Source organism: Hippichthys cyanospilos, chromosome 7 (genome assembly GCF_059441005.1).
Source record: "Hippichthys cyanospilos isolate Australia breed blue-spotted pipefish chromosome 7, RoL_Hcya_1.0, whole genome shotgun sequence".
Taxonomy (NCBI): domain Eukaryota; kingdom Metazoa; phylum Chordata; class Actinopteri; order Syngnathiformes; family Syngnathidae; genus Hippichthys; species Hippichthys cyanospilos.
The window spans coordinates 18822886-18894974 of NC_142375.1; the positions used below are offsets into that span (position 1 = coordinate 18822886).

General features: G+C 39.2%; 3 protein-coding genes across 4 annotated transcripts in view; all 3 read right to left on the minus strand.

The window, feature by feature from the left end:
- Positions 1-16364: 16364 nt before the first annotated feature.
- mogs (mannosyl-oligosaccharide glucosidase) lies at positions 16365-23392 on the minus strand. The gene is made up of 5 exons (XM_088420527.1): positions 23273-23392; positions 21725-22088; positions 20851-21074; positions 20573-20766; positions 16365-19280 (listed from the first exon to the last, which is right to left on the minus strand). Exons 2-5 carry the CDS (start codon positions 22071-22073, stop codon positions 17510-17512), a joined length of 2538 nt encoding a protein of 845 aa, XP_088276653.1. The 5' UTR covers positions 22074-22088; positions 23273-23392; the 3' UTR covers positions 16365-17509.
- A 561-nt stretch (positions 23393-23953) lies between these two features.
- pdcd4a (programmed cell death 4a) lies at positions 23954-39307 on the minus strand. The gene is made up of 11 exons (XM_088420400.1): positions 39011-39307; positions 33371-33673; positions 32300-32397; positions 30561-30674; positions 29919-30140; positions 28759-28856; positions 28502-28616; positions 26979-27086; positions 25707-25817; positions 25485-25624; positions 23954-24603 (listed from the first exon to the last, which is right to left on the minus strand). Exons 1-11 carry the CDS (start codon positions 39054-39056, stop codon positions 24552-24554), a joined length of 1407 nt encoding a protein of 468 aa, XP_088276526.1. The 5' UTR covers positions 39057-39307; the 3' UTR covers positions 23954-24551.
- Positions 39308-45192: 5885 nt separating this feature from the next.
- LOC148421445 (uncharacterized) overlaps positions 45193-72089 on the minus strand; it is a 64582-nt gene continuing 37685 nt past the window's right edge. Inside the window, exons 4-9 of one of the 2 annotated variants that reach the window (XM_088420299.1) lie at positions 53578-54139; positions 50828-50875; positions 50506-50550; positions 49804-49951; positions 48679-48840; positions 45193-48067 (exon numbers count right to left, since the gene is read on the minus strand). In XM_088420299.1, the coding sequence (XP_088276425.1) occupies positions 47094-48067; positions 48679-48840; positions 49804-49951; positions 50506-50550; positions 50828-50875; positions 53578-53628 (1428 nt within the window). In that variant the 5' untranslated portion in view covers positions 53629-54139 and the 3' untranslated portion in view covers positions 45193-47093. The remainder of the gene's footprint in view (positions 48068-48678; positions 48841-49803; positions 49952-50505; positions 50551-50827; positions 50876-53577; positions 54140-72089) is intronic. The other variant, XM_088420300.1, reaches the window with a different exon arrangement.

Sequence of the window (72089 nt, forward strand, 5' to 3'; positions counted from 1 at the left end):
TCATATTAGGCTGTAATGTTGTCCCGTTTTGACATGATTGGAGAGGGTGTGGACCCAGAATTCATGGAGGCGGGGTGTGCTCAAAATAATACTTTAATATGAAGATGAAAAAAAATGAACCAGATCGACATAATTAACAATAACCCAACAAGAAATGAGGAAACAAGAAACGAAATACACTCAAAGCTGACAAGACAACAAGGAACACCTGAGCAAGACAATTGGAGCAGGGATCTGATTGGCAAATACATGAACAAACATGAAGAAAACCCAAACAACCCAGAATGTAAAAAGACAGCTCAAAACCAGACAAAAGCAGAACAGAAAAGAACACAAAAGCCCGATACCATGTGAAGTCGTTTCTCACGAGAGTTGTACTCAAATGGTGAAACACGCATGTCTTTTTGACAGCAATCTTACTCCATATTTTTGCCAACATTAGCTTTGTAACTTTTAACATTCTATAACTAAGAAGTAGCAAAAACAGTGGACCCCCGTGTTACAGCGTCCCTGGCCTATGTTTTTTTTCAAGGTGTAATGTGGAATACTGTGTTTTTTTTCATCCCCTCTTCACAGTATTTTCCCCACCTTGCGACAAAAACAACTGTCATGACCCTAGAGGGTTGGCTGTATTTGTGTTGTTTTGTCTCCACCTGCAGGCGTTTTTAGCTAATTACGTTTATTTTCTGATGCCCGTCAAACTGCCTCCATGCAATGCGTCACGGAGGAGATGCTCGTCTGCTCTTGGTCGCCCCCACTCGTTTCAAATCAAAATGGCGAAACGGTAAAACTTTGTTTTATCGCAAGTGGTTACAAAACCGTATTTATAGTGCATTTTACTCCTTAATTCAAAGTTGAATGGGTTAGCCATGGGTCCCAAGATCACTAGCGATGTTAAGAGAAAAGTAAGAAGATGATTTATATGGAAACCAAGCTGGAGATAATCAAGAAAGCTAGCCTAGCCTAGGCTACACTTACTAGGGAATATGGGCATAACAAGCGCCATTTAAAGGTTAATAAATCATTTCTATATTTTTTATTTATGATGTTTTCTGATTGTATACATGTATATTATACTGTATATACGTAGCACTTACTATACTATTTTGGTACCAATTTTTAATATGTATGTACAATTGTGATGAGTTTACCTGGGGCACAGGTTATTGCTATTTGGTTTGGACTGCCCGCCATACGGCGAATTGGCCTTACGGATTAACCTCGTAACACCGGGGCCCACTGTATTGTGAATGTACGTCGCACATGACAGAAAAGCGAGTCAGGTGGCGACATTGTACGAAACCGAGGCCGCGGCGCTTGCGGCCACTAGCTTGCAACCACACCCACATTGACAAAATCGTAACGTACGATATTGCCATTTGTTAACGTTAGCGCGAGAAAACGCTTCGATTGCCGTCTACCGTTACATTCGGAGATCGACGGATAGAAAGCACAATATTCTGTTGCTCATTTAAAGCGTTTACTCGGGATTGCAATTTGATCGTTCCCTAGCTGCGGGCAGACTGCACATTTTCAGCAGTTAGAGAGATTGGCTCTCGGTGGCAAATCCTCCCTTCCTCTCGTACCATCACAGTAAATTGCGGGTCGCTCACCGCAGCGGCGAGGCCTCATCCGAAAAGGAACCCTTGGCCTTTGAAAGCATCGGAGGGAGTCGATAACACCCCTGATGTGTTCAGTGGTTGAACCCATCCGTTCACGTGACATTTCAACCCCCTGAGCGGTTTTATATTTATTTATTTTTTTGCCTTCTCTCTTTCTGTTGCCGGGTGAACTCGGCGGTCACGCTTCCTACTAAACAAAGTCGATACTCTTTGATAGGCCGCCGCGGTGTGCGGCGGACCTCTCGCTCAGGTTGCTGCATCAGGACGGCGAAGCGCGGCCGTGCTGACATATAAAGACACAGACGGGTCTTTTCATCTTTAAGCGCGAGAACATGCTTAATACAAGTTTGGATTGATATGAACAAAATGCTTTCCTGTAAAGAAATAAATACAGATGTTAAGTTGTAATCACAGCATACCGTAACTTAGTGACCGACTTGTCGGATATGGCTGGGTAAAAATACCACGATGTTAACAGGGGACTTGAAAAATTCCCCGTTAAAATGTTCTGTACACAAATAGAGAAGCACTAAAAAGTTTGGATTTCATTCAGTCTTTATTGATTATTTAAGATGACTGAATTATAGATTAATTCCGGCATTAAGTGATCGGCATTTTGAAGAAATATTAAGAGATTATTTGGTAAACAAAAAAGGTTAATCAAAAGAGACTACGTTTTATAATGTTTATTCTTCAACTTAGGCATCTTTTTATTGATTTAATTAAATAAGGGCATTAAATAGGCATTAAATGGGCACTCACCATACTAAGAGAATTGGGTGCTTGGTACAATAATATAGGGTGTTTGTAAAGTCATATAAATATAAATTCACACATATTCATATAGATATATGTGTGTGTATTAGTGCTGTCGATCGATTTTAATCGCAGAATTTTCCATAAATAGTGGGTATTAATTGCATTTTTCAACAATAATTTTGTTAGAAGCCTGCAACAGATATTTAATTGAGTAAATCAGTTAAATCATCGTATTATCGTAAAATAGTTAAATAAAAATAATATTTTGTTTCAAGGGGTGTTGTAATAGCTTTTTATATATATATATATATATATATATATATATATATATATATATATATATATATATATATATATATATATATATATATATATATATATATTTATATACTATTGAACAGAACTTCCAAATCTGACTTTTTTTTTTTTTTGCTTCTAGTTTTCAAATAGACCTTGGAAATTGAGTGGGGTGTTTTGCTCTGAAAAGGTATGCAAAAAATGTACAACTAATATGGTGTTTGAAGTTGGCTTTGTGTAGTGCACTGTTTTATTATTTTTCCAATGTACCATCCAAGCATGTTGTTTTAAATCAGTGCTTCTCTATTATATTTTTGCAAAGCCCCCCCACAGGAAAGAGAAAACCCATCGCACCCCCCCACCCATAGCGCTGTCTCTAAATAAAATTAAAATCTATATTAAGTTGTAAGCAATAGAAATCTACTTTCAACAACCGTTAACTCCCTGTTTACAGCGTTTATACAGGTATAGGTTAGTCTGGGACTGAAAAAAAATGCATCAAATTGCCTTAAAAGTGCCCCACTATTTGAGAAAGCAAAACAACGCAATTTCCAATCTTAGTCTATCCGTGCCGATGACTCTCCTATCAGCTTGGTTTCAAAGTTATTAGAGTTCACCTGCCACCAGAAGTAAATAAAACTGGGTGAGCTGAGATTTTTTTTCACACTTCATAAAAATGTTATTAATCCCCAAAGTTGACACTGTTACATGTCGAATTCCGAGCCAGGGCTTGTAATTAAGGAACACAATGCAGAGTAGAAAGTTCTCTCATGCCAAATTAGCTGCGCGATTGGTCGTTCAGTACACTCAGTTCTGGCTGCTCAGCACCGTTTGGCCCATTCAACAACGTGACACTATTAAGAAAAATGAATCAACCTCAAACCCACCACCCTTCTTCCTTAAAAAATCTGACCTATACCACTTACACTTAATATACTAAAGTCCAAGTGTTTGGAGTCTGAGTTTAAGTCAAGTCTCAAGGTCCTGACCATGACTCCATGAGAATGACTTTTTTATTGTTTTCCTTTTTTATAAGGTTTCTTCAAAAATAGAAAATGACTCCTCAGACCCGTAATGTTCTCGAGTCCGAGGAGTCTGTGTCAAGTCTTGTTGGGTGAGTCTAAGTCGAGTTGCAAGTCCCTTAAAATAGCGACTTAAGTCTCACTAGTCTGAATGATGAGTGCCCATCTCTGTTATGATGGTGTCAATTTTTCATAGTTGCTTGTCTTCTGAATCCATTCGCTGGATAGCTGATGATTTTGAGCAGATTGGATTACTTTTACTCAAAGTATTTGCCTTGTCGACATGTAAACAGGGAAATTTAAACCCGCATATTCCCCACCCCTTTTTGTGTTAAAAAAAAAAAATGCCCGCATGGCTTTGTTTATAGGGAAAAAAAAATCACTTCTACATGAATTTGCATAGTGCGGTTTTATTCATTTACGAGCATGCCAAGCCGCTAGGTGGCAGTAGTGTCAAATTCTGTCCAATCAGAAAGAACTTCCAATTCTTAAAGTTTCTGGCGTCAGGGTCTTTGGTGGGAAATAGGGAATAGTCATGACGCCAAACTACTTTAAGATTGATACACACAAACACGGATCCGGAGAATTTGGTAAATTTGGTAAAACTGAGCACATTTAGCAGATAGGGAAAACCGGAGACATTTACCGCCCATTTGCAAGAACCTCGGCTAGAACTTGGTCAATGATTTTGATCAGGCAGATTGGCTTGAAGATAGCGCTCCAGCGAACCTAACATTGATTCAAAGCTTCTCAACTGTGCTGCGGTTGTACAATACTTACCACTAACCACCACGCTCCTTAGCAAAAACTACTGAAAGACAATGCAAAAAAAAAAAAATCCATGCGACTAATGCTGAAAGGTGTTAATTATTTCAATGAGAATAATTCACACGTTAGCTGCTGAGTCTGAACAAAAGCTAAATGACCTTAAAGTACTGCATCTGAGACAAAAAAAAAAAACACAGAAAGATGTAATCAGCTACGCGCCGTCTTTGTGCAAAAAAACAGATTGACATGGAGAAATAATGAAGCTTGTGACTCACGCGGAATTAAATACAATACACACAATAATAGACATTCACTCAGATTGTGTCGTTTCTCTTAACGCCGAGAGGTAGACGAGGTACCGGCGCGTACAATGCTGTCCATTTTTGAAGGTGACATATGATAATAGCCTATAAGCTCTTTTGCCGCAGCGCTGACATTTTCCGGAACAAATGGCTTTCACCTCAGGTGTGCACTCTAAATCCGAGGGTCTGCAAGATGTTTGAGGAGGCTCCAAGTCCTCCCAAGTCTATTAAAACCAATCTGATCACTCAAGAGTTCAGATCACAGGAGGGCCGGGACCAGAACGGCAGTGTGGCTAACCTCGCTCGACTGCGTCCAAATGCCGCGGCGGAAAGTCGGGGTAATGGATTTATGTAATGTTAGCACTTACTGACATTCCAGTATAGTGTCAGGGTTGAGTCCATACCTGTGCATTAATGATAAATGGAAGCCTTTTGATTATTAATCCGCTGGCATCTGCTAGACCAAATGTTCCCTTTCCTTCAGGCAGCTTCTGTGATTTAATATTGGGAAAAAAAATAATAAATCAAAATGTATTGGCCAGGATGCAACACTTATTTCTTGAAAGCGTCTTTTGGCACCTGGACTAAAAGGGATATTTTCTGAAAGCAAAAAAAAAGCCTAAATTGTCTTTTGTCGGCGGCTTTCAAAATAATGAGATGACTTCTGTTAAAAATAAATAAATAAACACCTGTAGTGATGGTCTACATTTGAAATCAGGTATGTGTACTTTGAGTAGTTTCTGTCCTCCCAACACACTTGATTCAAATCATCGTCTTACCAGCAAGCTCAGCGGAAGCCTGATAACGACCCTGATCATTTGGACGACGGAAACATCAAAAACATAAAGGATGCAAGAGAAAATTGATCATTTCATTTTAAATGTGCTTCCACCACAATTAGTACAACCACGCGCCACACATTGTGTACATTTCGTTAGAGAACATAACGTGAAAACGCTGTGGGGAAAAAAATATGTATCTTAATTGGACGAGCTTAGTGAGTGGCAACGCAAGATGGCTGCCGGTGCTTCACATTAGCAGATTTGATTATTTTGTAGTCTGTGACATGATGATGACACTTTTAGACACAGCCAATGACTGGTCTCTAGCACCACCTAGTGTCTTGAGCAGAAACACAAGTCAACAAAGATTTTTCTATTTGCTGACATAGTTTGACCTCCGCTCAACAGAATGTTGCGAAAATCACAGAAAAATCAATGTCATAAATCCGAATAAAATACACCTCAAAAATTTTAATTATAATGGTTTTATATGATCCAAAATTTGGACAATATTATTTTTGTACACAAAATCTTGCACGTCCAGCTGCAATCACATAGACATGTCAGAATTGTTGCATTTTGAAATTTTACATGTTTTTAATCAGCAGCTGGAGATTTCAGCTCCCTAGACTTTAATTTTCCCATTGATTCTTTTATATCATAAAAAAAAAATCAAAGGAATTTCCATAATTTGTCACAATGCCACAAATGTTAATAATATGAACAATAAATAGAATCAATAAAATAAAGATAACAGAAAACAATAGAAATGAGAGTTTCACAGGAGTGCAATCATTATTTTCAGTGTGTTCTTGAAATCATTGATGAAATCATTGTACCTCTAATATTATTTTACAAAAATACCATGAATGAGAAAAAAAACAAAACAATCAGGAACAGCAGTTGTCAATCATCAACTGTGCAGCTACATTCGAATCTTGCTAGTGGTTTAAAAACTACATACTGCAGCACACTTTGACATTGACAGTCTGGCAAGTTGCCGTTCCTACTGATCACTTTATGAAAGAATGCTGACTCAAATGTGCTTGTTCATCCAGCAAACTCATCTCCGAGACCCAAATTTATGTGGAGAGATTTGGAGCAGAAGGAGAGTAGTATGTAACTAAGCACATTTTCAAATTCGTAAAAAAAAAAAATGTTATCAAAAATGTATGAAAACAGGTTGTTCATAATTGAGTTGAAATTTGTACTTATAACGTCTTCTGTGTTTATAATAGCTTTTCAACTGCAACAAAAAACAACAACAAAAAACCCACAGTATTTATTATACTCCGTAATCTTGATATTCGATTAGAAATTTTTGCAGGGCACCCAAATACCAAAAATACTCGATAGCTGCAGCCTTTCTGACTTCTCAAATCTGCAAATCTCATATTAAACACAAATTTATGATGATTTGTCATTACATAACCATTGTCTTGTTTTTTTTTATTGGTGCAACGTTCCATAAGATTTTCAAACTAGAGGGGTATGCTTTCTGCTCCAGAGGAAGGTAATTTTTATGATTTTTTTTTTTTTTTTCGCGCACTGTAAATGTAGACCCGTGTTATTTTAAGGCTCACTCCTGGACAGGGTGTGGGAGTTGCGCTTGCAGGTGGGTGCCTGCTTTACACTTGAAGAGGCAGTGAGGATTGACTTCCCTCAGGGATCTCTGCCTATGAAATGAACTACATTAAAAGTGCAATATTGTCTTGTGATGCTATCTTTTTTTTTTAATCGTTGTCCTCCAAAAGCAAAAAAAAAAAATCGGTGATATTGTGACTTGAAGCAACACGGGGCAAAAAAAACAAAACACTACGCTGTTGGACCTTCCGACTGACATGAAAGTGTCAAATATCAAAGGATGAAACGCCCGAGCGATCGTATGTTGATGGTGTGGCACGACGATGGGCAGCAACCAAACTATACTGAAACGAGGCATAATAATGAATCATAACGCATCTATTTTGAGTTCTACACCAACTCACTGCTATGGCTTCTATTTTTTGATGTACGTGCACTTTGTGAATCTGATATGTTCCTAATCAGAAGGAATTCGAGCAAGTCTGTTAGTGAAAATCAGTAGCCACTGCATGTCCAGCCTTGGATTTGCAAGAACATTCTAATTTTAGAGGGGAGGATGTCACAACTGCTTTATACATGGAAGATTTTTTTTTTTTCAGTTATTTGGGTAAAAGCTGCTACTTCCAAACAGGACCACATCATCATTTGATGTTTGCAATTTTATAACGACTAAACTGGCGCTGTAGTTCTTTGAATATTAGTCTTCGCCGTGCGGAATTAATTGTTCAGTGCCACTTTTGCGTCTTCAGTTCGTCGTTGCACGGACGCAGTCCGAATGAAAATAAATAGTGACGTCAAAATTGAAGATTGGAATTCATTTTAGTTGACAATTAAAGTAGTCTTTTTTTAAAATTCACATTAAACTCACTTTTAATCAGTATGCTGATTATGTTGGTGAAAGAGTGGTTAGCGCGTCTGCCTCACAGTTCAGAGTCCCGAGTTCAGTTCCAGTTCGCTCTGGAGAGTTTGCATGCTCTCCCCGAGCCCACCTGGGTTATCCTCGGGCACTCTGGCTTCCTCCCACGATCCAAAAACATGCATGGCAGGTGAATTGGACATATTAAATTGTCCTTAGGTGTGACTGGGTGCATGAATGGTTGTTTGTTACTTTGTGCCCTGCAATTGGCTGGCAACCAGTTCCGCCTACTGACGGAAGACAGCTGGGATAGGCACCAGCAAGCCAATAACCCTAGAGGATGGATAGATGCTGATTAGATTTGTTTTTATGCATTGGACTTCTTGTTTTTGAGTTGTTAGGGGCTGAAAAACAAAAGTCAATCACACCCAGGTGGACCTGATTGGTTGTCATTGTGTTTGGCGTAACTTTATAGGCTCCTGATGTGGGTGGTAGAGCAAATTCAGGAGCAAAAGGAAGACGTGAAAACGGAAGAGCATGTGAGAGTTGTTGGTCCGATAAATGGTCAATTTCACTTTAAAATAACTTCCCGATGGCACTTTTGAAAAAAGGAGTGTTTTGTAAGAAGGAGCTTGAATACGAAAGAAGTAGCTCTAGTTTAGCTTATCACATAAATGCAAAGTACCCAGCTGTGTCAGCATCCACAACTAACGATAGTGAAAACACACTAACATAGCGAGCCATAGCAAAGCTCTAAAGCAAATCTGTGACAGAACAGGGTGAAAATGGCAACATTCTTCCTGATGAGCCACATTAAAGGTTGCAGCCAGTACTCGGAACTCGTCTCCAATGTAAATGGTTACAATTGAATGTCTTAAAGTCCGTCAAAGAAAATAATTTACTGAAGCCATTTTTGTTTTCGTATAACGCCCCCACAGTAAAGAGAAAAGCTCTCGTGACCACCACAATCGCCGCACCGACAATAATTAAGATCATTATCTAAAAAATTGATAGTTTTATACCCCAAACTGTATCCATACATCCATCCATTTTCTATAGCCGCTTATCCCCACAGAGATCGCAGGCTTGCTGGCGCCTATCTCAGCTGGCTTCGGGCAGTAGGCGGAGGACACCCTGAACTGGTTGCCAGCCAATCGCAGGGCACACAGAGACGATCGACCAATCACGCGCCCAATCACACCTAAGGACAATTTAGTATGTCCAATTCACCTGCCACGCATGTTTTGGGGGAGTGGGAACAAGCCGGAGTGCCCAGAGAGAACACACGCGGGCTCGGGGAGAACATGCAAACTCCACACAGGAAGGCGGGAGCCAGGTGGATTTGAACCAGGATCTTTGAACTGTGAGGCGGACGTGCTAGTCACTGTTCCACCGAGTCGCCCCCAAACTGTATCCTTTTTAGAAAAAAAAAGCAATACAAATCTAATAACTACCTTTACAACGTTTTTACAAGTTATAGATTAGTCTAAAACTGAAAAAAAGAAAAACAAAGATTATTATTTTATTGAGATTAAACTTTACATGGCAAAACAAAACATTTTCCCTAGCTGTGGTCATCCGCACCCTCTTTATAATCGTCTGGGGGGGGGGGGGGGGGGGGGTGTCACTCCACTATTTGAGAAGAACTTTCTTATATCAATCTTAGTCTCTGTCACAGGAAGAAATGCATTCAGACAAAAGCAAAACTCTGAACTCTGAAATTTTTAGGTGATATTTCAAATGAGTTTCATTGGCTCAGTTACGTAATTACAGCCATTAGCGAGTCTCATCTTTTTTTAAATACTGCATCTGAACAGCACTAAAAATAAATCACAAGAATCTAACCCATGCCATTGTGGAAATAATTCATTTCAAAAAATAATTTGAGAAGGTTTTAGGAAATTCATTCATTTCAGGAACAACGCCGCCTGGATCCACAAGATCAATCAAATACCTCCATATCAGCTGAAAAACACATTAACATTTAGCCTTAAGTGTTTTTGAGGTAACCCCTTTTTATGTTTATGGATGCAAAGCTGATTTTTTGGGCGCAATCCTACAAAGTAAAAAAAAATAAAACACACGCACACACACATTCAGGGTTGCACAAGAAATCCATCCGCCTCCTCTGAACCGCATTGTGACATGTCTCACATAGAAATTTCACCCCTGAGGCGTGAGCTAAGGGAACATCTTCAATCTAAACCTGGATACAATGGGGCCTGTAAGACACCGCACAAAATGGATTGGGGGAGTTTTAAAAACCACAGAAACCTCTGCCGGAAACACGACTTTCTATAAATACAAGCTATTGGCCTCAGCTGCCAGATTTTCTCGCACACACACATATACATACTCTTTCTCCCGTGTGTGCGCGCGATGAGCTCCGCACAGTTACATATGCTCCACCGTCAATTCAAACGTCGGGCATAAATACGAAAAACGCAGGCGACGGAAGCGTGGTGCTTCGTTTGAAAGAATCCTCACATCTTGCGCTTCCTCCGAGAGTGGGAGTGGGTTAGGGAAGCCCGGTACCAGGCCCCGATGCTGCCGTTGCTTTTGCAGGTTTCCCGCTGCTTCCAAAAATAATGTTCGCGCTCGCCCACTACGGTCCCCAGCTGCCTGTGCTCTGTGGTTCCTACAATGGGGATGGGTGAGGATGGCACACACTGAGCGCTGCCATCTTGATTGCGGAATGCCCTTGGTGTTACTTGAAACGTGCCCCCGGACGCCTCCGCGCATGGCTCGCACCTTGCCCTTTTCTTTGCTGGATGCATTTTCCCAGCAGCGGCGGTAGCACAACTCTTGGACCCCATCCAGAGATTGCACCTGCTGTTACCTAACTGTGAGGCTGCAAATCCATGACACACAACACTGCGCTTGTCTTAATTTGGCTAATGGCAGATGTTTGAAGCACAAAATAGCTCAATTTGTGCTGGTGGAGGTGTGAAAAATGTAAAGGCTGGCGAACCGAAGGATTAGAGCCATATAGTATTTGGTACAACCGCTGTGCAATTCAAAACCACGGAGGATCACATTTTGACACCGTGGTTTGTTCGCATTAGGTGGAACAGGCAAAAAAGCTGATTTATGCGAGAAATCTGCTTCGGATGAGGTCTCCTTTACTGCCAAATTGGAATTAAAGAGTGCGAATGTTTAATCCAAAATAGTTACTTATCAACTAAACTTTATTTTTAGACCGCTTCAAGACAACCATTGTTGCACACAAAATGCTATAGATGAGGTAAAAAAATTGTCAAACGATGACAATAAATTAAAAGCATAACAACAGTAACAAGAACAGAACACTAAAACAATAGCGAGTCTCATGGCAAGTCAAAATCTTTATAATTTTAGTAGTTTTGATTAAACACAATATTAATACATTAGCACATTTTTTAATGGCGATTGATAGTGCACTAATGCTGGAAAAGCATATATATATATATATATATATATATATATATATATATATATATATATATATATATATATATATGAATTGCAAGCATTGTTAAAAACAAAAAAGAAAATAAGTGCAATAATTGAACATTATTTTGGTCAAAGTAGAAAAGGCGTAACACAGACAATATTAGCAAATATAGCTTCCAAAAATACAGGAAATAACCCAAAAACGTTCGCGTCGGCTGGTCAAGAAGAAGGGGTAGCAGCAGAAAAAGAGTAACAGGAAATTATTGACCTCATAAATTGTTAAAAGGCAGTTTCACTCTCAGGTTTTCCATGGAATATTGTTGAAGCACCATCTCTATGCGACTTTAAGCAAATTATTTTATGAGTAGTGTACATATAACATTGTTTATGCGTGAGCCACATGGTAATTGTTATTTGTTGTCCTTAAAAACATGCTAATGCTAATCGTGATTACTAACCAGTTAGCCTAGCCAAATTTTGTTGGTGTCTAAAAATTCAAGTACATAAATGAGTAGTTAAAGCCCCTCACTTAAATTCACGTTCAACTTTATTAGATTATACAAAAAAAAAATGTGTGGGGATGAATACTTAATTATTCAATGGAATACTTGAAAGGATTATTGATTTTAGAAAAATTCAAAAGTGACAGCCCGGTTGTAGAGGTTACAGGAGATTTTAGACTTACCTGAAATCTGAATATAGCAAACTTTGTGTGTAATGTTAACACTTCTGACATTGTTTTTTTTGATGATGTACCATGGCTATCATTGTGTTTTTGTTTTTATTGCATGTTAAATGAGTACTTTTGTAAAGTTTAGAAACACTGCACCAGTGCTTCAAAAAGCAAAAAACAATATAAATCAACTTTCAACAACTGTTCATTATTTTTTACAGTGTGTATACGGGTTACAGCTTAGTCTGAAACTGAAAAAAAAAACCAAGTTCAGCAAAATGCCTGAATAAAAAAAATGATCCATTCTTATTTTATTGCAATTACACTTCACATGACAAAAACAAAGCCTTTTCCCTGGGGTCATCCGCACCCCCCTGGCATCACCTTGCGCCCCCCCCCAGGTGGGCCCGTCCCACTATTTTAGAAGCGCTGCTCTAGACTGAAGCGTCAGCGGCCTGTGCACACGTCCCTAAACCTATGATCAGCGACAGGTTGCAAAAGTTTCCACACCCCAAGGGGTATCCCCCGTACCACCCAGCTACAAAAAAAAAAAAAGAATCAACAACTACACGCAATCATTATCGTGCAACGTGGGTCTAATTGCATGCAATGTTGACCGGCATAAGTTAATAGGTCTCCGTGTTGTGGTCTCTGACTCATCCAAGCACCCACACCGAGTTCTATTTGTTGCTCTTTCTCCCATGCAGCGACGCGTATGCAAAAACATGACTGCCGATAATTAGAGAACGCCTTCATCTTCATCAAGCGCGCCACTGTCGACACAGTCATTAGCGGGGATGGCGCAATGCAAACAGGTCCAAACAAATAGCCCGACGCGGCAGACACGCGAGGAAACAGATGAAGAATGTTAAGAGCTCGCAGCTAACAAAAGTAACTATGGAAACGGGCAGCTCTACATGGCACTAGCATCCACGGCTCTCTCCAGAAATAAAAAAAAATTGTTGGGCCAAGAGCGAATCAGGTAAAGACAAAAGATCCCGGGTGAACCTATTTATAGTGGGGCTTACATAACATACAATAGACCTATGTTGGCTCAGGCAAGTTTGCCGCTCGACAGCGAAGCCTCTGTGGGGCAAAGATTTCATAGAAAGCAAAAAGAAGAGAGAAAAAAAAAAACAGAGAGACGGAGCTGCGTGCACGACGGTGGCTAATGCAAGCAATGGAGGCAGGAAGGCTTGCTCATTTCCATGCCAAAGAGAAAATACAGTAATGTTGTCTGATTCAGAAAGCGCTCATGGCCGCCAGCTGCAAGCATTAAGTGCACATATAAATTGTGCAAAGCGCAAGAAGCCTTGTGTTTGTTTTTCCTGCAAAGGTGGCCGCAGCTTCACATCCCGTCAACGATATAGGCCTGAAAACCTTGTGAGAGCCCCCCCTCCCAAAAAAATACCCCCCCTTGAAAATTACAGCCTGCCACCGGATCTTCAACGTAAATTGATCATTAGCATAATTATCCACTTACGCTGCTTTAATTCTAAGTAGCTCTCCATTGTAAAGTAAAATGATAGCCATGCCGTACTATATTCCAAAAGCCTCTTCTGGTGAATGCCTTATTAATTAGCTCTATCATGCAATCGTACCTTTCAAATGTACTGTATGTCTCGATTAAAAAAAAAAAACAGCACAGTAAAGCAGAAGTGAAAGAAAATTGTTGCGACTTTTAAAATCGAATGAAAGTTGTCGTCACTTCAAAAAAAAGCTGATGGGAAAGCATTAAAAATCCTCTCCTCCTCTGACGTGTGCATTATTAATTACAGTAGCTCCCTCTAGCAAACATATTGAGGAAATACATTCACGCTAAAGTGAGTTCCAAGTGCTTTTTTTTTATACGTACATTTAATGTAAATACACATCTTAAAAAAAGTGTATAATAAATGAAATCAAAATAACATCATAAAGTAAAATTGTAATAAACACTTTAATGACTGAATTCAAAACAAATTGCAATTGGAATTAAAATATTGACAAATAACATTGAAAACAACTTGTTTCTGTCGGTTCAGTAATTAAAAAAAATAGGAACAGCATTAACAGTACTAATTTGTTTGAATTAAATTTCAGTTAAAAATATTACGTACTGCACCCATTAAATTGAAATGTAAAACATAAAATGAAATTAACAACTTTAAAAAAACAACATTAGTATTAAAGTAATACTATTAATAATCTGAAGTCATTTTAAAAGGGAATTCATGTAAATCTTAAAGTAATAACATTAATAATCTGGAGCTATGTAAATTTAAAAAAATCAAGTGAAAACGCTTACTCACAATAATATATTCTATGTGCCCCACTAGTATAAATATAAAATTCAGATTAATATTGTGATAGTGGATAGTAAAATCTAACTGTTTTTATCCATCTCAGAAAGCGGTAAATACATTACTAATACGTTTTATTTATGTTATTTAATTGTATACATATCTATTTTTAATATGTATATACAATTTTGATGTTTTTACCTGGGATTTAACACGCATTAGCTAATTATCATAGGTTTGGATTGCCCGCCATACGCCGATTTCGGCTTACGATCCCAACCCCAGAATGGATTAATTTCATATAGTGGGGGTTTCTGAAAATTTTGGAATATTTACGCATGGGCAGGACGTTATCACTATTTCACAGGATTCAAACGCAACACACGGGTGTATTTCCTGTAACGGGAAATCTGCACAATGATGACATTTTCATTACTGAGACCAACGTATTGGTATTCTCTTTCAATTAAGAGTAGTGAGAGATTATCAAATATGAATATTTCCTATAGACAATGACAATGTTGAAATGATATGCAAATGACAGCATTCTGACTCATCTATTTATTATGCAGTCACATTAGTTAGCTCTGATGCTGTTTGCCTATTATCCCATCATCGCACTGGGGAAAAGGGTCTTGGGTGAGGGGGATGGATGGCACACTGAGTGCCTTAGTCACACTCATTGTCTACACCCTCAAAGAAATACATGCATTTTGGAGCCGCATAAAAGGGAACGTTGAATCCATTTCCTCTGCGAGACACTGCAAAAGGCACAGGATATGCCTCATCTGCGTTAAAACGCTTTACTTCCGACTTGGCTCTTCCGAGGTCAAAGGTCAAATGGCAGACAAACCGCCGTCCGCGAAACACGTTGAAAGCGGGCACCTTGGTGTGACTGCTGGATGGAAGCTACCATTTCCTGGCTGGCAACCTCGCTTTCAGTCTCTGGAAGTTGGAGTCGGGTGCGTGGCCGCCATCGCCGCCCCCCCGCCCGCTGCCTTTTATTTGATGTGTCAAAGTATTAATGAGAATGCGGATGTAAGTCATAATGTCACAAAAGTCATTTTTGTGTGTCCTTTGATGTCAGCTAATTAAGTAGTAAACCCTCACAACAACCGCGCTCCATGGAAACCAGGCAAAAAAAATAAAAAAAGGTGCTTAAAAACTGACGCCACCTGGAGGCCATCCAATGAACAGTCACAAAAGAGAGCGTTTGCGGCTAAGGCAGTGTTTCTCAAATAATGGGGCAGGCCCCCCTGGGGGGGGGCGCAGATGACCACTTTTCAGCCACTTTGATGCACTCGGGTTTTTTTCTGCTTAGACAAACCTTTAACCTGTATAAATGCTATTTTAAAAAGTACATAACAGCAGTTTGGGGAGTAATGTATTACAAAAGTAATGCAATTGCTGTAATGTATTACTTTTTGCTGAAAAGAGGCAGTGTAAGGCATTACACACAAAAACTAATAATATTTTACCTGGTATTAAAGACAGTACTGCGTGTTAAATTATGATATATAACCCCCCCCCCAAAAAAAAAAAAAAAAAAATCCTATTCATGTTTAATAATTGAAGCAGTTGATAACATGAATGCAGTTCATTTGGCTGCCGTGAGATGGCAGTGGTGTATTGTTCCTATGTAGAGAACTTTGTATTGGTCGTTTTATTTGTACATTTTTGGATGTATGCAAAGTTGGCATGTATCTGCTATTTGTTGCACCCGTTTTGGCTCCTATTCCATCCCTTGGCTCCAATTGGTAGGGATGACAAAATCGAAACAATGTTTTGGTGCGTATCGAAACCCAAACGGAACTGAGAAAAAAAGAATGATGTGCATGTTTCATTACGCCAATTCTTTTGAAACAAGTAAATATGATCCATTTTCCAAAACTGAATAATAAAATCATACCGTTACACCGCGTGATTACTCCTATTAAACCTATATGTGAAGGAAATGTGTGTTTCTCATTGATTCAAGGAATCTGTTATTGGTGTTTTTTCCTTTATTGTCAATTTTCAAATGAATTTGGAATATTTTTAAAATGAAAATAAAAATACAGAGCAAAAAAAAAAAAAAAAAACCCCAACAAATCCAACCTCAATATATATAGGCTACTCCATATGTAAAATAGTCATGCTGTCCTTACTGGTAAGTTGGCAAGTGACACTGTTGTTTGAAAGTGATATTTCACATTCAACCACCAGATGTCACTGTGGGAGATTTCGAACGTTCCAAAAGATCGATTCTTTTTCTGAATCATCCATCCATTATCTGTAGCCGCTTATCCTTACAAGGGTCGCTGGCCTGCTGGTGAATGTCCCAGCAGTCAATTCCCTTCGGGTTTCCGTGGAGATATGCTGCTGTTGCATGTTCCTGTTTCTGCTGACTTACGTATACTCTGCTGGTGACTTTTCTCTCGTATGTACGATGTACCTTCGAGTAGAGCTGTTCATTTGGCTCTCATTTCGCTGTTTCTTCTGGGTCAACAGGTGCTTGTCAGTTCTAACAACACCGTTTTCCACATCAACCGTCAGGGCGGGAGGAGGTCCGTGCCGTTGCTGTTAGTCGCCGGATGCCTTCTCAAGTACTCCGCTTTCAACTGACCATTCCAGGTGTGCAGAATCAAACGGCGGACTCTCGGACCCACGCCGCTCCCCCGGCGCCGGAACCCGGAAGTTGTGCTCGCAATACTGAAATATGGACTCGTTATGGCAGGGTGGAATTAAATCTCTTTGCGGCAAGAGTACACTACGCCAATCAATCAAATTTGGTCATTCATAATTAAGTTGCCAGCGTGTTATTTCAGAATGTTTAATTATTTTTCCACCAAGCAAAAAATGTATTTTTATCCGAATACATGAATTTTGACTTGAATTTTCTGTGGTTTAAGCGGAGACCAAAAATACTCGATGGCTGCATACCTGGGGGTAACACACAATTTATGCAAACATAATGTCAAAATCACCATTCGTTGTTTTGAAACAATGCTGATATGATTGACGTTAAAAGTCAAATCCCGATTCCCACCAGTCAAAACGCAGGTCGCTCATTCAAAACGCGTTTGCGTTTTACATCAAATGAATTAAAATCTGTTTTCTTTCCTCAGTCACATTTTCTGATGCTTTAATATTAGTACTGTTCAGCCATCATCAATAAAGTGAGGGATGACCAACCGGTGAAGGGGTGGCTTCTTTGACCCCTACCATTGAGGTCATTGTACTGTTCCCAAATATAACCAGTTTCAGCATACTGTCTGTAGACGTTATTGACAATGTTAGTCCTGAGCTCCTCATACAGAGTAGCTGCCCGCTCTTGATACGGCCCGGGTATATTGCTGTAGTGGTGGAGGGCCTTCACCGCCAGGTAGTTGATATTGAGCCACACCGGTCCTCTCCAATAGGGAGCGTCATGTTCCGTGTTTCGCTTCATGTACAAGGGATCGGTTATGGAGAGGGAGCGCAAGCCGTAAGGCGTCCACAGCTTATCGGGATCTTTCATAACTTGAAGAATGTGCTCCAATTTGTCCGAGTCCGGCTGAAGAACGTGCAGCAAGAAGGGAAACAAGCTGACGTAACCCAGAGCGTTGACATACTGGGGTTTGGGAGCCTTGCGAACAAAACGAACCTGTCTGGTGACGGGCAGCTGGTGGCGGGGTTGCCCTGGCGGCATGTAGATCTCCTGTTGCAAGGATACATGCTGAGTGTGGTTACCGTAGTCGCTGTAAGCGCGAAGTTGTTCGGACCAGTGGAGCTCGTTGAGAAGATTGTTGTCCGTCAGCGCTCGGTGGGTGAATTCGTATTCCTGGTGCCGTTCGCCTACGAGCTGAGCTATCTGAGCCATGACGCCCGAGGCCAGCGCCATCCAACAGTAAAGGTCCACGTGGCGCTCTTGCCACGAAGGGTGCGAGGCCCGCGGGTAGTCATCCAGGCCCGAGGTCAAGGTTTTGGGATTGAGGAACAGATTGGAGTCGATGTCGCGCCCGCGCCAGCGATACGAGTTAGGCAGCGGCCCTGTCTGCGTGGTGTTGTACCACCCGAACCAGGTCTGCAGTCTGGGGTACGATCGTCTGAGGAAAGTCAGGGTCGGCTGCGCCTCCGGGCTGTCCGGATTGAACAGAAACTGCTCGATCAGTTCCTGAAGCGCTAAAAAGAACGTCGGCGGGTTCGCGTTCTCGTTCCGTTGAACGACATACTCGGCGGGGACCTTGCTGCGAGCCTCGTCTCCGAGGATCAGCTCGCGGGGGATCCAGCCTTCCACGTTCATCAAGTCTATCCAAGAGGAGATGGCTTCTCTCGTCACCTGGGGGTCCCACTTACTCAGCAGCAGCTGGTGAAAGCCCTCGTCCCAAAGGAAACCTCGCGGGAAGAAGGAGCGCGACGGGACGGCGGTGAACAAGGCGCCCTCGGGGTAGAGGATCGGGTGTTCGTTGTAGACGGACTGAACCACCGACCGGCCGTGGAAGTAGCCCATCCCGCCCAGCAAGTTGCTGAGCGCGGCCTTGCCAAACTTGACGTGCGCCCGACTGTAACCTTTACTCTCCAGCCCAAACGTCTTCTCAAATCTGCTATCGAACTCTGCCTTCTTCTTCTCCAGCTCTTCGGTCATAATGGGGCCCGCCAGCTGCTCGTGGCGGTTGCGGAAGCTGGCCGACTCGAAGAGCACTTCTATTTGAAAGGGAGTCTCCACGGTGACCTGGTGGACCACAAAGTCGCTCTCTTTCCTGGAGTCAGAGGGGTTCTTCTCTTGGTAAGTATCATGCGGGGGCTTAAAGACGTCCACTGCAAAGTAATGCCTCTTTTCCCCGGACGGGGGCTTGAAGACAAACCTGCGGTTCAGACTGCGCTTTACAATGTCAGTCAGCTTCTCCAAACCAGGAGCACGAGTCTGAAGGTAGTTGTAACTGGAAAGGCAGGAAACTATTGATTAGATCTCTCTGCACAGACTAGAGATAGACCTATGTTTTTTTTTTAGGGTCGATGATCAGAGGTCAACAAGGCCGATATTTGGAGCAGAGATTAAATTTCAAAACATGGAATAATAGAGGCACTAAAATGAAATAGTGTTCCCTCTCTACATTGCTGTTCGGTTGTTGCAGATTCACTCCATCGCGTATTTTCATTTGGTAGGGCTGATGCTATATTGTAGCCCCCTCCTTCATCTAAGTTGCCCATCAATGCTTTATAAGATGATGTGATGCTCCTCTGCAGGCTTCACTAAACGTTGGAATATTTGAGATTGGTTTCAGGGGTCTCGTATGTCAGCGTCCCCGCATCCTAGATGCATCATCTTCGACAGGGACGCATACTTTGAAATCAACGTTCATCCTTCGGATGCAATGCTTTTTGACATCAAAATATTCATCATCATCCATTTGCTCTTCAGCAAAATTCGACCACTTTTTCGACAACTTGGTCCGCCATGTTGGTTTTGATCTCACAGGTCACATTGTCTCCTTTTTACCCAAAATCTCGTTGTTGTGAGATTTCATCTGGAGGATCCAGACAATGAAAAATGCCTACTAAAAATTTCTATCTTTAGGCCCAAAACAACATCATCCCTGCATTTTTTTTTTTTTTTTTTTAGTATCAGTGACATGTCAAATAACACACAAAACACTTTGGAAGATTGAGAAGATGAACAAAACAGACAATTTGAAGCTAAACAAAAAACACACAATGTAAAATGCGAACTTTTCGACCAATACGGACTACGATATGTCAGCGCTCAGGTCAGATGATAACCGATGCTACATGTAAGTTCATTCAATTATTTTAATAAATTTTATTCTGTCGTTTGTTTCTTTTATGCAGCTTGAACCTTCGACTTACTTTGTCCTCAAAACATTTCTGTTGGGACCCATAGCTTTTTTTTTTTTTTTTTTTTTTTTTTTTTTAGAACTGTAAGTCCCGGGGCCCCAACAGTTTCCAGAGGTAAAATAAGCACTGTGATTTTAAATGCAGGCCATTTGCATCCATCTTTCACTACTTGCATTGTTCGGCATCAGTTGTGAGGGCTTCAGATACTGCTGGCAGTATGAAAAAAGGCGAAAACACCTGCTGTGGTTTGCCATCAAATGGTTGGACCGATGAAACTCTCCCCCAAGCAAATTGCAGAGGATTTTTTTTTTTCAACAGTTGTTCATAAAATTGCATGGTATAATTTCTCATCCTACCTTGTGAATTCAATACTTACCAGGCATATTTAGGACTTGTCACATTCCCAGTAATTGGTTTTCGGAACGTAATCTTGAAATCACCAAGCTCTTCGGAGAAACCCGTGATGGAGGCGAGCCGGTTTTTCTCCTCCACGTGAGGCGTCAGTAAGCCTTGGGTATCTGCCGCGGCGTAGAACATCAAGGAGATGACTGGCGCCTTGGCGGCAGAACTCTGATGGGTAAAAAGAAAAACAACGATCGGTTCCTTCGTTGCGTTGCTGTGGAAACACTGTCAAAATAGAAGGTTTCTAATCACGTGTTGCTTAGCGGTGATCCTCCAGGTCCAGTCTCCGCCGTGAGACCCCCCGACCCTCTTGACAAACTCGGTGGTGAGAGTGAATTTGTTGTCTCGGATCTCCTGGACGCCGAAACTGAGGCCGTCGTGCATTAACCAGCCGTAACCTTGCAAGCGATCGTCCTGCTCGCAGGTGTGCCTCAGGTTCACGTCCATGTCGGAAGACTGAGTCATCCACATCATACCTGATGGTGCAGACAGAGGAAGCATAGATGGTAGGTGAGCACTCGGTAGTGAGATGTGCCGATCCCAATTGCGTGGATCTGCTGTATATTTCCTCATTCATTTATGAGGGGTGACATTGGTGATATGATCTGATTGATTTAACATATTAGAACAAATTAAAAAAAAAAAAATAGATTGATTCGATTTATTGAACATATTAACATGACAAAAATGAAAAAAAGACTCATCAATAGGTATTAAAATTCAGCACAATTGACATGTTCAAAGGGAGTATGAAGATGTTTATCGGGTTCTAGCCCTTGTTTGTTATATTTGTCATTTCATATTTAGACATCAGGTTAATTGTGTGCAGTAAAGAAATGTATCAAAAAATATAACAAAAAAATACATTCATGTTATTGTTCTCATGTATCAAGATCATAGCTAGATAGACAGACAGACAGACAGACAGAGATAGATAGATAGATAGATAGATAGATAGATAGATAGATAGATAGATAGATAGATAGATAGATAGATAGATAGATAGATAGATAGATAGATAGATAGATAGATAGATAGATAGATAGATAGATAGATAGATAGATAGATAGATAGATAGATAGATAAACATATGTTCATACAGACAATTATTCCATCAGATGCCTACCTGTTACAATTGACCTTGGACTCCTTGTTTTCATGCCAAAGTAGACCTGAGGCCTGTAGGAACCCCAGAACCTGTCCGGGGAGACCTGGGCGCTACTGGAATTGGCATCCAGGACAGGAGGCGCCGGGTGCAACATCACCACTTGCTTGGCCAGCCTAGCACGCATATAAAGGGCGTAGAAGAACCAGATGAGGCTGACCACGCAGAGGCTGATGGAGATGTTGATGAAGAGTTTGCCAATGTCCATTTTCTTCTTCTTTTCCTTGCGGTGAAACCCAGGGGGATCATCTTTTCCAAGAAGGGGCGGGCCTGCCTCTCCGGTCACTACCCTCTTTCGCTGCCTTGCCATCCTGCCCTTGTCAACCTGCGCGTGAGGGGAGCATACAAGCTCAATGGTACAGACTAAACAGCGTAATCCATTATTTATCTTCTTTTTTTTTTTTAACTAGAATTTCTTTGCATGTGCCTATGCCAAAGCAGTGATGAAACTACTCTCAAACTATTGCAAATCTAATGCATAACTTCATTGATTATCCTTATGCAATATTAATGACAAAGGCAAATAACAGACAGAGGGCAACTTTGCTGGAAATTAACTTTCACAGTGATAGTACCGCACGACTGCCGCTAGGGGGCTTACTGCACAAAAACGTGGCAGGTGACGGAACTACTGTCCCACCACTACGACACAACACCAACCAATATTGCTTAGTATTAAATCATGATCTACATATGGAAATAATTAACAGCAATCAATAATATTTCTATGTTATTCAGGATTTACAAAAAATGAAACTGGGTCAATTGATTTGATCCATGTTTGTGACTTCAAAATAGAGTAAGAAAGAAAAAAGTCACAGTAAGTTTTTACTGTTACAGAAAAACGGAAATATAATGTGGCACATCCTTTCGTGATACAAAGTAACCTATATCGTGTATTTTAAATCGCCCAAGACGATTATTTTCTATATTTTATGGTTAATACATTCTTGGAATGGCTCAAGACTTGCTCAATCAACGACCATTAAGGGAAATGGGGAGGGCAAAAAAGGAATTAAGACATTTCGGCAAGGTTCGAAATTTCTCATTACAGTTATCTCGGGATGTAATTTTTTCATGTTACTATTATTGAATGAAGAGTTTTCCAAGCCCCTTCCAATCGAACACTTTTTCTTTTGGAGCAACTTTAACATTTTCAACATATACTGGAGATTTGACCACATCCCTTCTTCACGTTGCTAATTCTTAGGTCTAGTGGTGATATAGATCATGTGAAACATTTTTTTAAGGCGATGGACAATTTCTAATCTTTCGGTTCGTGCCCCGATTAAAAATACCTTGCACATGAACTATTTCGGTCTCAGCACACGTCAGTCTGCAAATGCAACGTTGCATTCATGCCGCCTGCTGCTGGACGTGCTCGGCAGATAATGAGTATTTTATGTATATAATAGTACGCTCGGTTCGTATGTCCGGCAGAAAAAAGTGTTAAAGTACTTAAGGACAGTAGAAATGTAGAAGGAAGGAATGCTCATAATGAATATTTACCCAGCCGTCAAAAGGTTCAGTTCATTCTCCGACGCTTGTTTGGCTCGCGACTTCCGCGTTTAGGTCCCAGTCTGATGACGCAGTTGCCAAGCCTAAATGTGAAGTCTCCCGCGCATCAACATGACGTCACGTAGTGCCTAATGCAAAATAGGATGCAAAACATAACTGGTACATTTGAGCAACGTAAAATCTTTCTGGGCTGTTCCAAGCGTTTAATGACAATTTATGTTAAAAAAAAAAAAAGGATGTTACTTTAGAAAAAATACTTGCTTTTTCTTATGAGAAAAACATCGTGTATTTGACTGATTTACTGATAAAGACAAATTTCTATACATAAATGTAAATGTACCTGTGTGACTCCACGTTTCTTTTGGTAACACATTAGAACATTACACTTCCTCAATCGGCCATTATTTGAAAAAGAAATGAGAAATTATTTCCTGCATGTGTAAGTCCAATATGCATATATTTTTATTCTACTTAAAATGCTTTATTTTTGTAGTAATACCTTTGCACTACTGTAATTTGCATTTTTTTGTATTGTAATTTGGTAGACGTTAGTTGCCGTTCAATAGATGTAAAAAAAAAAAAAAAAAACTAGATAATGAAAAGCTCAATAGAAATGTATTCCATGCTTCTGAGTAACTTTTTCCTTAAAGAAAATAAAAAGGAAGCGCGATATAATCCTCTCAAACCATTTATTAGGCTGACAGAGGAAACATGACGACTACAAGCAACAAATGTAATTAACATAAATGTTGATATACATATAGCTTGTTCAGCATGTATTGCTGACAGGAAGAAAAAAACAGAACCAAATATCATGTTGCCTTCTTTTAAATGAACATTGTTTTGTTTTTTTATACATATTCAAACTTTGGTCAACACGTAAAACAAACAGAAAAGCAGCTAAGTGTCAATGTTGAATGAAATCAAGAACAAGTTTAAGTTTATGTCCATTTATGGAAATGGTAAAGCAAAGCAAGCCACCCCAAAAGCAGGTCCTTTTCGCAGCTGTAAATTAAATGTGTGTGTGTGTGTGTGTGTGTGTGTGGGGGGGGGGGGGGGGGGGGGGGTAAATTAAGCCAAGAAACGATCATTTTTACAAAAATAACAATTGCGGTGAACAAGATGAAGGTAACTGGCTTCCCTTTCACTAAAGCTGCTGTGTGATGATGATATCGAGGGGAGAGCTTCAAAATGTCCAATTGAATTGTGGTTGTGGACACACAATTAGATCAGCGTGCCTTCTCCTGAGGATCCTCTTCATGGGCCGTTTTTAGTTTTTAATCTTGCCCCCATCACCTTCGCTTACAAGACGCTTGCGCCCTCTAATGGAATAAAAAAAAACATGTTAGTGGAATAATAGCGTCATCATGGACTTTGAATCCGCAATTTTATTAATCGTGAAAAATGTAAATGCTATATTGAGTGAGGCATCTAAGCACCTATTCAAGATTCAAAGTGTTAATTGTCATGTGCACAATGTAGAAACAAGCTTAATTCTTACTTTGTTGTCCACATGAATGTCATAAAAAAATAAGAATACATTTTAAAAATGTTTCATTTTAAAAAATACATTTAATCTACCCAATACACAGTATGCGATCGCTCACCATTGGCTGACCAATTGTTTATTCTGACGGGTGTTTTTTTTTTTTTTTAAAGCTTTTTCAAAGCTTTTCTCCATTCAATCCATTTGACGCCGATGGCGTTTCTCATTAGGGTTCTTCATTCACATCTTTCTATATCAATGGCACTTTGTATTAATCAGCTGGCCTATTAACAGCATAAGCATTATCATAACATTAATCTATACCCCCCCCCCCCAAAAGTAAAAGGACAAAATATGGCACAACTGTTAAACAACTATTAAATGTTCTGACGGTAATTCATGCCTTCATAGTTGCAACCGTTGAGGGACTATTTTATTTTTTTAATTAATTAAGCTGCCAATTTACTGGTTATCAGAATTTTATTGAACTAAATACTGGACTCAAAAGCAGGTAAGACCTAAAAAAAACAAAACAAAAACAATATTAATTAACTCATTTGATCCCAAACATATTGTTTGGGAAAAAAAAAGAATTGAGATGTTCAAGTACAGTACTTATTTTTTCCTACATTTTCAAGTGTTTAGGCTTAAAGCAGGGATTAAATATGTCTGGGACAGAATGAGTTAATTTCCCATGATCATGAAGGTAGAACCGACCTCGAAGGACAGGCGTCTCTTATCTGCTTGGTGATGACAGACTCCTGGTAGCAGAGGTCCACAAATGTCTCCATGATGGTGTGGGCGTGCGGCACGTCAAGATTAATTTCGGGGAGCTCGTCGTAGACCCGCTGGAAGCCCTGCAGGGGGAAAAAGTAAAGGGTAAAGTTTTGCTTAATGGATAGTAATGAATCACTTTTGCCTAAGACAAGAGACTGAGACCCTGTTCATCTGATCCACGGTGAGGTGGCCCGTTTTCCAGAGGGATTGGAGCAGCTTGATCATCATGGGGCTGGCCATGTCACCTTTGGACTCCAGCACCATTACAATAGCCTGAAAGCACAACGCAAACTTCAGATTTTTTTTTTTTTTTAAATGGACAGACACCATAGTTCAAGTGCACATCACAAAAAACATATGTATACCAATTAGCTGCTAGCCAGCTAGCACTCGAGTGCACCATATTGGCTGGCGTGATGGACGCAAATGACTGTGCATGCTTTTATTTTTAAATATTGCCAATATATTAGACATCAGGACAACACATTTAGATAGCAACCGATATACCAGATGTCACCTTTTAGCAAAAATATGAGACATCAGGTGAAACCAATTGACATATTTAGAAATCAGCCGATTTACCAGATATCAGCTTTTGTAGCTGCCAGTATCTGTATATCTCCAACATTGTTTTTTACTATGAATTTTTCAATGACTGAGGTTACATTGTGCTCAGTAATTGGGAGTATAGGCCATAGCTGTGGTAATGCAAAAGATGGGTAAAAAAAGGATTAAAATATAAAAAATATTTTTTCCCAGTAAAATAAATAAATATAACCAAGCACTTAAACTGCTGTTTTCCAACCTTTATTGAGCCAAGGCACACGTCTCACATGAGAAAAAAAACAAACAAACATACCATCACAACCGAAACGTCACAAGTGTTATGTGCATTCCGCCATCTAGTGGTAAAAACATAGAATTGTTCTGGCTTCAAATGTTAATAAATCGCTTCAATAAACTTGAAATTTTAGCTGGTTGCGGCATTATTTAAAAGACTTTCTGGTTGCAGTTTTGCAATAGCATCACGTGCATTGTGGAACATTTCATATCATCACCTTTAAAATTCCATTTTTTACTTTGGAGAACAGCCAGTTACAAACTGATCGTTCCAGAACCAGTGGAGGCTGGGACGTTTATTTCTATAGACGCTCTGCCACACAATGTTCTTGTTTATTTTGGATTGAGCCGTTAGCATTCATACTTGACAAATGAGAGTGTCATCCCTTGCCAAAAAACAAACAGTCCTTGGCATATAACTGAATGAGAGGATATTTCATGCCAATTTTACGGAGATACTTTCTGGTACCCCTGTACAATCTAATCAGATCCAATTTTAGCCTGTTTTTTTAAGCTAGAATACGCAGTTTTCCATGTTTTGGAGCCAACTACATATGAGGTTAATCTGTAGAAAGGGAGTTATGCGTTTGATACCTCATAAACGAGTTCATGGTGGAAGTGCGGGACCTCCAGTTCTCGCAGGCAGCGCTCGGCCTCCAACACGTCTCCTGAGGTCAGGTACTCCTTCAGAAGAAGGTTCATCTGGAACAAAAAAAAAAATACACACTTGGTTGGAATTTGCACATTCAATGGCAACTGTGGTATCAACTAGGTTTATAGCTGGAACTTTCAAGAAAAAAAAAAAAAAAGTTGTTTTGTCACATGATGGTATACTGAGAAAACAATCCTCAACTGACAAACATTAAATAAATAAATGATACATTTAAATTAATCTGGAACATTACCACACACACATCAATATTTTAACCTGATGGTATAAAACACTATGCTGATTTTGATCTAATTCCCATGAATCATTTTGATTTAGAAAAAAGCAATTGAAAACATTCCTAACTCCAGCAGACTTTGACAGCGCCACTGCACCACCTGGTGGCACAGATGTGCAATTACACTTCACGTGACAAACGGAAAGCCTGTTCCCCACCCTACTATTTGAGAAGGACTGAAATAAAGCAAAATGCAAGGACGGCAGAGGCCTAAGAGCTTTTTACACAACACTGCAATAAGTGAGCGTCAACTGTCCAAGTGCTTTTGTACACACACTTCGCTCTCACTCTTGCGTAACGGATCATCGACACCCAAATTCGCCGGACTGGAAATTCCACAATACGCTGCCCAAGGAGCAAACGGTGAAGAAATGGCCTTGTTGTGTAGGTGTGTGTATAAACCCCGAACAGAAAAAAAAGACATAAGGCGCGGTGGCCTCTGCTTAGTCGCTGCGTCAGCGAGTGTTTCTCCCACCAGGATGTTTATCTTGCAAAAATGTCCACACAAGAACGTGGCACTTGTACACATACACTCAGGTGTCACCAAGGATTGGAGGCGTTGCAACAAGGTTCGAAAACCAGGCAATAGCCGAAGGCCCCGAGAGACAGAAGGCTGTTCCGTTTCCAAGACCCGCCCACTTTCCGGATTTGCACTCCGCAACAAACACGCCCACACACACACTTTTACAGTCTCACTGGTGGAAGGATTTTAGGGTCAAATATTGGTATTTTCTATCTATTTTCTAAATTATGGTATTTTCTTATCATCATTTCTATCTTCTTTCTTATCGTGTATACGACGCACCAACAGTTTGTCAACAATGTAAAAACTGCAGCAAAACAGAACAACTCTCATCTTTGTAAATTCTTCATATTTTCTTGTGTTCACACCCTTAACTTAACCCGCAACAAATACATAACTAAAGTTTGTCAATCTCACGATTCAGCTCATTTTCCAATCTTCGATTTTTAAAACAATGAGCCCTAATTATAATATTTCGTCCCGCCTCCAAGTGATATAAAAACACACAACTATCACTGTCACCTGTACATTTGTCATGCATTCATCAGCTTTTAAATACATTTTCATGTATACTGTAGGTGACGATTTTTTGGCGCCTTGTAACCACCGTCCATAACCACCGTAAGCAGTTACAGGGCTGATCATACCTCTTTGATGAGATGCTTGACAGGTCTGAGGCCGCCGCCCACACCCCACACATTGTCCAGACGCACCATGGCGCTCTTCAGGGACAGCAGCACGGCGGCGCGGTCCAAAGCCACTCTGATCACAAGTCAAAACAGCGTTAGTCCAGAGAAACCACCTGATACATACTTTGTCCGATACAGAAAACCCAGCTTCACCATATGCAAAAAAACAGGTGGTCTTCATATCAGATGAGTATTTCAATGAAAAAAAAGTTCACCTGGCATGATCACAGTCCACTTTGCCTTTGTAACAGTCCAGGAATGACATGGGAAGGACGTGATCGGCGATGGCTCGGGCGATGAACTGGCCTAACATCTGGCATGGATACGCAAGGGAAACATATTCAACGTATCGAATGAGACTAAAGCGTATGCACAGGAAGTCAAGACAGGGCTATTTTTTATAATTAAACTTACATTTTAACAAAGCGCTTCCTTCTCAAACAGGTAGCAACGATTTTTGGCTATTTTCCATGATCTTAGGTCAATATTTTGGATATGATTTAACAATTATGTTTCATGTACAATCACTAACAGTAAAAAACACATTTCGCCACTTGCGGTTGACTGAAAATATCATGCGCTCAAGGCTCCAGCAATGACCAATCACGCGCGACCTGTTTTCAAAGTTTGGTTGCGCGACATTCTCAAGCTGTCATTACGTGCGATATCGTTTTCAGTCCACTGCAAGTGGCAAAATGAGTTTTTAAGGTATTCATTATACATGAAAAGTAATTTAGTAATCAAATTAGGCATAGACAAAATGCTAACTTTTTACAGCTGAAAACGTCTTTTTTTTTTTTTACACTTGTACTAAATACTTTTAAACTTGACAAATTGGTGGAAATAAAACTAAACTAATTGGAGACCAATTTCAGAATATTTGACAAAATTAAAAAAAACAAAAAACTCATAAATACAAATATGGTCAAATTCTATCTGTTTCCCCTTCACAAATCAATACTAAGTCCATCCCCATCTTGTGTTATTATTAAGAGATTTTAGTCAAAATAAAAGTGGTAAAAATAGCTTCAAATTCACCGACGCTCCTGAACACAACTTACAGTATGCTTGGTAATAGCTAGTGGGCTAATTGTAATCGCATTTGCTAGCCGGCTAGCAACCTCAGCAAATTTTAAGTAGTGAAAATAGCTTTAAAACAAATACACAGCCGATCTCAAATGCTACTTATGTTTGATAATAGCTAGAGTGCTAATGCTAATGGCGATTGCTAACCAATTAGCAGAGGCAATTTTTGTTGGTCGTATATACATATACTTAATATATATTATATAATTTAATAAAAAATCGGTAACCTCGGTATAATGATGACATATTTTTTCCCTCTCACAGGCCAGTATATATATATATCTCGTACCTGCGGCGCCTCGGGCGTGTCCAGTATGAGGTCGGGCAACTCTTTGAGCATCTTGTCGAAGGCCCGCGCCATGTCGCTTTGGGTGAGCATTTTGACGGACAGGTCAGAGAGCAGGCGGGAGGTGAGTTCCCGGTGGCTGGCTTTGCCTTCCAGAGACAGCGACACGGCCACCGAGGAGAACTCGTACTTGTGGGCGCCCAGGTTGAGTTCCTTTAGCAGCATCTTAATGCGCACGCATAACTGTGTTAGCTATACACTCGGACATAAAATTAGGTACACCGGAAAGCCTTAAATCTATACAAAAACGTATTTAACATCCACTGTCGGCCTTTCTATTCTTTCGTAATTGGCAGTACAAGTGGACCCACAAATTGGGATGATCTCATAAGAAACACGGTGCATCGCTGCCATCTACTGGTGGCTGTATGTAAGTGAAGTTCTGACCACACTAAATTCACAGTGGAGCAGCATCACATTGTTCCTTATTCATTTTTGAGACATATCCTAGTCAATGGGAATGATTTAAGAAAATGTTTGCTTCTTTTTGGAGTCTGTGCTGTATATTTATTGACCTACAAAGAGCCCATTTCTCACTCGTGCATACAAATTCCATTGATTATGCAAATCATATTTCTCACTCACCTCGACCTCTTTTGTGTCGCCATGTTCAAAGTATTCCTGAACGATCGGGTTGACCATTTTCCCCAGGTCCCTCTCATCCACCTCCGGAACGACTTTTGCATAAACCGTGTCTCCCTTTAAAATAAAGAAATAGAGCAGTATGGTTATTCAATGAGACCAAATTTGAGTTAGACGTGCTAGATGGTCTAAATAATTAAATACATGATTAAATGACGCCACAAAATTAGAAATTTGCTCCTCAAATAGGGTCAATAGTTCATCAGACTGCTCCACAAATAAGGACATAAAAAACATTAAAAAATGTCAATTCTTGAGGGCGTATCCTGCGTTATATTGCTTTCAATGGTCAAGTGAATAAAAATAAATTAATACAAAAGGTGTTACTAAGAACAGTTTAAATTTAAGTACAAAAAATATTGATTATCAAAAAAATTGTAACCATTGATTCTTCATAATTAAGTGGAATTGTGTGTTATATGGTCTTCATTTTTTATAATTGCTTTTCACCGGGCAAAAAGTAGTTTTCATTTTTATCCAAATACCAAAATAATCAAAAGCTGCAGCCCTTCAGGAGAAATATGAAATGTTCCGATGACGTCCAAATCACCCGTATGGTGAATTTGTAGATAAGGAAAAAACGAATAAAAAATACGCCGCAGATGTTTGCATTTTGTTGAACTATTCAGTAAAAGCAAAAATCTCAAATAAAAAATGAGCCTGTAAATAAGTGACTCCTGTTTATGTTTTATATTTGCACGCTAGCTTGCTAATATTCTCGCAGCTAGCTCAATAAAAAGACAACATTTTGAAAACTGGAACACGTATTTTATGCTGTTTTTAATGATAAATTTTACAAACACTTTGCATCATTCTCGCCAAACATCTTGTCTAGTGGGATTTGTGTCTCATCCCATATGCAAAATCATTTATTCAGCTATAATCTTATTATAACGGCCTTCCTTTCATATTATGTCCCGAACTGTGTGACCTTCTTCAAATTTAACCCTGACGTTTATCTTTACGACTCTGTATCTTCCCGTGACCTTGCAGTTCAGGCAATGCCCTCGGTCAGCACACGGGCCTTTTATTTATCAGTAGCAGTGTGCCCTATTTCCCCGTTAGTCAGATTTACACGGATAATTCTGTCCCCTGTTCACATGTGACCTGATCTGATTCTGATTCGGTTTCAGTTTAAATACAGTATATGTAAATCCTCGATGTAAATCCAGCTACTGGCAAAATCAAAGTTGAAATTATATTTATATATTTATCAACGCTCTCTCTTTTTTTTGTGTGTGTGTGTGTGTAAATTTCCTGCAGAAGGCCCATTCCCACTCTATAGTTTCTTTCACCACCACAATGAGTCCTTTTGCTTGATAAGGTGGTTAAAGATTGAAAGGTTCTGTTGATTGACATGTGACACAGCCATCTGGATTACAGGATCATATGAGATATGCTGGATTTGAGTACAGAGCACAGATACTTGCTAATGCTTTTTTGTAATGCTAATTTGAAAAAAAAAAAAAAAAAAAAAAAAAATATATATATATATATATATATATATATATATATATATATATATATATATATATTTTTTTTTTTTTAATCAAGTATCATTCAAACAAACACACAACTATTGCATTTGTATGTGCATCTGTGCAGTTTATGTTCACATAATAGCAGCCCTAACTTTTGCAGATATAAAATACTGCCATGAAAATTTATTAATTCATGCTAACCTGAGCAGATTCATCGTAATTGGGATCTTGCAAATCGGGTTCCTCGTCCTCATAAACCATTCCAGCGGCACCCCAGACACCTTTACCGCCTGCTCCACCTGAAAAAAAAATACATTTTATGTTTCTCTAGTAAATTTAAAAAAATAAACGTAATACAATTGAAAAAGACATACGCTAATGGCATCAATGAAAAAAAAAAAACTGTTTTTTACCACTCATTGCATCAATAGAATGTCATTGTGCTACTTTGCCACCAGGGGGCAGTATAAGAAAACCAGAAAAAGGGTTCCCTGTCAAGTATAGTCTGATTTTTTTTTTCCATTCCTCACAGAGGAAAAAGAATATATGAGTGTTTAAATATTGAAACGAGTTGTGGCACCTTTTGTGTTCTAATATTAGTGGATTTAAGGGTTATATACGAGTTCTCAATTATGTGTTAAGATTATCACTAAACTAGTGGATAGTAAACTGACCTGTGTATTTGTAGTAAATATAAAACGTGTAATTGTCTTAGTTTTGTTTGAAAGTAAAATAAACTGGGAATGGGACTACACTAAAGTCTGTGGTTGCTGTGACCCATGGCTAAAAGTAGCAGAAACTGTTTGTGATTTGTCGTCAGTGGCACAAAACCACCTGGCCTCACATTTAATTTATGGTTATCATTTTGGGACGGTTCTGTGTTATCGCCGTCTGGTGAGCTTGGTGATAACAAAAACAAAAGGTTGATAAATAATTCACATCTTAAAGTTGTTCTATCTTACGTAAATGACCCTTTTACCCCTTAAAAAAGTCATAAACAGATCTAGGAATACGCAGCCACGTTCCCAGATGTATGACGAGTGCATACTTTTGCAACCACCTTATTTCAATTTTTTTTTTTTTTTTGTCACAGTTAAAAGATTTTTGTTCTCATTTGGGTCATATAGGACCTAAGCTAGAGAAATTGTCTAAAAAATGTAATCCGTAGTATGCAGATTTTGTATGCACAATACGGTATCACATGTATGATTTCTTATATCTACTATTTTTTAATTATTTTAAGGCAAACTAAAACTTAAATTCCACAAGTACCTTTTTTCGGCAGGCCTCTGCCTTTGCCTGTTCTGGATTTGCGGTCGTTGGGGGCGACTTTGCCTTTCGGGCTGTTGGGGTCCGCGGCGGCGGTGTCCCCCGACTCCGAGAGGGAATCGCTGGTGGAGTTGCGGGATGACGACTTGCGCAGGCGCCGCTTGGCCTTGGCCTTGAGCCTGGCCTCGTGCAGAGCCTTCTCCTGAGGAGTCCAGTTTCCGTTCACCTCCGCCTCATTCAGCTCGTCGTCGTCGTCATCGTAGGGACGCTCCGCCTCCTCTGGCTTGTCTTCACGGGGAAACGTCCCTGTAGTATAGTACAAGATAATCCGAATATTATTGAGATTGCATGTTTGGTGGCAGGGAGGCATTCAACTGCCATATTTCGTTTTAACCATTGCTTATCCAGCTACATGTCACATTTCTTCAAATTGTTATCGCTGTGCAAAATGAGACATTCGCACATAACCGATGCAAACCGCGACAATAATCACCTCACATCAAATCAACAGCTCCTTGATTCTTTTTACGGCTTTGGGACATCCGTTTTTGTTTTTTTTTAAACCCTCCATGGACAGTCATTTTACTGAGGCACCATGTACTGCAATAAAACTCGCACACCCAGTCCAAATGTGGTCTGAAGCAGTCTAACAGCCTGTTATTTCTCGATCTTGTCCGGCTGCAGATAAAGGCATCTTTGCTTAAAGCCAAACCTTTGCTCATCATTCTACACCGACGGAATCATGGCATTAAAAAAGGAAGTTTTTGCAACAACTCTTCACGACGCATACAAGTAGTGCGCTTGTGGCTGTGAGTGACAGAGCTGTGCGGAGATGTGTATGTGGGGAGGAGGGATGGGGTATGAGCTGATGCATTTATCGCAGGGATTTTCCGGTCCTGATTAACCGCAAAAAAACAGGGAACACTGTATAACATTTTTCTATAAATTGCATGAAAAGAATGGACATTCTTTAATCATTTTCCATTTGTTCATTAAAATGCATATTTTGCACTGAACTCTAAATTAAAATAAATAAATAAAAATAAATAAGCGCAAGGGAACACAAATATAGTAAAAAACGTACATTTAAAAAAAAACACAAGACTGTACCAAAACCTAATGTAATGCAAACCCCGCCCACTGTGAATCTCTTCAAGGCGATCAAAGAATTTTACTTGAGCTGAACGAAGCTAGATGCTAATGCATCTACTTCGGTGACAGCTATTTTGCACAAGTGGTCACTTCCGCAGATGAATTGCAGTGCTAATCTGGGCATTGCTTGTAAAAGTAAAATATTTCTGGCGACTGATTACGGACAGGGTTCGGTCCTATTCATTTTTTAAATGCAACAACAGGCGTGATTGTAGTGTTCCTGCAGGCGCGGGGGGAGGAAGAGGGGGAGGAGGGGGAGGAGGGGCAGAGCAAAGGGAGAACACATGGTCAAGAAATGCTGACGCCTGTTTTTCTCTTTGTCGCTCCCGTCCTTGCACGATGGGCTCGCAGCGGCCGACCTGACTACATATGGCGTGGTAGTGGGTCACATGACTGGACTGGGCGTGCCGGGGGGGGGGGGGGGGGGGGGGGGTAATGAATACTTACACAGTGGGCCAAATGAAAGTGTGAGCCTTCACTGTGCTATATATTACTGGGGGGGCGGGAAGAAATCCAGACCACCGACAAAACTAAATCCAGACTCGCAAATTTTCCCGATTGCATTTCATAGAAAGTCAAATGTGTATTTCGCAGAACTTTGCCGCTAGGAACAAATGAAAACAAGCAGTGTCAAACCGACGACATAGCGCGTTTTAACTCTTTACAGCCACACCCAGAAAAGAATAAACAAGCATGTTCCCTTTGGCTTCTTTCCTCCCCTTCCATATGTAGGTCACGCGGCCTGTCACTGGCTGTAAATTAGGACTCGTCCAACGGCCCGGTGCCAAAACATGTGGCCAACCAATCAGAGTACAGTGGAGAGGTGCGGGGGAGGAAGAAGAAAAAGTTTTACCTAAATGGGAGTTGCGCAACAAGTGTTCAAGTCAGGCAACTTGTGCAGCTGTTAAAAAGTTTGTTGTTGTCACACTTAACTCATCCAATCCCAAAGACACAATTTTATTTTACTTATTCGTATTTTTCATAATATTTGTAGTGTTTGGTTGAAGGGTATTAGTAACAAAAACAAATGTGTGTTGTTTCTCCCAGAAAAGGTGGCGACAATTTGCAAATATGTAATTTTAGCCAGAAACTTTAAGCCATAAATAGCATTTTGCGGGGCACATAAAATCATGTAGCAGGCCAGATTTGGCCCCCGGGCCTTAAGTTTGACCCCAGTGGCATAGATACTAAAGTAAACAATTCCTTTCGGGTCAGTAACAATAATTTTGGTACTTACTATGTTAGGGTCAGTAACAGATTGATTTTGATACAATGGTAGTAAAAGTAATCAAGTTCACTAGGTTTTAATGTACTAAAATGATTGATGAGCATGTGAATACATAGTGATTAATTACTTTAATAATTGACACCTTAAAGTAATCAATTAATTAAAATCAAGATTCAAGAGATTTATTGTCATATGTATAGTTGTACCACACAATGAAATTATTATTCTGTTCACAGCAGACTACATTCCATAAATGAACAATAAATAAATAAATAGCAATAAACAACAAATAATGTTATGCAAAATTTTCGTGCAAGACATTTTTTTAAGCATTTACAGTAGCAGCACTGAGGAAAAACCGCTCCCCTTTCAAATACAAACGAGATGACTTATCACTAGTGGACCGGACTCTTGGTCACAAATGTATTCCTCATAAATAGTAGCCAGTTTACGCCTGACATTTGCCCTACAGTTTGTTGGACTCGTGCAGTCTCGTGAGCAAATGAAACGACTGCTATTCAAACCTGACACTTTCAGTGTAACGCGGCCGCAGAGGCGTTTATTGCGCACAAAGAAAAGTAGTCGCCATTGACTGAACACAATCCAACTGTGATGCGTAGGGGAATAAACAGAAAAGAATATGACTGTTCTAATGTATGCATCATGGCTAGAGCTGCAGCTGTCCAGTATTTTTTGCACTTTTATATACTACAGAAAATACGACTTTTAATAAAAAGACAATGTAAACCGTGCTCAGCAGCACACTACTTTTCTTTCTAGAACATTACATTTGACATTTTTGGACTACTATGAGACAGGTCTGCAGGCAGAAATTGCACATTTGAGTTAGCATGCTTTGCTAAAATTTGATCAGTAGGAACAGCAACAGGGCCAGGCTTTCAGTCACCTAAGCACCACTAGCTAGCTGCTAATGCTAAACGCAGCTAAACTAAAGCCAGAGTCCCTGGTAGCCTAGGGCATTTATTAGCACCTTGAATTGGCAATTGAATGAAATTTCAGAACGTTAAGATGTTTGTATCCAGAGTTGGGAACAACTGTTGCAGTAGACTAGTCAAGTTGTAACAACTTCAAAAACTTCAAAATAAAAGCATGACCACATATTAATCGGTAAAGTAAGGCTTATTTTGAAGATGGCCTTCTTAGCGTCTTTCTGGTGCGTTTTACTGTCATGCAGAGCATTAACATGTTTTTTTTCTGGTGTATACTAATGTGCGGGTATCTGGCGTAATAAAACATACCTCAGGCATTTTTTTTTGAAAGAGGCACTCAAATTACTCTAGAACTTGTTTCAGCTCTGATTACAAAAAATAAATACATCTTTACCTTTTGCAATGGATAACAAAATCATTTTGTCAAGGACCTCTTCTTGTGTATTTTTTTTGGGACAAACACACATACAGCTGAATTGAGACAGAGTCACTTTGAGTGTCTTGGTGTAAGAATTATTACTTTCACCACAAATGTCCATGTTATTATTTAAGTGGGGAATTAAAAGAAAAAAAGGCAAATAACAACTGGCAATGACAAACTTGTTCATCTGTCGTTTTCATTGCCTCGCAATCCACACACACCAAGATGGCCGATAAAAAAAAAAAAAAAAAAAACACTTACATTTGGTCTGCCACCCAAAGAATTAGTCGCAATCTCATTTAAATAATATTGGGAATTGTCAATTGTTCATGTTTTATTTAAAAAAAGGTTATGTAAAAACAATGCACAAAGTGCATCTTTAAAATCGCAGCCTTTGGTTTGTCAATAACATTCTAGTTATTGTGATGTTGTTCAGCCTTATTTTGTATATGATGTCAAATGTGTATAAAGTTGTGTTGTCTTTCATCCGCAAGGGTCATTCAAAGTTGTCAAAAAAAAGCACATGTTAATAATCCTAAAAAGTTTGATATTTTATCTTTTTCCACCATCTCCTTGTGTCATCGAATGTTATTTCCTATTTGCTATTTGAGGTCCGGCGTTGAATTATTAGAGCCCCTTGAAATGATATTTTCTTCCTCCTCTGGGTGTCAGTCTGTGCATCTCATAATAAATGACAGGATAAGGCAGCAACCAAGTCACGTCACTGGAATTGACAGTTTAGACGTAAATTATTTGTGGGTATATTATTTGTTGTCCCTTTCCTTTTCTTAAGATAACAGGCAGCTGTAGTGAGTTGTGTAAATAAGCCCGGCGAAAAATAAGGATCACATATTCGATATAGGCCAGTGAACCAACAAGAACATGTTTATTTCATGTATAATTAACCGCACAACCTGTTGGTTATGCTGCTACTAATTAGGGATCGCATTTTTTTTTTTTGCATCAGAGTCTGAGTCATGTGATTCTGAATAGATACATTGGCAATGTATAAACGACAGAAAGTATTCGAGTTGTCTATTGTTAGAAAAACTGTACACCTTTCATATTGCTAGTTAAGCAGTGATTTAAACAAAGTAACCGAAAACATTCAACATTCTCCCTCCCACTGTGTTTGCAGCCATTATGTTGCAGTGTTGTGTGAAATACACGTGCATATATTTGTATTTTTGCAATATCTCTGCAGTTTTCTAGCCGTTAAAAAAATGTTTAGCTTTGATTCCAATAAGCTGAAAATCTTGTGATCGGGCCCGATTTTCGATCACGTGATCGGGTTCTGGACATCCCTACGAATTCGTTCTCTGAACTTTACATAACATTTCAATAGACTGAAACGCAGAGATTATATAAGACGCTCTTCTTTGGATACCATAAGGCTCCCCTTGTGACGTCACGAGCACACAGCGAAGCACGGACAGGTCTTTCTCTGATGTTTATTAATAACCTCGAACGTACATCAACTCTCTCGAAGACAACGATAGCGTTTTTGTGGCGATTTTGGAACATTGTCGCTCGATCGTAGAGACATGTTGGACAAGGCGGAAGTGGGCTCTTGCCTCGTCCAATCAGGAGGCGAGGATTTTTAAATACGGGGAAAATAGCGAAACAATGTGCGTGCAGGGAGTCAAGTGTAGCGTAAACATGGGTTGGAACAAAAAAAAGTGCAATATTGCGTCATCACAGAACGTTTTGTGCAAGCGTGGTTGTGGTAGTTGGGGGTTGGGGGAAGTCTGAGGAGCACATGGTGCAGCATGCTAGCTGTGCAGCCCATCCCCATGCATGGACAGTCAAAATGGGGGTTGGGGGCGACCAAAGCATGCCACTAGGCCCAAGGGAAGTGGGTGTCGAACCTCCCGACTAAAGCATTGACTCACCGTCTGCATGTTGTGCCGAAGACCGAGCGTCCACTTCGGTCGCCATAACGAGACCTGGCAGGATAACAATCCCCCCCACGCGGGTTCTGTACTCGTGTATCTTCCTTCTAGTTCCACCAGGGGACAAAATAAACAAACTCAAAAGCAGAGAGGAAGAACGAGATAAGCACTTAGCAACGGTTGTAAAGAGCACGACGCGAAAATTCGAGCAGGCGGACTGTTCAGTCCGAGCACATTTGAGCAGTAAGATAAACAAAGTCTGTTTTTAACTTAGAGCAGTGAGCGCGGTCACGTGGTCGTGTGGAGGGTGGGGGCTGGGCCGTTCTGACCAATCACAAACGGGGAGAAACGCACTGTATCAATTTTACAACCTGTTTTGATTTGACTACGTTCTAGCTTTTCCCCACAATATTACACAACCAAACGTAGCACTATAGAAATGTATTCTAACTTTTGGTTTTGCGACAGCAATTTATTTTGTGCTTTAACACGTGGGCGATGATGGTTAAGCACGTTGGTGACGTGTTGTTGTGGTTCGAGTTTTCTCCAGCAGATGGAGACGTAAACCAACTTGGGTCAGGGCCAAATATGAAAAAAATTAGTTCATGACGCCATCTTGCTGCCCAACTGTGCACGCCTGCCACATAAGTCACATTACTAGTGGTAATTTACCACTGATAACTTGTCTCATCTCATCATGTTTTTTTTTGTTTTTTTAACTCCTGTAGATAGCGCTCTTGGTTTAAAAATAAAAGCTTAGCCCATTGGAAATCAAATTTTCATTGCTTCCAAATGGTTCACGAAACTTCATTTTACCATCACTAATTATTTGCACGTTTTTTCCTCCGACCTTTCGGGATCAGATCCAGAAAATTTCTGTACACATAGACTGGAATGCAAATGCTGCTGGTTTAAATATTTCCTCAATAGAATAGAATGCCTTTATTGGCCTCATATAGCAGGTACACAATTAAATTAAACATATGAACATCAAGTACTAAAGTAATTGATTACCTTAAGTAATCAAATACTACAGTAATTCACTGCAGCTGATCAAGTACTAAAGTAATTAACTATTTTCCGGTACTGTTGTTTGTATACTTTTGACCCAGCAGATTTGATCACTTTTTTGTTCACCCATAATAAAGTCATAAAAGGACCAAACTTTATGAATCTTTTTTTTGTGACAAATAGATAGATAGATAGATAGATAGATAGATAGATAGATAGATAGATAGATAGATAGATAGATAGATAGATAGATAATGTTTTTTCTGCACTATATGGCGCACCTCATAGTTAGCTCGTTAGCTAGCTAGCTAGCTAGATAATGTATTTTCTGCACTATATGGTGCACCTTAAGACAACTCAGACAAACCTAATTCCTTTAAGACAAGAGAAAGCTAGCTCGCTAGCTAGCTAGCTAGCTAGCTAGCTAGCGATAGATAGATAGATAGATAGATAGATAGATAGATAGTGTATTTTCTGCACTATATGGCGCACCTTATAGTTAGCTCGCTCGCTCGCTAGATAGATAGATAGATAGATAGATAGATAGATAGATAGATAGATAGATAGATAGATAGATAGATAGATAGATAGATAGATAGATAGATAGATAGATAGATAGATAGATAGATAGATAGATAGATGGATAAAATACACACCTTTGCTAGCTCAGTTGTCTTTATTTTAATCACCAAAATCTACAGTCATCCTTAATTGAACATAGCTTAGGGGCTGTATCCAACATGATAGACTTTCAGAAGCAGCAATGAAGAAAGAAAGGAAAAAAAATGAGGAGAGGAAGATATTAAAACCAACCTCCTGGAAAACAGCACCCAATACTCATACAAATATATGGAAATCTTAAGAGAATCTCATTTCACACCACAGGTGTCTATGCTATACACACTGAGATTTTGAATCATTGCCAGACACGCTAAACGTCCCCGGATGGCCGAATGTCGTGATAGCAAACTGACGATCAACTTTAGCTTTATGATAAGCGACAGTGTTTTGCTTTTTTTTTTTTTTTCAAATGCACGACAACAGTTAAGTCTGTCACACATGCTTACAACAAAGAGAGCAGAAGAATAACACCACGACTTGTAATATTCATCTGAACTACTTCACGTAAAGTCACTTTGAAAAATCCTGCCTGCTTCTAAACACAAGAAAAAGTATTTCACAAAGAATCAACAGTCTTGGATGATCAGTCATGTTTTTTTCTTTTTTTGTATCTCTGGAAAGTCGCCCTATCAATTCCCTGCTTCGCTCGAGTAAAAAATATATAGAGGAAATGCTCTTTTGATAAGTAGACATCGAACAGTCCTTTGCAAGTCAAATCTCGGTAACAGTCTTAAAGTGGGCCTTGGCCTACGTTGAGGGCAGAGTTTGGCCATGTTAAAACACTTGCACAGGAGGCTAAAAGAAAACGTCTTCTCTATGTACAGTGAATGAACGCCCAACAGCTCGGCTTCAGTTTGAAAACAACGCTTGGTGGCGCTCATGTGTTACCAATACTAAGGGTCAAAGGGCAAAATTTATTCCAATTTTATTTATATAACATTATACTCTGCATGGAAATACCATGCCACCATTTTTTTATTTTTTTTTTACAAAATTTCCAGGGTCTATAAATGCCCCCAAATCATTTCATTATGTCCTATATATTGATTGATTCTTGATGATAATTTAACTCAATATTTGAGAAATTATAGAATTCAAAAAGAATTTCAAACATTCCATCAGTCATGGTTACAGTTTTTATTTACATTAGATTTTATATACCTTAAAGGTTGGAAAGGGAAAAAAAAATCTTGGTAGCAGCTCATTGGACTTTTTGAAGAAAATTTAGCGACCTTATCATTTAACTCAGTCAATCCCAAAGACGTATTTTTACGTTTTTTAAGAAGCCGGTGGCACAGTGGTTAGTGTGTTCACCTCACGGTTTAGGGACACGAGTTCAAATCCACCTTGCTCTGGACTTCTTGTGCAGAGTTTGCATGTTCTCCCCAAGCCTGCGTGGGTTCTCTCCAGACACTTCAGCTCCCTGTTACCTTACAAAAACATGCATGGCGGGCGAATTGGACATACTAAACTGTCCTTGGGTGCGATTACTTTAGACAATTAGGTACAGAAGTAATCAATTACTTTGGTAACTAGGTACAAAAGCAATCAATTACTTTGGTGATGTCTTTAGTACCTAATTAATTGTCGTGCCAAACAAATTCCTTGAAGTAATTTAGTGTTAAAGTAACTAGCTATTTTAGGCACTTAAGTACAAAAGTAACCAATTGTTGCAGGTAATTGGGCACTAAAGTTATCAATCAAATATTTTAGTGACCATGTTAGTAATTTTGAGCCTCATCGACTTTTGATCGATTTTAATTGAATGACAAAGTAATCAATGACTTAAAGTAATTTAACTTTACATATCCAATTAGTTTCAGTCGTAAAAGTAATCAATTACTTTTGGTGGCAAGATACAAAGTAATCAATTACTTTGGGGATAAAACTTTGTCACCTAATAAATTGTAAAGTAATTGATTACTTTAAGTATTTTAGAGTTAGTTAATTACTCTACGAGTACCAAATATTTCATGACCTCCTAATTTATTGACTACCATCTATTTTTAGCTTGGCTTTTTTTTTTATACATATAAGTACCTTGGATTGAATGTCTAGGCTTGAGGAAAACGTAAAAATATGTCTTTGGGATGGATTGTGTTAAGATACTTCATAGGACAACTGACATAAATATTGGTGACAAATGTAAGGCCACAAACTGAGCCTAAATAAAGCCACTTCCTTTGCACTTCAGAAGCCTTTAAGCCAAAAGCAATTGAAATTTTTACAGTATACTGCATATACTGCATATGTACAATCGTGGGCATCGGCCCAGCACAGCTCACGGCTCAGTACAAAAGAGGTAAAACGATTTTTTTTTTTTTCCACAACAGTTTGTTTTCCATCAACCAGCCTCCACTAGTCGGGACAAACAGTGTGAACACTATTGCTAAAAACTACTTTCGCGAGTCCCGCGTGTGCAGTATCTTTTTAGAAAGAGACCGCTTAAAAGCACAGCTAAAACCTATTTCATTAAACGACGCACAACGTACAAAAACACGCACGCACACTCACGCTCATATAGCAGCAAGAAAATATACCATGCCTAAAGGGTTTCTAGGCACCACAGGCTGTTTTACATCGCACATCAGCTAAAGCTAATTAACAACATTATTTAAAGGTACAGTGTGTAGAATTTAGTGCCATCTTATGGTGAACTAAGAGAATATAATAAGTTTGAATCATGCGCACTACGGTGTCTCAGAGAGGGCATGCTTCATAAGCCTTCTACCACTATACTTCATTTCAGAAGTTTTCTCATGGCGTGACCTATGTAATGTAATTAGCGATGACTAGAAAAATGTACATTGATGTGACATAACATTTTTTGCTGTCCTGCATTCATTTTTCACTAGTACGAGTTGTGTTTTCATTTACTAGTCCGGGGTAACTAACCGGTGTTGACATATATGCCAAAGTTTTGTTGGCTCCGCGCTATTATGCGCTGAACCCAACGGCAATTGTACAGTATTTGTATTCGCTCGCTTGGCGCATACTTCCAAAGTATGGTCTCTCTGTGACGGAGTAGTGCGTGTGCTGCATTCACGTAACATCAGTAAACGGCAACTCTAAATATTCCCACAATGCGTCTTTAAAGTCGACTTACCCAATTTGGTCTACTTTTTACTCCAGCCTTAATAAATTCTACACACTGTTCCTTTAAAGGAAGGCGAAAATGTACCATACATCTTGATAAAGGTAGGAGAAATTAGAGAGGTTTGTTTGAATTTGCCTTTACCCACCACCATAATGGCTTTGAAGTATCAACTTTCAGCTTCAGTTTGAGAGGTTCCCAAACAATATGACATTTATGATCAAATATTTCAGCATGCCACATTTTGCTGAGTACCTGTTTTTCCGGCACTCAAATGTACTTGGACAAGGTGACACAAGTGAATGAGACCATCATTTGGTTAAACCCAACATAAATCTAAAAGAGAGATGTGTGCTAAAATTGACACCCTTTTGCATGCATTGAAATTGCTCCAAGTCATTGTGCTGGTGTTGTTTCACTTTTGTCCACAGGGAGTCAGTACTGCGTAATTGTCAAAGTTGTTTGCCTGCTCCTCAATAAGTTGCTGTAATATAAACCTTTTTTTTTTTTTAATTAGAGGATAAAGAATATAAGCCTGTTAGCAAGGGTTGATATTAACTTTTTTTTTTCTCGCTAGCCCCTGTACCTCTTGGTTTTTCAAATATTACCGTTGCTAGCCACTGTATTTCATTAATCCACAATATTGTTGCAGGAAAATTGTGGTTATGTGCAGCCAAATTCCATAATTGGTAAAAGAGGTCCAATCATATCGGTCTACATGATTTGTTCCACTATGTGTTCAAATATGCGTTGCTTGAAACGTTTTAACACTGTGACATTCAATGCTAACCGTTAGCATATCTAGGGGATTTTCCATTATGTTAGCATTAAGCTAGCAATGGAGTTTTATTGGTTTAAATGTATACATTTGTTTACTTTGACAATGGACCTTAATTAGGAGTGTCATTAAATAGCTACAGGCCTTTTTTGAAGGGGGGGATGAAGGAGGTGTTTTTTTTTTTTTTAATTTTCATTCGCCATAGTGATGCCTATTGTAGAGATGTATTAGCTGCCACCATACAGTGCTTGTATCTGACATTTACGCTTGTCAATTATTTATTTTAAAGTGGATGGAAAAAACATTAAGTAAGGATAGGTCAAATTCATAGTGGTGGTGTGTAAAGGGAAAAAAAAAACACATTAGAACTCTTTAACTGTCCAAATAATCAAAGTACATCTGTGTCAACACACTGTGAGAGTGTGTATGATAACGGCCTATAACAAATCAAGCAATCACAAACTTAACAGTCAGGTTTGTCTTAATATATCCCTGTATCTTATGCGAAATCGTCAAAAGCATTACTTTCACATGTAAAAGAATCTGATTTACCACAATAAAATTAAATCTGATCTGTTGATCCGATCAACAGTCCCCTCCCCCCATTGCGGCGTAAGAAATGTGCATTATTTTATCAGCTCAAATACTGTTTATGTACATAAGTGTGTGCACCCCCCCCAAATAAAAATGTAGACACCCCCCGGACAAAGTAACCTCCATCAATCCCAGGGTGTACTTCAGTCAAGGGCTCCTTAGTCACCCACCCACTGAGGTGGGCACTCTACATGATGACTGTACTGTACAACTAATGACTTTGAAGTACCAAACAACAGTTTGACTAAACCTTACATTTCGACTGACTACAAAGGGAAAAACAAATCACACTTCAGCAGAGCTTATATTGCCTTCCAACGAAAAAAAAAAAAGTTGTGATTTTCCTTCCCACTGTAAAAAAGAAACGTCCAAATTAGAAGCACTACAACTCATTGCAATGCTTTTTTTACATTCATTATCATTGTTGCGAGTGAGTCGAGTTAACGCGAGAATGTTACGCTTTCCGTGATCTATCCAAGTAACAGTTGGAATTATATAACAGTATTGTGCCACTACTGACCGTATAAAGCTTTGCACAGCAGGGACATAATGTGAAGCTGGTGAGAGGAGCCGATCTAACTCGATTATTTACTTTAAGAATGAGCATAATAATTGGGAATGATTTTACGAAAAATTGGTCAAGTACTAACAACTTGGCAAAAATAATAAAGTTCTGACATGAAAACAGGAGTACAGAACCTTCCGTATCTCATTAAAATTTCATTCAGTGCCATTGACGGCTATACATGTCAAAAGATCAATCTTAATTGGGCTAGTAGAGACGAAATATAATAACCAATCCTGTTTTCCATTCGTATTTTCCATGTCCTTTAAAATGAATTAACTCTTATAGATGGTCAAAAGAATTTGCATAAGTCATTGAGTGAACGCCACCAAATTTGATTGTATAGCATAAGCATTAAATATGAAGCGATAGGACACGTACAGATTAAGATTACCACTGTAACCATTGTAAAGGTTCCAGAAAAGTGCTATAAAAGGGTGACACCTTATTATTATTAATATTATAATTATTTTACGTGAATGCATTGGCTTATTTATTCTCAATAATATGAAGGGTCAAATGCGATTTTTTTTTCATTTTACATAAAAGTACATTGATTGTGATTGCACAGTGCATTCAGAAAGTATTCAGAGCGCTTCACTTTTCCCATATTCTGCCATGTTAGCAGAGATGAATTAAGCGATGCATCCAGTAAACATGACATCTGATCAATTAACAAAAGACTTTGAATCACCTTTCATCTATAACTGCTTCAAACAACAAGGCGTATGTAAGAAGAGTTATCATTTTACCATTGTCAATAATTTGTTATGTTCTGGTGTAATATTGTGAATATTGTACTGTGTATTCTGTAAAGCACTTTGTTATAGCAGTAGCTGATGAGAAAGCACTATACAGCACCTGTATGAATAAAGATGTGTCGTTTTGTATGTGCACTTTTATGGAGGGGAGATTACCATTTTTAACTGTGGGGTAGGACATAACTCAAAACAGGAAAAAAAAAAAAACGGGGATATTGGTTAATTTTTTTTGTCATTTTTTTTTTTTCCCTCCAATCCTCCCATCTATAAAACCAACAACCAAGAATTAAAACTACCTTCGTGATGTCATGATGCTGGTGTTAAACCAGTGCTTGCAGACTTGGGAAGTGAATCGGTTGAAGGGACTCTACCACTGGAAAATTTTGTGCGTGTTATCCTGCTAACTATCAAACCAACAAACCGATCGACATCAGTTAATATTACACCTCTCACTTTCACGCTGTTGTACTTGGCAGATGTAACAATCATCAAGGCTTGAGTCAGATCTCTTCTCTGAGTGAAAACGAGGAGATCAAACTCATCCTGTCCTCCCACTCACTTCCGAGACTAACTTCAGTGGCAGTACTTTTTACCTACTAGTCTTGCGCTACAAGGACGATGCTAACCATGAACACCTCTCTATTTCCGATTTTGGCTCGTCAGACCACAGAGGACTCCACGACGATAACGGTGTCGCCTCGCTGCTGGATGCAATCATCCAGCAGCGAGGAGAGGACTCCCTCCTTGGCGCGGAAGGAGCAGTCCACACTGTTGTGCCGCTCCTTCTTCTTGAGGCCCGATTCTTCTTCCCGGGCTCCACGCTTCACCTGGCAGCGACATACCTCGATGCCGGAATCACCAGTCAGTCGCCGATGGCGGAAGTGATCTTCCTCCTCGTCCTCCTCGTCCTCGTCTTCGTCATCGGGGTGCATCGCGTTGGACATGTTTGCGGCGAGGACGGCCCGTTGCGAAGGGGACTGGGCGGGAAGAGGCAAGACGTTTTCCGTTTGTTCGTTGAACGTGCCGAGATGCTGGACTTGATCGGAAGAAAGGGATGGCAGCAGAATAAGCGGTGAAAGCGGGAGACGAGGGTGGGGCGAGGGGCGATAGATATTCAGTGGCTGCAGGGGAAGTGAGAGCTGGGCTGCCGGGTGGGAGACGCCTTCGTTGCCACGATAGGAATGACCGGGAACGACATCCGGAGCCAGCGGTGGTATAACATCTGGCGGAACCTGCGTCGAAGCCGACGGGGGTGCAAAGCGGTTTCCCCCCGTGCCAGGGAAGAGGCCGGAGTCTCCCCCCGCCTCGCTGGGTGTGGACAATCGGCTGCTGTCGTACGTCTCATCTGTCACATGGACGGAGAAGGAGGTGCTGCAGGGCGAGGTGAGGGAGCAGGACTCGCAGGAGCAGCTGGTGTAGTTGTCGGAACTCTGGGACGAGGTGAGACCGCTGGGTCCCGGTCCCAGGTAAGGTGGGCAGGGGTGACCGTGAAAGTGGTGATGGGGGTAAGAGGAGCTCGGCCCTAGCAAGGCGCCGCCCTGCAGGGCGAAGACGGAGCTGTAAGGTGGAGGAGGTGTGGAGGGCTGAGCTGCCACCTCATCGTAGGAAGGTAACTTGAAGGTGGCCAGAAAACCTACATGATAAACACATACATACTCTAACTCACAGATACTCAATGATCTTTAGATCCGTGGCTCTAAATAATTTTCAAATGGCATCTCACTGCATGGCTACACAACATTGTCAGCGGCAGCGTATGATTAACTTATTCGCTGTAAGTCCGATAAAAATAGACCTTCGACGTCTAGGTGTACGAGTTATGTAAAAAGTAACATCTGAAAATGAGTCAAATAAAAAATACATATGTGATGCGTTTTCACAAAACCAGGCTGATGTCTCAGAAACTGAAATTTGGGATATTGATAGAATCAAATTCTGCGCTTATTTTCATACACTTCCATTACAATTTGAACCTTTGGGCTGTTGGGAAATCAAAGTCGAGACCTTAAGGAAGTTTGTAGAAATCCCAAAACGGACAACCAATGTGTATTTTCCTCAATGACTCAAAACAAATCTCGCATCACATAAATTTGACTTTTTTTTTTTACATTCATTACATTCTTCTTTTATTAATAAAAAACTATTAGTGAACCTCTAAAAAGTTTAGCATACTTCCAGCTTTCTCTTTCAACAGTGGAAATATGAGTGCAAAAGAAGAAAGTACACGTTCTTAAATGAACATACTGAGATCCAGCATGGAGGATGGGTAGTTGCAGGCTCCGTTGTAGGCAATAAGATTGATTTCCCTCTGTCTCTGTTGCTGCTGGATCCTCAGCTTGGCGCGGCGATGACGGTAGGCACAGAAACAGCTGAAGAGAATCAGTACGGTCCACAACAGCCAGAACCCTGACAGCAAGAAATAAAAACGCCCAAGATACATGACCAGAATAATTCATTTGTTGTTTTTTTTTATAATAACACCCACAAAACAGAGGCTATAGAGATTTTTAAAGTCAAAGTCAAGTATTGTTTTTCTTTATAATATTCTACGCCTTACTAAACACAACATTCTGAATGATATTGCATTTATGGAATATAAACGAAGCATCAAAATCCAATTGTTTTGTCCATCTCGGGGGGCAGTCATTTATCCGCTTGCTGTGTTTTGAAAACGGCATCACAGTTGCTCAGGGATTAAGTATTAACCAATCACGGCTGGCCTTTTTTTTCTAAATTTGATCATATGATATTTGAAAGCTGAGCCGTGATTGGTCATTATCTGAGCCTGGGCAACTGGCAATAGTTGTTACTACATGAAGTCATCACAAGTATGTGTTTTTCTGTGTTGTTACCTATGTTTGGATGCTTCTATTTAGGGTTGTCCTGATCACATTTTTTGTACGATACAGAATACCACTATAATGCATTAAGAAACCATGTATGCAAATTGTCTTCATTTATTATTTTTTTTTTATTGTTTAAAAAATGTACAACGCATCTTTGTGGCTATGTTTACTTCTGCTGTTTCTAGCTATGTTGCGTAAAGCACACAAATATTTATTTATTTTTTTGCTTTTAGGAATATATTATTTTAGTAACATCTGTGTACTTTACTAGCTAGCCCTTAAAAAATGTGATCAGCTGAAAACGTGATCGGGACGATTTCCGATCTCATGATCGGGATCTGGGCATCCCTCCAGTAAATATATCAAACTAACTAATGATAACATCGGGGAAGTCATTTTAATCACACTAATTGACCCAACTCACTAGATTCTTCGTTGTATTAGTAAGCCGCACATTTAAGGAGTAACACATTACTGATCTTGATTATCGATGCAGACTGACAAAGGCGGTTAGGTGACTCACACCAGAGTTCGTAATAGTAGGTACAGCAGCCCGTCTCGCCGCAGCAGTGTCCTGTCTCACAGAGATAACCTGGATTGTTGTTTATACCAGGACAGTACTTGGGACTGACTACAGGCTGGCTACCAGAACCCTCATGTTGCTTCACCACCTGGTGGACAAAACAACACATTGTGTTAGTTCCACAATGCCGTATGTTTTTGGAGTCACCGTATGAGGAGAAAAAGCTTGAGCGGAGATTTGTTTCCATGTAAGGAATCGCTATAAAGAAATATATAATGCAGATGGGTATTTCATATTTTGTTTCTGGTCCGCCATTTATAGTCCAGTCCACATGTGGACCTGTCGTTTTTGGAAGTTTATCCAAACTGTAATCGTCGGTCCATCAGCCAATCATGAACAGCTTTTGGTACTTACATACGAAAGTAATTGACTACTTTGATATGAAAGTAATCAAATCACTCCAGGTGCTAAAGTAATCAATTACTTTAGTACCTTATTACCCATTGTAAATGATTACTTTACAACCATACTTTGACCTTCTCTTTGAATGTCTGGACGGTTAAAAAAAATGTAAAAATACGCCTTTGGGATTGAATGAGTTCTACGCAAAATTCTACGCAATCACCCGAATTTTTTTGGAGCAATTAATCAGTTATTATACCCCTTCCTGACTGAGTGGTAGAGAGATAGATATATAAAAACCTTGTGAACCGTGAGTTGGTCTGAATCCTTTGGGGCAACAGCCACCTTTAAAGAAAAAAGAAGAATCGTTGAAGTCTGGCAGCTGTAATTTGTGGCAATTGGAGTGAAATAAAGAACATTTTAAAAATCTAGATAAAATGCGGAATTATTTCAGTTGTGCAGGAAAGCCCAGAGTACACTGCAGGGATATATGCCGCGCACATGGTAACCGCACGAGCGGTGCCGGCAAATAATTGCGTCGCCATGGCGACCACTGTGGTTATGCTCAGAGGCCTGATTTTCATAGTGCTTTGAAATGAATAGTGAAGGTCGAGCTGCTCACCGTGGAAGCCTCGGTGGTCCCATCCAAGTATCTCAGGGACATCGTCATCTAGTCAAAGAAAAACAGACGCAAGCAACAATTATCGGAAAATACCTCATTATGAACGTCCACTCATTTGAAATGGAATTCGAGCCATTATAAATGTAATATATATTTTTTTTGGTCTAACCTTCATTAATTTCATTTCCAGCGCATGCCTCTGCATTTCTAAATCGTTCTCCCCCTGATCATTACTTTTTCGGCAGAATTTAATATCATCTAGGTACATCATGGTCAATGGAGATTACAGTCTAATCTCAATCTCATTTGTCAACCTGTCCATTGCCAATGCAAAAAGGAAGGGGGTCAGAACAGATCCCTGATGCACTCCCACCTACACTTTAAACCTCTGTCAAACTTACAGCACACCTCAACGTTCTTCTGTTCTTACACTTGTCCTGTACTATTTCAATGCACTGAATTTTAGACATCTGAAACAGTTTCAGCTGAAAAAGGTAAAAAAAAATTAAATAAAATTGATTTTCAATTTTCAGCTGAAAGACAACAACGAAACAATGACACAAAACCCAGGAAGAGCCTGTCTGTATTTCGAGCACACGGGACAAGAAGAGGGCCATTTGGTAGATAACTACTGTAAAGCATTTCATCAGTTTGAGAAAAGAGCCAAGCTTCCAACTTTTTCTGAGATGTGACATAATGTTGTTTGTCTGTACCGTATACAGACAAACAACATTATGTCACATGTCAAAAGTGTATTATGAAAAACAACTTCAAAATAAATACACCAAACAGTACATGAACAACAATGCAATAGTCATAGTAGGCTTTTATTTTGAAGCCGGCCTTCAAAAAAGGGTAGAGGAGTAGCTAGCTCGAATCCTCATGACTTTTTTTTATCGCTGTCACAGCACAGATTGACCAAAATCAACACACTGCCATTTTAGAATCATATTAAAATCATATTTGATTAAGAATGCAAAAAAAAAACACGATCAAATACGCTGTTATTGTAAGATACAGCACAAGTGTTAGCATGAGCTGCTAACGTGAATATGGTGCAATCGGACATTTCAAACTGATAAGAAAAAAGTCAGTCAATGCACTAAACAATGATAACTGCAAGTGCCGAAACACATTGGGCTTCCCCACAATCTAATAAAGCTGAAAAGTATCGAGAGGAATGATGGAAGTGAAATTGATATTTTACTTTCAGTATTTACAATAAAAGGTCCAGCTACTCGTTTATGAGCATCCTGAGCAGGACACTATAATACAGGTAATAATAAATTCAACCTAATTAACATAGAACAGTGCCCAAATGTCTGTAGTCACGATGTAGGATATTTTTTATCCAAATGTTTTCTTGTCAGCCTGCGCACAGATTCAAAAATGAGTATATCAGTCAAGCCTGTGTAAATGTCATTCGGGCTCACAGTGAGGAAAGTGACAAATTGCTCGTGAAAGTGAGAGGCCACATTGCAGAAACACTGTAGTCGGGTTTGCCACTCTTTTGTTAACTGCCTGATGGATACGTATGTTGCCCGTATGGGGGAACAATGTATGCCCTCGAATGCAGTGTGCGTACAATGCAACGCACACAAAGACTTTGACCACCAACGAAATGATGATGAGCCAAAATCCAACAAGCAGCAGACCCCCAAATGTGTCCGTTCGGGACAAATTTGGGAAAATAATTGTGATGTTTATGCAAGTTATGCACAGCCTGTAAATGTTAAGTCAGAGAAAATTACAATTAAGTAAATTACAAAAGCATGGTTCTCTTATTTGGAGATAATTTACAAATTATTGCTTATTTTGTATTGTTTAGTAATTGAAAAAAACGATATTACGCAAGATGAATGGATGTTTTGCTCACCAACGTTTTTGAACGGTCATTAATCAACGATCAGTTGAGCATTGTTTTCCGAAAGTAAAATCAAATGTCATGATTTGATTACAGAAAGATTAATCAAACAATTTTCACGACAGAAATAGAAAAAATACGATCGAGAGGCTGAAATTTGAGGATTTTGATCCTTTTAAGTTAAACAACGTATTTGACGGATGAATATTGAAAGACTTGTGATTAATTCGATAGTAAATTAGTTGAAAATTCTCGCTTTAGAATTGATGCGTTCACTTACAGTAAATATATGCATTAAATCACTGACAATGACATTTTCGTAAAACCTGTTATAGCTAAAAGTTTACGCTGTCACACATCAGTGACAAGTTGATTGTTTGACTCCAAATTGATAACGGTGGTATGAACTGTAAATGCAAAAAAAGATTTTTCTAAAAAACACCAAATACTTGTACAAAAAAGTGCAACTTGTTAGTGGCGAGACGTTTAATCAGCACATAAACATGAAAGGTCATCCACAAAGCGGAGCTGTCACAGCATCGTAATGTTCTCACTTCTACAACTGCATTTGTCATGCAGAAAGCATCATACAGTGCACACATGAAAGTCAGCGGCTTAGAATAAAAAACATACACGTTTCTTTTCTTTCTCTAAAATCTCCAGTTTGCTGCGCATCTGCTTAACAATTTCTCTGCATGCCAAAGGAGACACGCAATTTCATATAATAAGAATCTAAATAAGGACTCAATCATAAAGACACGAGAGCAGGCTAATAGCGGCAGGGGTGTTTGTCAACATGGAAGCATGTTGTCCTGCAGTAATCCATGCCTGCGCTTTGACAGCAGCGCCCGTGCGCGCGTGTGCGTGTGTGCGCGCGCGCGTGTACCTCCTCAGCCCTGAGCCCGAGACAGAACGTCAACGTCTTCTCGGGATCCATGTTCAGTCCGATCGGAGTGACGACGTGCACAAAATCCGCTAAGCCGAGACGCGAGCACTTTCTTCGGGCTCAGAGCTCCATCGCAGCGGCCGCCCCCCTCGCCACAGACACGGCGGCTTACCCATCCGCCATTCACACAGACCCACGGACGCACAGACACAAGGACGCCCCTCCCAAGCCGCTTCTCTCAGTGTCTCTCTACAAACATGACCCCCCCCCCCCCACCCCCACCCCCACTTCTCGCCGAGCGTCTAAAAACAAGGATGCGTGACCTCGACTCGAGACGAGAGTGTCGTCGAGCGACGTTTCATGTGGCGATGCAAACGCGTGTTTTTGTACCCCATTGCTTTGGTCCAGAGGGTCGCGGATGCTGCGGGTGACGTCATGCTTCTCGCAACCCCTCCATAGTGCGAATGCATCAACTCACCTCTCCCCGCACCCCCCGCGATCGACTTGATTGGCCTGAGCTCCCAGCAACAGTTCAACACACTTGATCCATGGACCGTTCACCCTAAAATCCAAATAAAGATTGGAAGATCAATCAATCAATCAATCAATCAAATTTTATTTATTTTTATATATATATATATATATATATATATATATATATATATATATATATATATATATATATATATATATATATATATATATATATATATATATCCTTGTTGGAGGCACTGAACCCCACCAGTTTCACATGCTCATTCACCGAACCCTTCTTTAGTAAAAAGACTAAAGAAGAAAAAGACTTTTACTGGTGCACGAAATGAATTGTGCATTAATATCACCTTGTTCAAATAACAAAACCAACATAGTGCATGGTACGAAATCTCAGAGCATATATATATGAGTGTATATATATATATATATATATATATATATATATATATATACATATATATATATATATATATATATATATATATATATATATATATATATATATATATATATATATATATATATACACATATATACTGTATATATATATATATATATATATATATATATATATATATATATATCTATATATATCAGTGGTTCTTAACCTGGGTTCGATCGAGTCATTGAAAGTATCCTGCTCTGAGATTTCCTACCATGCACTATGTTGGTTTTGTTATTTGAACAAGGTGATATTAATGCACAATACATTTCGTGCACCAGTAAAAAAAAAATCATATTTGATTTTTTTACTAAAGAAGGGTTCGGTGAATGAGCATGTGAAACTGGTGGGGTTCGGTGCCTCCAACAAGGTTAAGAACCACAGATATATATATATATATATATATATATATATATATATATATATATATATATATATATATATATATATATATATATATATATATATTGGCTATGTACTGTATATCTCAGAATTTGGCATGATGAACGACCGCGCCAGTTCTCCATCCAACACGCCAAACGTTTTTGCCTTCAGTCGAATGTCGACTGTATTAACACTTCTGCTGGCAGTTCATAGTGCATGAATCCAACACGGTCTGAAATCAAACATAATATGTAACCAGTGTTCTTTTTTATTTAGTTGATGCTTTTTTTTCTTGACTGATGATTTTTTTTTTTTTTTCCTGCTCTTTCACAGGAAAGGTTTTCCGTCAGTCAAGCGGAGCACTCATCGATGTCACTCAGTAACATTTGCAGATTTTGGATTTTGGACGAGCCCCATCATAAGATGCCTGGCTGGCGATAATTTAAGATTTTTTAATGTGCCTTATGGCTGTGAAAATACGTTACTTAAACATGCAAGTAATATTTTGAAAAAGAAAATTACCCCCTCGTCCCCCCAACGGTGTGACTGACTGCTCAATGCGTTTTGGTCCCGCCCTCTAGTGGCATCATTGTGTGGTATCACCTTTCAGCATATTTTATTGTTCCAGCTATTTTCATCATGGAGCGTTATTATTTATTTATTTATTCCATTTCATTTGTTTTAAGTTTGCATCCATGTAGAGTTTGTGATTGAAACTTTTTTCTGCAGCGTTTGTCATTTAAACTATTAGCATTTTTGTCTGCAGCTGTTTTAATCCGTTTTTTTGCACTTGTTTTGTTGCTTGTCGCTTGCATTTTGTTCTTATGATAGTGTCTTTGCTGTGTTTCCTTCACTTATTTGCATTTTTTTTCACAAATGTTCTAATCTCAGTGTGATTTAGTGCACTTGTTTTCCTTTAAGTTTGATTCCATTTCATTCATTTTTGTGATTGCCTCTAATTTGCTGAGTTTTCACAATACATTTGCTTTGTGTTCTTTTGTGTTTGTTTACCTCATTCCTGTGTTTGTATTGTTCTGCCGGTTGCAGCGATTACTCATCTTTGTGTGCCCTGCAATTGGATGATGGATGCATTGATGGATGGATTGTAGATGGATGGATGTTTTACATGTAGAGTGTTTGCTCCATTTAAAATAAAAGCCCAAGAACAAGTCAAAGGTCGATTTTTGGCACACCGTATCCTGTCGAGGGCTGATTTACAACAGAAAGCCAATACTGTAAATGTGTTGAGTGTTGAGTAAAAAGTCACCATCCACAATAAATTAGGGTTGCAAAATGTTTGTATTTTACCATATTATTAGTATTTACCATATTATATTAAAATAATTCCTCTTTTAAAGTGATAATCCAAGCTGAGTTTAAACAACTTTTACAAACAAGTCAGTACTGTACTGGATCTTGTCAGTTTATGGGCATGCCCAATATCATAGTGTTCACAAGAGGGCAGCAGAATACAAGTCTTGAATGAAGCCTCTAGTACTGTATTGTATTATAATTGAGCAAATGCAATTTACTTCAAAAGTTGTGTTGCTCTCGATATTACATATGTAAGATCATGTATTAGATTTGACCATTCCAAATTTTTAGTTTCCTTTTTCATGGCAAGCATGTGTGTCTACTGTCAAACATTCTTGCTTGTCCCCATCCCCTTTTATGCTTTCAAGCTTATTGTGTGCACTTTTTTTGTTGTTCAATGAAAGCAGAAACCATTAGGGCCTGAAGGGCTTCCATTTTCCTGATGTTATATTTTCTATGTGCCTTCTTGAAAACCCAGATGAGCAAGATGAGGCTGTTCTTTTTTTTTTTTTATTTTTATTTCATGAAACCAGTTTTGGTAAATGCTATGATGAATCGCTAATCTTCAAAAGACCTGGGACGGAACTCTTTTTAATCAGACTAGAATGTTGTTTGTTTATAATTGTCAACTCTGAACTGTGAAATTGTTATTGGACACTAATTAAAATATCTCTAATCATTCTTATCACAAAATGTACAAAAGATGATTTCAATAAATACCTTATAAATGCTAAGTTCAGTTTGTTACCAAAATAAATAAAAAAAAATCACCCGATAAAGGAAAGCAATATAATAATTGAGTCAAATATCAGCCCACTCAGTGAGTGTGGTAACGCTCACATGGGGCTCAAAATTTTCCACTTAAGGTGTGTCTGCCATGACACCATGATCCGATTTTCTGTAAATTTCCCAAAAAAGCTTGTTTGCTCACTCTCTTAAATGACACAATATGTCAAAACTTCCTCTGACTCATCGACGCAACACACTCAAATGTCTTTGCCTTAACGTACAGAACACAATATAAAAAAGTGCAAACTAATAAAGTCACTACGATGTTTTGAGTTGATTCATAAGAACAAAATATGCTAATTCAAACAAAGAAGCAGGTGTGACCAAATATTTTCAGCTGAATTTGCTTCAAAAGTGAATGTGCCCGGCCAGGAATTAATTTCTGCTTTTCTAATGGCCATTTCCTGATTTTTTTTCTCGCTCTCTACAATCTAAATTCAGATTATTAAAAAAATAATAATATAACATAACATACAAAAATTGTTCCTTCTCTACATAGAGTAACACAAACGTTGTAAAAAGGCCAACTTCAAAATAAACCTCACTTTACCAAATAATATCTTGACACAAATGACTTGGTACACTTAGATTTTCAAGTTGTTTCCGGCAGCGTGCCCTGACGTAAAAACTTGAGTAGTTTCTACAGCAACTGCTACTCCGGACTCCCAATAAGAACAACACAATCTTGGTCCGAAATCATGTTCAATCCCCAATTCAGGTTGCTTACAAAAGACTTAATTACGCCAACATTTACAAATGGCGACTGTTTCCATTTTTTAGCAGTGGCTCGGGCTCTGCTATAGCTGCGCCTAGCATAAATTATCCGTATGGGCTGATGTGATAGACATAAATGACTGCAAACTTTGACACTCGCAGCCTGACCCAGTTGCCGTTCCTACTGATCACAATTTAACAATGCTTGCTGACTCAAATGTGCTTTTTCAGTTGGTAAATTCATCGCATGGACCAAAATTCATGGATATTTACAATGAATTGGAAATTTGTTATTTTTCACCAGGCAAGAAATATTTTTTTTATTTTTATCAAATACTTGATAGTTGATTCCCTCCCGTAGGATACCTGAACACCAAAAAGACTTGATAGCTGGATTCTTAGATTCGTTATTGTGTTGTGTTGTTCTACGCTGTTACGATAAACTGGTTTGGGCTTGTTTGTAACATTATAAATATTTTATAATGCAATAACGTTCTATGTGGCACGCTAGCCAATTGATTAGCATGTTCGTCTCTTAAAACAGCAATTTTTTTGTGGCAGCTCTGGTGAAAAAGGTGAAACGCTTTTGTTTTTTGAAAGTAACGTGACACAACGTGACAGCTATGATCATATGTCGCAGAAAGTCAAAACGAAACTGTTAACCCGACAAGATGGGTGTAGTTTTTTTGATACACGTTGTTTTATGATCGTGTGTAAAAGATAGGAGACCTTTTGAACCCGTAATGCGCATTTGATTGTGCAGGATTACTGTAAATGACAAATCGTTGGAGGCACAGTTTCTAAAACAGCCTGACAAAATATGCCAAATGGAATTTGTATTTATAACTGATGAAGTGCTGGTAAGGCCATGTTAGCATGACAAAACACGGGTAGTTTGCTGAAAGATTAGACGGCAAAGACCTAACATTTTGACAGCGTTGTCAAAACAGAATCTCTTGTACCGCAAAAAGAAACGTCTGCGTGCGTTTTGAAGCCTGACTGTCAAAATTACGGTCACATGTCTCAACAAGTGACATCATCTGGAAAGTGCGTCTGAACTTCCCTCTAATTTCCAAATGCCGAGCAGAAGGTGAATCATCGTCCGATGCTGAGAAGGCCTCATTTACTATCACGTTTCCACTTTGCACTTTGTGTCAGGTGGACGTCAGTTTTTAATTGCAAAAATTTTCAGCTGGAACTGAGTGGCTGGCAGTGTGACCTCAATTGTTTACTTTTGCTTCTCTCAAAACGATTCTTCAAAATAACTGATTTGTGCGGGTGAAATGTGAAGAACGTTTTGAATGAATTAACTTGGGCTCTTTTTTTAATATCACAAAACCTGGCATTCAAACCGGGTTGTGTAGACTTTTTATATCCTTTACGTGTCATAAACATGAAGTAGATGATGAGAAAGATATTTGAAGTAAATTCATCATTTTGGGGCCAATTAAGTGGAATTAAATGTGGAATTAAGTGGAATGAATTGGTGGTTGGGATACATGGTTTTAAAGTTTTATTTATTTATTTTTTTAGTTTCTGTACTGTATTTGATTGGGCCCTATTCTGCCTGGAAACAAATGTCCGTGTTTGGTATAAAGCGATATTTAGTTTCTTCCAAAGTGATTATCTCTGTGCATGCTTCCTGTTGTTGCCATTCCGTGAGTATTTCATGCTATTTCCTTTGCCTTTTTTGTTTTGCCATCATGGAACAACACCAGTGATGGCAAAGAGGAAAGGCTGATGCTAAACACACTCAAATATGGAAGTTACATTCTAAAAACAGCTGGGTCAAAAATAACCCCGTTATGGGTCAGAAAGTGACCGACCCAGTTATTGGGTCAATTTGACACAACATTGTGGGTTGTTTTCAACCCCAGTTTAAGGTTATCTTCTATAAAACAACATTCATTTAATTTAATTAATGTATTTTTTGCACAAAACAACCCAGAGAGTAGGGTCAATTTGATCCATTTTTAAACCCACAATTGGGTTATTTTAAACACAACTGCTGCCAAATGCAATGACAGCCTATCAGTGCCCAATGGTGATGCATTAAAACAGATCAAATTACCATACAGATAGCATAATGATAGAAATGAAAAATTTGATGATTGCAATTTCTAAAAACAATAAGTAAATCATCTAAATTATTCTCTTATTGCTAAAACGGGTTTTGAAATGAAATTGAAAGTCATATGACAAAGTAATAAACCTCAATGTAATCTTGATACTTTGACTTACTTGTTGCCTGTAAAAACATTTTAAAAGCTATATCAGTGATTATGGTGTTCTGGAGTCATCCCTGCTGATAACAGGTGAAGGGCAACCTAAATCTGCACTACAATGGCAGTAGCCACTGAAACTTATCAGTACATCAATGAAAGTGCCACAAAATGCTGAAAAGCACACCACGCAACATGCACCAGACCACGCCTTAATCGGGCATGAATTCAGAGATATGTTGCAAAATGTAAAACGTTATATGAATAAAAGTAAACCATTAGGACGGAAGTTCTAGTGAGTATGTGCAATTCTTCTTTTACGAGTTCCCTGCTGCAGAGGAAATTTAGATACAAGCACAAAAAAGATGACCATCACGTCTGCTATCCATTTCCTCATCTTGTTGTTCAGTGACACACTTTTAAAAGCAAATGCACCGACTCAAAGCCTCTCTCTTTGTTTATGTAAACCCACAGAGGAGTGTAACATGCAAAACACAAGACAATGCAACCATATGTTTGTGTTTCCAAACAAAATCTCGACAAAGAAAACTGCCACTGTGAAAAGGGAAAGACAAAAAAAAAAAAAAACATTTAACTGCCTCACACATGCTTCAGGCAGTGGTTCTCAAACAATTTACACAAAATACGAACTTAAAAATATAGTCAACAAAGTACCACCATCATGGCCAACAATAAAAGACATAAAAAATGAGTCTGTGGTTTTTCATATTGTTGTAACACAACACACAAAAACAGAAGAAAAAAAACCTCGTTGTATAACGACTGTCAAAATATGTTTCAAATAAAAGTTAAATAAAACCAGCTAAAGCACAACAGACTAGGGTAATATTAGCTGGGAGGGGTAGGGCCGGTTAATCTTTATTACTCTGAATAAACGTTTGAGGTTTGAATTTATTCCTTACTAATTTTGCCATCATGTCGAAGGCAACAAGGCTACACAGTTTTCTTACATTTGTGTGGGTTTGAGAGCACGTAAATAAGCTAGTGGTGGATGAAAAAAGTGGTTCGGTTAATTAACTTTGGCTTTCAATTGATCTTAAATGATTCATAACTCATAAACTTAAAAAAAAGCAAGTGCAGTGGACCCCCGTGTTACAGCGTCCCTGGCTTATGTTGTTTTCATGTTTTCATGAATACTGAGTTTTTTTTGTTCCTTTATAGTATTTTCCCAGTTTTGCGACACAAACAACTATCATAACCCAAGGGAGTTCGCTGTATTTGTGTTGTTTAGTCTCCATTTTCTGGCGCTTTTAGGTAATTGCACTTATTTTCAGTTGCCGTCACATGACGGAGATGCTGGTCTGCTATTGGTCGGCCTAACTTGTTTCAAAATGGCGGAACGATAAAGCTTTGTTCTATCGCGAGCGGCTACAAAACCATATTTATCGTGCCTTTAACCATATTTATTGTGCCTTTTACTGCTTAATTCAAAGTTGAAAGGGTTAGCCATAGGTCCCAAGATTGCTAGTGACGTTAAAGAGAGAACTAAGAAGATGATTTATATGGAAACGTAGCTGGAGATAATTTAGAAATACGAAGAAGGCTAGCCTAGGCTACCCTTACGAGGGAATATGGCATAGCAAGCGGCACTCAAAGGTAAGTAAATCCTTTCAATATTTTTTATTTATGATGTTTTCTGATTGTATACATGTATATTATATATACGTAGCACTTACTATACTATCTTGGTATCAGTTTTTAATATGTTATGTACAATTTTGATGTTTTTACCTGGGGTTCTAAACACATTAGCTATTTAACATAAGTTTGGATTGCCCGCCATACGGTGAATTCGTCTTACAAGCCCAACCGCGGAGCGGATTAATCTCGTAACACGGGGGCCCACTGTATTTGCATCTCAAAAACACATGGAAATCATGAGAGTATTTGTGTTGAGAATTTTGAGACAAATTTCTCCGCACAAGTGGGAACCCTAGGGGTTGGGGAGTGCTTGGCAGTACCCGTCCCCTGCTTGCAAGGAATGCTGTTGAAGTGCATTTCCAGCCTTAATGAAAAAAGGAGGCTTATTCAAATGCAGACAGGCACACGACTTTATGAAATTTTGATGGATGGATGGCAGGGATGAGTACCGACAAAGAAAAGCAATTTTAGAAGAAAAAAATGGGGCTTTCCAAGTGTAACAAGAACAGAAAATTGATGGTCAGGATGTTTTTTATGAGATTCTTTTTTCTTTTTTAGACAGCTGTACTTTGAGGCTGTGGACAGTTGCAGGAAAAAGTGCTCTACTGTATTATTAACACTCCTGTTATGTTTGCTAGGAACAGCAATAATGCCCCTGGGTCAATTTGACCCTGGGCGTACTCAGACACAAATGTGTCTGAAATAAACATAATCCATATATTTTGGGGGGTTTTAACCTCTGATTTATGTTCATTTCTCAGGAACAGTGATGATGTCTCTGGGTCAATTTGACCCGGAGGTATGTGTTTTTATCCAAAAGTGTCAAAAATCTGTTTTTGATTGGAAACACACTCACTAACTAACTAACTAACTAACTAACTAACAAAGAATGCTTCATTAATACCTTGGTTTTAACTTATGTTCCTCTGGAATAATCATAATATACCGGGTCAATTTGACCCATGATCATTTGTAATCATCCAGAAGACTCACAAACTTTTTTTTTGTGTGTGTAATCCTGATTCCAAACAAGCCTTGTGATTTGTTCAGAAACAGCAACACTATTTTGGGTTGTTTTGAACCGGGTTTTGCATATTTATCTCATTTAAGCTATTTTAATGGACATTTCAATTATGCAAAAGCCAAGCAGAAGTCTTGAACTTACTATAACTTTCAAATGGGTCAGTTTGACCCACACCATAACTTAAGGGTTACGCATGCAACCTCGATTGTACATCAGAAGTACCACAGCTTAAAAGTACAACAACATGGGCCTAACTGTAACATACTCGTAAAGTACTTTGGCTTCCTTTGTATCATCAATTCTCCCTCTTGTTTTTCTTCCTGGTCCCCTCTACCTTCCCCCATGGCTGTGCGTAGCAGGGCCATGGGTTCAAAGACGTGCATGCACCAGAATCTAGGTCAAACATCAGTGCTGAGTTACCGATTAGAAACAGCTGTGTGTTAGCGGGCCTCTCTTTGTCCGAGTCTGTTGAGGTCGGCAAGCATCCGTGGGCAAAGTGGAGCGAGCGCCACGCTCGTGCTTTGAATGGATCGAATGCGGAGGCGAGTGTTGCCTCCATTTCTGTGTGCAAACAAATCTGTCATGCTCCCGTGCGAGTAAAAATGCGCTGTGTATCATCCAGTGGTGAACTGTCAGGCCTAGCAAGTCCTTTCTTGCTGGCCTAAACACTATCAAAAGCAGCGACCTACATTTACAACCTAAATTCTAAAACAATGGTAAGAGTGACCCGACTTGGAAGTTTTTCAAGATGCAAGCCATAAGTCAGCTGATTCTTTACTTTAGTGCACAACATGCCCCCCTCCTGTTGCTGTGCACAATGCACTAGCGAGCATTTGAAGTCAAGTCCAGAATGTGACACTGATTCTAATATGTCAGGATTAGCCCTCACTGGCAGCAATGCTTGTTGTTAACACACACATGCGCACGAATGCACACGCACACATGCATATAGCACCTGGAGGTAATTACTGTACCTGATGTGGGCCCAGGGGACGCCACCTGTCTGGGGCCTTTGTTAGAGGGCAGCCCTTCACCAATGACAAACTTTTAATAGATTTGAAAAATTAAAAAAAAAAAAACACCGCAGGCTCAAAAACTTATAAATCATATTTTGACAAATTTTATATTTGAAACAAAAAAAATCCATACTGTCAACCCACACAAGTGGGTGTGATTTTTATTTTTTCAAATTGCTGAGCAGTCTAAATGGTTGAAAATGGCTTTTGCTCTTTCACAATGCAATGCTAATAATTGGACAAACTTGACCTTTTTTTCGTCAGTGCCTTAAGTGGGAAAAAAAAAAATCTGCGGCGGTATTCCCTATTATTTGGCTGTTGCCAGGTAAATTAGGCAGTGGGTCATACCAAATCATTAAGTCAGCTAATATATAAATAAATCTATAATAGATAACAGTAATGAATAAATAATTTCTGTCAGAGTCTGAAATGTCCAAAGGCATTTGAATGCACCTCATACATTTACCAATAGGTCAATACTGTACTTGTGTTAGTTGCTAGCTGCCCACGGCGTACACTGATCCTGCAATGATGGTGTAATTAACTTAAATGTTTTTTTTTTTTTTCTCATTTGCATTGTTTAAAATTGGGGAAATCTAACAAGAGAGGGTAGCCTACTATGTGGGCTCATGTGCATTTCAGATACGCTGTTAAAACTCTATGTATGCTAGAAGCCAAAATTGAGAATTGCTGGTACGGCCCACTTAAAGGGACAATGTGTAAGATTTATACATTTTTTCATTAAAAAGGAATAAATGAAATGATTATAAATTTCACAAACTTGCAAATAAATGTGTTCTTAATGAACAACAGTAATTTTTAAATATAGTGGTAGGTCTAGTTATTATTAAATGATATTACATGGGGGGGTGGCACTCCTCCGGAGGCTGCAATGTCTGTTATAGCTACGGACAATGGTAAATGCAGCATCTCCTGCTGTCCGTAATGAAAAAGGATCTAAATCTTACAAAGTGTTCCTTTAAAGCACTGGTTCTCCTGAAACAAAACAGTAATAGTGGTAGTGAATATTATCAAAATGTGGACTTTTTTTCAAGTAAAAAAATGAATGAATGGATAACGTTTAGGGCTAAGGTTTTGAGTTTTGCAGTGACTATAAAGGGTTAAGAACAGCACAGGCAACACACAGTATAGCAGCGACACACAGACCCCTTTTCTGAAGCTGGACGACTTTAAGGCAAGTGGAAGTGAACTTGTGGAATAGTACAGCAGGAAGGGAGCGGCGTGGCGACGTGTCGCACACCCTCAGACCCTTTAACAGCCCTCCCTCCACTGCCAGCTCAGCACCGGATATGAGCCAAACCCTGCAGCTGTGGGTCTAAAACGCCAGATGGGCAAAATAACACACGTCTATTTTTTTTTTCAATGTTCAAAATGCAAATAACAAGTATGCGTGCCGGGCCGCAAAGCGAATAGACAAAGAGGCCTGCAGGCGATCACCGAGGAAAAACGTGTAGTATTGTATGTTGTGTCTCGAGAGACGGCAGTAATTACGGCGGCGTGACGCCTCTCACGCCATGTCCCGTGCCACGCCCTTTGGTGCAAAACTGTTGAAAAGACAGACTTTTCCGCAACGTACCACTCGCAATTAACCCGGCACATGCATTTTCAAATGTAGACTTGCAATTTACTTGGAAAAGATGAATGAGTTATGTATTTTTAAGCACATTTCATGTGGGTTTCAACTTGTGTGTGTGCAGCTTGCCATTTATTTTCTTACATCTGATTGAAGGCAGACCCACAGGGCGGTTGGCTAGAAATGCCTTTTCCTGCTCGTAAATTAAAGAAATAGCTGATAATGATGTCAACCAGGGATTCCAAAAGTGTGGTACATGCACCCCCGGGGGTACATACAGCCTCAGATTATATTTTTACCAGACTTTACAGTACATACTTTTTGGAGGGATTTTTTTTCATAATCTAAAAAAGAAATCAGAATTTCCCACAAATTATATTTTGAACTAAAATACTATTCGTGTACAGTTTTACTCCAGCATATTATAAGCCTGTCAGAGTGCCAGGCTTTTCCTGCCCCCCCCCTAGCAGGCTATGTTTGTGCCGGAGGCATCCATAGGTGAAGCTATGGACAATTTGATGATATGAGTACGAACGGTTGCTTATCCATATGGTTATGCCCTGCAATTTGCTTGCGAGCAAACCAGGGTGTTGCCCAAAGTCAGCTGGGATAGGCTTCAACACATCGACGACCATAATGAGGTCAGGACATGTGGTAAAGAAAATGGACGGTTCCCAAATTGCACTTCAACTGCTACTGACTTAAGATGCTGAGCTTCGTGGTCCTTCAATCCATGTTGACTCAGGAAATTTGTGGGATTGACTGAGATTCACCACAAAGTGAGCCACGATGGTAGCATTAGCAATCAACGAGTCTGTGTTATGTCTCCACCCCTCCTGGCGAGTATGCGAATTTCTCTCGCCTCAATTATTATTTTTTTTTAGACTTAAAGGGGTGTCAACTCAAAAGACACCTGTTTTGTGAGTTTGGTCATGTGACATTTGCAAGCTGAGCTGTGATTGGTCATTAACTGAGCCATGAGCTACTGTAATGCCTCTCAAGTGCAAGTGGAAATAAGATGCCCTATAAAATGGATAAAAACAGTTGCTTTTTGTTTTTATGCTTGATTCATATTCTACAAGCGCAGTATTAATCAAAATGTTGTGTTTATACTAATAATTATGTGGGGTTGGCATCCCTTTTATAAATCTTAGTGATTGTGATTTATTGAGATTTTTCTATTGATTATGAGCAGATGCTTCCTAAAATAAGACATACAATTGTTCTGTAGATATAGGCAGTACAAATACACTTGTTTAAGAATCTATATTTTCTTCTTGACTAGCTTTGTTAACGCTACAAGTCAAATTTTGCTGTTCTATTGGTAGATAATATTACTCAAATTAAGTATTATCTTCCCCAATGCCACTAATTGTTATTTTAATAAAAATTTTCCCCCGGTTCATTTGTAAATATGTAGCTCTTGTAGTATTTTCCACAAATACAAATCATTCTAGGGATAGGATTGTTCGGCATGCATGACTTGGCAGCATAAATAAAGCATAACACTATTCAAAAACCATTTTTAGTGCAGGGATGTCAAAACTAATTGCATTGAATTGCACAACAAAGGATATTAAATCAGAACAAAGACAGCACAGTTGTTTACAGTCATCTATTTAAAGTGCAGATTCACATCCACAGGTGGGTGGTCTGTCACCATCCTTCTCCACTTCCCAGCCACAAGTAAAGATAGGCCTGGTTTGCATATTTATAAGGAGAATGTTTGTTGTTCAAGACCTGCCGTTTGAGTGTATGAATTAGCTCAAGTTCGCCAGTTGCCATGGTCACGGATATGCTTGTTTTATTTGCGCTTTTTCAACCTCATGTCCATGCACAACCCTGCCCCCTGAGGCTTCTTTCACCTCCACTTGCCTGTTTGTCTTTTATTTGGTATTGCTAGTATGCAGCATGGTGGAGTTCCCCCTCTGTGCACCAAAGTTCAACATTAAAGGGCTATGAAAGGAACAGCCTGCTTGCAAAAGAGTTTACAGCATGCGGGACATATGTCAGAGCAATATGGGGTTTGTCTTGAGCACAGGTGGAACAGGATGGAGCAACTGTGAGTTAGTTCATTTGCAACACCCTGACAGAGTAAAAGATTTGAGGAATGCGGGGACTTGGAAGGGGGTTGGGGTAGCAGGAAAATTGCAGTACAGGTGCTACTACACAGAGAAAGGATCTGGATAAACAGTACAGCAGGGTCTATCAATGCCTCTATCATCTAAAGTTAGTATTGGTAGATCACATATCGCATAACATGAAAAAAAAACAGGTGCAAGCAATGGGGATAAAAGCTAAAACAAGTTGTATAAAGAAAATAATTTCTGTTAGCTTTAATAATAAACTTTTCTTGATGCTTTATACCTACGCATTTATGACATGAGAGTTGGTGTGCGTGCTGCGGTGGACGATTGCATTGTGACGTCATGCCATACGCGCATGTCCATTCTCGCTCCGGGTGTAGCCGAGCTCAGACGTTTACATAGCTGTCTCGATATTCTTCATGACTAAAGCATTAAAACTCAGTTTTAGTTGATTAGCGTGCACTCTACTTGTAGCGCTGAGCTGTACTATCTCAGCTAATAGCTAGCTTATATAAAAAACATATACTTTTATACTTTTTCATAGTAAGTCCGGTGGTAACAGTGTTTACTTGTGCTGCGATGAGGTGATCTTACAACTCAGCACTTGTTCATTGCACGTCACTCAATAATCTTGAGACTATTGAGAGATCATTGTAAAGGAAGAACCTCCGCGTGTGGGAGTAGATTGTCTTACTGCGGACAAACCTTTCCGCACGTAGCCTGTGGGAACATTTCCAGACAGTTACACCTATGGCATTTCTTTTGTACATGACTACGTATGAGACACGGGAAGCTCAAGAAAATGCTACAAAAGACGAACAGCTTAATGACTAATTGCCATTCATGGAGCAAACTGCGTGGAAGATTGCATCACACTAGCGCTGAAGCAAAAGTTGTGAACTTGTGACTAATTGATGATGTCAAGCGGGAAACTACACTAGCTATACCAGTTAATTCGACAACTATTTTAAGACTAGAGAAAGACGATTCATGCTAACATGCTAATGTGACCTTGTTTAGTATTGGCTTGGGTATGTATGTGTAGACATTGACGCGGTAAACTATTCCATAAAATAAAATCCTGAAGTACACTGGAGTCATAAAGCGAACCGTCAGTTTTGCCATTCATGTTTTATCCCAGATGACCTCCAGAAGCAACATAGGTACTGGTCTGAATATAGCTGTCAGCAAGCTGTATTGGAGACAGATATCTGTAAAAACTTTTAGGACACAGGCCTTCAAGGACCGAGTTTGGACACCCTTGGCCCTAACAACTGGCTTGATGGATTCAAGAAAAAAACAAGTAGGGGCCCATTGGGACATGACCTACACACAGTAATATTGGGACAAAACAATGGGGCTGGCGAAATTTCGGGACACAAGGCTTAAAACTGGACAACTGGTCCCCCTACACTGTTAAAAATTTGCTGTGATTTCACAGTAAATTATTGGATAGGTTTTGCATTACTTTCACAGTAATGAATACAGCAATATCCTGTGAATGCATTTAAAACAACAAAGTGATACATGGATTTTACCGTAGAATAACAGGTAAATACTGTAAAATTTAAGGCTGTTGTGATTTACACAGGTATTCATTGTAATATTACAGGGCAACTTAAATACAACAAATTCCTGTAAATTAATACAGGTAACCATTGTGAAATGCTGCTAATTTTTAACTGGTAGCCAGCCAATCACAGAGAAGGCTGACCTACAGATTTAAATGTAAAGTAATATGGTATAGCAGAAGGTGGGAAGCAAAGACAAAGAGTGAGGGAGGACGCAGTCCTTTGGCAGCCAGGCCCTGGGCAAGACACATGGCAAGGTCTGAGCCACTATGAGCAGAGTGCATTCAGATGAAAAAGCCTATAAATAGAAATATTACAAAGGGAGGGATAAAAGCTTCTCGCTCTCAAATGAAGCGAAAGATTGCATGGATTTCGGTAACCGTTTCAGAAAATTACCACTGCATCAGAATTCTTTTGATTGTGTCAAAAATCACAAGATACACAATTTGTAGAAATATCCTCCAATGTAAGCAACCATTACAATATTAAAGGTAAAATAAAATCGACTTATGTCCTGCAGATTCGCTCAAGGAATTTAAAATCTGAGTAAGAAAATCAAGGCTTCAGCTTCTAAATAGGAAAGTTCTATAGCACAGGAATTGTTCCTCCCAGAGAACTGACCATTATCAATTCTATACATCATCATCATCACAAAATTTGTCTTTGCTAAAAAGATAGCAATTAGCATTATTGGACTAGCAATTACCTTTTAAAGTCAACAAACACTAACTACTATTAGTTCGCACCTAAGTACATAATGTTATATGTGCATATCACATGTAATTGTGTCCTTAAGTCATTTCCAAACATTGATTCAATAATAGTCCATGTGAGTGGAGATACCTTCTTTTAGGTTGATTAACTTCCTGTTCTTCAGCTTCTTCTCAATATACGACAAGATCGTCTTTGCATTTGTGCTCATTTTTTTCCTAAAGTACCGCTGTGGTATGCCTTTTCCACTTTGCAGTAACAAAACTTTACTTTATTTTTGTCACTCCATTTTTAACTGGAAAGGGTCCAAAACTTGTAATATCTCAATTTTGGGGGCAGTCTTTCTTCCTTGTGACCATTCCAACACTTTGTACATCTGCACAATGGAAGCATGTGCAAAATGGTAGAGCAAACATGGTTCCAGTGGAGCTTTGAGGTGAACATTTTTAGTCGGCCTATTTTTAAAGTCGGCTTACCCAACTTGGTCGACTTTTACACGCATCCCTAATACATAGTAAAGTCACACAAAATGTAATTATACAGCACTGCATTGAAACGAAAAAATCACAATGTCATCAAGGGCTTGGTTAAAATTATGTTCTATATCGGTTAACTTTATTTGACACATAAATATGCCCAAGTAAAGTTCAGTTGTATTTAACATTTTAGTACAGGCTGAATAATCAAACCGTGCATTATGTATCAGTGACTTACAATAAATTAGCATTCTTTTCATCAACACTAGTATGTTATTGTGTTTTGGACATTATAATGGAACTTGGAGTGCTCAGTATTTTATTAGGTGATATTTGGTGTTAAAGGTATGATAACAACTTGTATAGATGAACAGCCATTCGTGCTTGTATTTATACTGTCATGTGCAAAGGGAAGCCCGGCTACCTCCATGGAAGCCTGGCAAGCAAACTACTACACCATCAATAAAACACCTTAACGAATTTAATCTGAATGTGAAGTTTGTAAAATGTTCAGTTTGGACAAATATGAGATGGATTGTGTGCTTGCTCAGCACTCACTGATCACAGAAGCAGACTTGGGGCAATGACTTCCACAGGGACAGAGATAACTGCCAGTGTGTCATCCCCTCATTTCAGCATGTGTACCATTCAGCATATTTAGCACAACTTTAAGAGGCTGCTGTTCAAAAAAACAAACAAACAAACAAAAAAAAAACAGTTAACTCAAACAAGATGTTGACTGCTTGCTTACATAAACAGTCCATGCAGGGTCAACTCCGACTTGCCGACATTGGCTCGATTACTCTTTCCAGGTCAGGACCTGGGAGGACCCATGCCTCGCGTGACGCCGTAAACCTGCGGCCTCCCGCAATCTTAGCCGAGCAAGGCATGTACAGAGTTCGGCGACTCACTGCGCCCCCACGTCACTGCATATGTACGCCTTTGATAAGAGGCGGGTTGCGCGTTGCATAACTTGTCTATAATTACGGCTGGAATAGCGTTTGAGATGTAGGCCAAACAAATCATCAGGTTTGACAACTTAAAGAGCAATGGGTTTAGCATATGCACAGCTACAGTATGCGTATGACTGTCTCTGCTACGCAAGGCTCAGTTAAAGCTCAGTAAAAACGTACTGATAATCAGGCCGAATGAGAGCACTTTTGCTCCCTTGTGAATAAAGTCGTAAAAGACAAGATATTAGAAGCCTCAAAAACCTTATGCTGAGTTGTTGCCCTTTGATATGGAGCGATATACTGATTTTTTCTTATATATATATATATATATATATATATATATATATATATATATATATATATATATATATATATATATATTTCGGAAAATCGTGACTGTTCGGGTATCCTACAGAATATGTAAAACACATATCAAAAATATGCATAAAAAGAAATGAAAAATATTCATAAACACAGAAGACCAAATAAAGCATTTGCACCTAACTATGAATGAAATGCTTTTTATCAAGTTTTGATGATTAATCTTTTTTTTTTTTTTTTTTTTTTTACGTAAATTTAAACAGTGCTCAGCAGGAAAGTTTTTTCCTCCTCCTCAAAATCTTTCCCTGTAAATTGTGGTCTCTGAAACAAATTTGCCAACTGGAAAAGCACATTCGAGTCAGCATGTTCCGTTAAAAAGTGATCAGTAGGTACAGCAACTGTGGCAGGCTGTCAGCATTAAATTATGCAGAGTCATTTACATCTATCATGCCAGCGGCTAATTTATGCTTGATGCAGCTACCATATAAGGAAAACCAGCGCCACTGGTAAACAGCAGCAACAGATGCGTATGTCATTGTCAGTGTCAGCGTAATTAAGTCATTTGTTAGTGCCCTGAAATGATGATTGAATGTGGTTCTAGAACAACCTCGTGTTGTTTGTATCAGGACAAGGGAGAAGATTCATAATTGATTGTTGGTAGTGAAAACTGTGTAGGCCATCATCTCCAATGGACCACACGCAGTGACAACACAGTTGCTAATATCTGGGACCGTGCG

What these genes read in the sequence shown, in the direction of transcription:
- pdcd4a (XM_088420400.1), bottom strand. Translation starts at nt 39,056, where the DNA reads ATGGCGACCGAAGTGGACGCTCGGTCTTCGGCACAACATGCAGACG. An exon ending in ACACGCCCGAGGCGCCGCAG is followed by an intron (nt 28,857 to 29,918) that starts GTACGAGATATA and finishes TATCCATGCCAG; the next exon opens with ATGTTAGGCCAGTTCATCGC. An exon ending in ACCATGAACTCGTTTATGAG is followed by an intron (nt 25,818 to 26,978) that starts GTATCAAACGCA and finishes TTGTGCTTTCAG; the next exon opens with GCTATTGTAATGGTGCTGGA.
- mogs (XM_088420527.1), bottom strand. Translation starts at nt 22,073, where the DNA reads ATGGCAAGGCAGCGAAAGAGGGTAGTGACCGGAGAGGCAGGCCCGCCC. An exon ending in TCCAAGGTCAATTGTAACAG is followed by an intron (nt 21,075 to 21,724) that starts GTAGGCATCTGA and finishes CTGCACCATCAG; the next exon opens with GTATGATGTGGATGACTCAG. An exon ending in ACAAGTCCTAAATATGCCTG is followed by an intron (nt 19,281 to 20,572) that starts GTAAGTATTGAA and finishes CTGCCTTTCCAG; the next exon opens with TTACAACTACCTTCAGACTC.